We start from the raw sequence: 72,089 nt of genomic DNA on the forward strand, positions 1-72,089 counted from the left end.
TGCCTTGGCCAAATTTAGAGAGTATCTTGTGGGCAGAAAATTTTGTATTAAAATTGATCATAATAGTTTGAAGCACTTTTTGGGTCAGCGGGACCTGAATGATCGTCAGCAGAAGTGGGTGAGTAACTTACAGGCATATGATTTTGATATCACATATGTTAAGGGGACACAGAATATTGTTGCAAATGTTTTATCCCGTAGGCCACACCTCACTTCTATGATTCAGATATCAGAGGATTGGCGACACTTGATTGTAGCAGAATATGCCAAAAACACGTAGGCCTCTACTATAATGGAGGGGACAACAATCGACACCAAATACACTCTCACAGATGATTTGATCATTTACAAGAATAGGATTTACTTAGTCCTAGGATCGAAAGTGAAGCAATTGATTTTGAGAGCATTCCATAATTCACCTACAGCAGGCCATCCTGGGTATTTCAAGACTTACAGGTTAGTACAGGAACGGTTCACTTGGAAGGGACTTAAGGCTGATGTTTTGTAGTATGTGCATGAGTGTCATGTTTGCCAACAGAACAAACAAGAGCACACTTATCTAGCAGGGCTCCTATAGCCACTTCCTATTTCTGACAAGAAGTGGGAGTGCATCTCTATGGATTTTATTACGGACTTGCCCAAGGCCCAGGGGCGCGATTGTATCTATGTGGTGGTGGATAGGCTGACAAAATATGCTCACTTCTTCCCTATCGCTACTACATACTTAGCAACTCAAGTGGCAGAGGTCTTCTTCAAGGAGATTTTTAGATTACATGGTTTGCCTCGGAGCATTGTGAGTGACAGGGACAACCGCTTCATGAGTCACTTTTGGCAGGAGATATTTCGGTTGTGTGGCACTAAGCTTACACCTAGTACAGTTATCACCCATAGACTGATGGTCAAACAAAGACTGTAAACAAATGGGTGGAAAGGTATTTGAGGAATTATGTGGCAGATCAACAACGAACTTGGGTCAAATGGATATATCTTTGTGAGTATTGTTACAATACTACATATCATATGACTATACAAATGACACCCTTCATGGCACTTTATGGTTATGAGGCACCTTGTTTCTTAGATTTGTTGTTGGGAGACAGTCGAGTACCCCGTGCAGGTGAACTATTACAGGAAAGTAAGGATATAATTGCTACTCTCAGAGACAACATTGCTAGAGCTCAGAACCAACAACAATAGTATGCAAACAAGAAGAGGATTGAGCATAGTTTTGAGTAAATGATATGGTTTACCTCATGTTGCAGCCATATAAGCAGTCCACTCTAAAGAAGAGTGGTGCAAAAAAACTCAAGCCATACTATTATGAACCATTCAAGATCATCAAACGAATTGGTGAGGTGGCTTATGAGTTAGAGCTTCCCACAGATAGTAGAGTGCACAATGTGTTTCATGTATCACGCCTCAAAAAGACGTTGGGTCAGAATGTGATGCCTTCTATAGTATTACCTCCCTTGGATGATGAGGGGAAATTGATCTTAGTGCCAAAATCCATTCTGGATAGTAGAGAGAAGCAACTTCGCAAGAGAGTAATCATAGAGTATCTAGTTAAGTGGAAAGATTTACCTATTGAATATTCTACTTGGGAGGGAGAAGTGATTTTCAGCATCCAGCATTAAGATTGCTTGAGGCCAAGCAATTTTAGGAGGGGCAGACCTGTAATATCCCTTTTTTTTAAAGGAGTTAATTATAAAGTTATCAATTAAAAAATATATATATTACAAGGTAACTTTATAAATTAAATTAAAAAAATCTTCTAAAGATTGCTAGAAGAAGCGAAGAAAAATTAAAGAGGAGGCCGACCTATCAAAGAAAAAAGAATAAATAGACATTGAGAGCTCATTGCCTATCATCAAGGTTTATTATTGAATTTTTGCTGATGTGCATTGTGGAGCCTAAAGTTTCTGCAAGTAGTCACAATTGGCCATTGAGAACAAAAACTCTCAATTGGTACGCAATTTTGAGAGTGAAAGATCACCTGAATTATTGCAACTGTGGAAAGAATATTTCAGTCCTTTCACTTGTGCTTAATTGTTGGTTTGGAGTTTCCAGTGGAGTTGCACTTTCACCATATCATCTTCAACATTCAATCTCCACCATTTGATCAATCCAGGTTCTTCATTTCAATCTGCAGTTGCAACAAGTTCTCAATTGTATACAGCCAGTTAGGGTTTCTCTATAATGAGCTATGTCATAATATTTTGGTGCTAAAATTTGCCATATCATTTGTAAAAACATTTGATTTTCATTGAATGAATACATTGGCACTATTATTTCTTTTATTTCAGCAATATATTTTAGCAGTGTATTAAATTTAGGGTTTTGTTTAGTGGCCTATAGATACGGGTCATTACAAGTACACTTTCATTCCACATAGTACATTTGATGACATCAATGTGCATGGAACAAGCACAATATCACAGCCATAGATTGCAGACTCAGGTAGGAGCGTACTCAGCAAGTCCAAAATTTTCAACTCGGCAACAACTCGGAAAAAACTCGCCAAAACTTTAACATCTCTTAAAAAAACATATTTGTTTTGTAAAATTCAATTACAAAATGTATTTGAGTGAAAATTGACATCTTGAAAAAGAAAACGTGTAGTTTTATAGCAAAAACAGTATGTGAAAAACACATTTTAACCAGAATTTTACCTGCATAAACATTTTTACCCATGGTTTTTTGTGTCTGTAAAATCGCAAGAGTTAAAATTCTGAGTACTCCCCAGCGAAAAAATAGAGAGTACTCGGCAACTTGGGGAGAACTCTTAGTTTGCAACAGGCAAAAACATAGAAAGGACCTAAAATATGAGCAATCTCACAGTGAAACCAGAATCCAACTACCATATCTTGCCTGGCTTTCGGAGCAGCCCAGCAACATATAAAAATAGATAACACAAAATAAGGTCTTGCAACAGGATTACAAAGTTACTTCCAACTTCATACAAATTCCCTTGAGGCAGTCCAGGACTTCTACATCCAGTTTAAATATTACAATTAAGTCCACAAACTTAAAACATGTGGAAGTCTATAATTTACAATAAATTAACCAAAAGCTATCATGTAAAAATCCATTCACACCTTTGAGGGTGCGCCTTGGTCTACTTGATGATTGCAGAAGACCTCTCTAGGGCTACCATAAACCAAAACTATATGGTATCCAAGCCTATCCAGCACTATTCCAAGGCATGCTGAAAAGAATATTGTTATCCCCGTGTCAAACTATAAGATACAAAGGTCAAACTAAAAACTGTTTTTTTGTTGTTAAGTGTAGTTAACAAAGAATTGAAATCACAACCGCTAGTGAAAGAATGAAGTCAGTAAAATTGCATTGTGCATTGCATGCAGTATATACTTATCCAATTTCATAATTAGGCATAAGAACTCAGGACTCCTAAATGCAGCAGCTGCCACATTCCTTTACTACACAATCAAAGGGTGCACATAAGAGTCAGCTGTGAAATGCAACTCAACTTGCAGCCGGCGATGCAACATGGTCTTCTCCAACAAGCCCTTTTTAATATCTATCTGTAATTCCTTCAAAGGTATAGCAGCCAAAAATCCTTTGATAAACTCTTTGCAACATTCCTTTCCTCTACAAATAGGCCGCTTTCCATTATCTCCATTCCCCTGAATCTCCAATGGTGTTGTTTCTTTCACTTGAGACTCTGCATGGTCCTGCTCCAGATCACTGGCTCTCTCTGATGTCAGATATTTCATGCTGTCCAATGTGACAGGCATTGAATTTGTGTTCTTGTCATCTTTCACTTTCTGTTCACTAGGTGGCAACTGGTACATTTCTGTGTCATCATCAAATTTCAATATATATGCCTGACTACATCCCTCAAACAATCTTTCTCCAAGAGTATCAATTATATAATATGCTTCTTTTGCCACCTTGAGGACAAAAAAGTGATCATTCCAACTAACAATGTAAATCTGTGGTTCACTATCCTTGATACTGCCAGTTGTTATTTCTTCCCAGATATTGTCAAATGACATTGCTCCCTGGAGAAATTCACATGAATCTCCCAAGCCTTCAGGCTGAAAGAAACCAATGAATGACTTTTGAGGAATGACATATAAAGACCGTATCTTTGCCTGTAATATTGTATCCAAATCAAAATGCCCATCAGGAAACCCCTCTCTATGGGCTTCAACTTCACATAGCTTTCTCCACTCTAGAGATCCCTCTTGGATCAATGTATCAAATTGTGACTTTATTGGCATGCAGGTTGGATTTTTTTGTAACCAATCCGCAATAACAACTACCAAAGCAGTACATGCACTTTCGCCTGCAGCACGTTCACTCCGTTGGTCAATTGAAGCAAAAAACACCTCAGTAGATAGACTCATTTCCCCATCTCTGCTATGCAATTCTTTTTGTTCCCAGCTGCCAATCGTAAAATTATCAGCTCCAAAGTCTGAACAGTCAGTTTTGTATGATGCTACTCCAGTAAAATCTTTATCATGCTGCATTAGACAAATAAATATTGATCTCAAAACATCATGGATTGAGATTTCCAAAAAGTTCCATGAGATGAGGAATAGAGAATACATTTTGTAGTAAATTGTGCAATATGCCAAACTAAAATAAGGATGCTTCCAGCCATATTTTTACACAATCCAATCTTAGCTTTTATAGAACAATGCATTTGATTAAACACTATCCCTTTTTAGGCTTTTCACATTTTATAATTATTTTGAATGATGCAAACTGCCATAATCAGGAGAAGCAAGAAAACATACCATCACAGTCATTGATAGTACAGGAAAGCCTGACTGTCGACGATCAAAATCAATATCATCTCCACCTTCTTCTCCATATGCCTTGTTCAATAAAGGCTCTCCCTTATCTTTCAGTGTTTTGAAACTAACCTTCCTCTTTTTCCATGTTAGTAGGCTCAGCATGGATGTTTGAGGAACAGCGTGATCAGAATCTGAAAAAGATAGTTCCTCAACCAGCTTAGTATTGGGCTCCGTACTTGGTAAACTATTCATCATCCAATTATCTCCACCTTCATCTTCTCTTGAATCCATATAGAGAACACCTTCAACTACGAGATTGGCTGTAGCCAGAGTTCCATAACTGAAGGACTTCCTAAATCCAGACCCATCTGTACTTTCAGCTTCATCCTTCCCACAGTCATCAATAGAATCTGAATCGAGCATGTCGGTAGACTCATGTTCTTCACTTCTTGGAGACAATTTCTCATCACTTCCTTCCTCCTCTTCAGAAGCTTTCTTTGATCTCCCCACTACAACATATTCTCTCAAAATCTTCACCTTCCTTAGACCTGCTTTAAAAGCAGAGAAATCTTCTTTATCTGATAGCAAACTTACCCCAATGAAAGGCAGAGATGGAACTAAAAGCCTGGGAACAGGGTCCAATGCTTCTTGAGATGTTTGAAGCTCCATAAACTCAATGGTAATCTGTACAAATTAAAATAATATTTCCATGGCTTACTAAGAATGCTACGGAGGACAAAAAAATATTCTTCAAAATTGCAACAGAAGGGGAAGCGTACAGAGAGAGTGGGGAGCCCAAGGCAAAATCATTCATAGGCACAGGCACAAGGGGATAAAATTCAGACATGGTAAGACATTGTGAAGCTACTTTTCACAATCTCAAAACTGTAATATTAAAATTCAATTACCACTTTAGGGCCTATGGCACATAACCAGCTATTTTAAATACGAACATATCAAATGATACCCTTACCAAATAAAGTTGAAAGTGATTAAAATGAGAGATGGATTATTATCTTACAGAAAACAAAGCTTCAGATGTCACTCCTCCAATGCAATAAGAAACAGCTATTTTGGTGCTTTGTTTTGCATCTTCTGCAGACGAGGCAAACTCTCCAAGGTTCAGTAATGATGTGCCTATGGTAAAAGGCTTTATCTTTGGTTCTTGAATTGAATTCTGCAGTTCCAGGTAATTACATCATAAGGGTGCATCTTTTGAACAAGATGTTAGCAATTGTCAGTATCTTATCCAAATCTCTCTAGCTGGTCATCACTCCATTTACAAAATGCCAAAATCTACCAGTTATATCTCATGCCTTTAAAACTAAAGAACTTGAGACACTGTAACAGATCCTAGTACCATTCCTCCACACATAAAATATAGTTATCAGAAACCATGTCCAGTGAGGATCTACAATTGACCAAAGTAATTTGTCATACCAAAAACTCAAAACCCTTATATAAAACTCAACTGCCAAGTAGGTAGCAACAGCCAGACGAATAATTATTTAGCATTGGCTTACTGTTACAAGAATCAACCAAGTTACAACACCTACTCTTTCAGCTATACTTCACAATTATATACAATAAAATTTAAACTCATTGGTACCATAGACTGTTACCTGTATGTGAAGCAGTTAACTATTTAGATATATCATTCAACGACTAGAGGACACATTATAGGCTACAACTTGCATTTTAAGTCCTAACAAATCATTATTAGGGGCTTTTCCCTGTCGTCTTTCAAGCCTGAAAATTCAGTCCTAGAAGTGTTATCCCAAACCATAAAGGTAAAAATAGAGAAAATATTATATTGCATCTCCATTCGTATGATGTCTTTGTCACTCATACAGCCATTTTCCTATTGGCACAAACTGTAGTTCGCAGACTCACCGAATTTTTGCTTTAGCAAGTAATGAAGGCAGAAAACTCATCAATTGGTGGAAACTCGCCAGAAATTCAACAAGTCCAACAGAAAAACTCAAAATATGCAGGAAAAGCCCTTACGCTTCTTTACACAGCACTCTTTCATCCATTTGAACTGATTGCAAAGAGTTTTAGCCTGTAGGCAAACTTCGGGGCAAGTTTGAAAATTTTCAACGGCAGGTTAGCAATTTTTCTTTTTGCAATCACTTCAATTCGTTTTAGCTGCTAAAATCTAGCATCTAAGTTACAAACAATTCATAATTTTCTAGAACCTGGTAAAATTTGGAATTTTACTTCCAAAAAACAACATTTATTCTGACTATTTTAATGATTTCACTATTTTTTGTACACATTATTTTTGGATTTTTAACCTTTTTGGGAACAAAATGATTAGGTTATATTGAATTTATGCTGAATTAAACTAATCTCTGTTGATTAATAGTAATTTAAGGCTAAATTTATACTAGTTTATAATAATGTATGTTAAGTTTAGGCTAATATTTTGTATTTAAAAACTAAAATGCTGTACTTTGTACTCATAGGTTAGATAGAATAGTATATAAAGAAACCTTGGCCTCAGTATCAGACTCCCACTCAACATCAACCTCAAGCCCAGCCCAACCAATGCCCATTACATGAGTTCATCCTCCTAGAACTAGAGGTCCTACATGGAAATATATCATATAGGAACTGATACTTGGGGCAACTGTTTGCATGGGATTTTACAACTATGGCATGGAAACATCAATCACCTCAAATATCATCTTATAGGCATTACTCATCATGATGCCAAATCGTACCAACACTAGAAAAGAGATAAAACAAGAGATGAATGATGCCAAATTGTACCAACACTAGAAAAGAGATAAAACAAGAGATGAATCCAGTCCTTGCATTGACAAAAAAGAAAAATTACAATGGGCGAAGACAAGGGTAGCCATAGCAACATCCATAGCTAGTGCTCATGGTTCTCAATTGCAAACAAAACATATGAAAATATAGCATTGTCAGCTCCATCATGGTCCACGCATATGAAGCACATCAACATCCACTTCATCTACTTCAAGTAGACTGCCTACACACACACCACCTAGTTTTTGTACCCAAAAACATACTTGAAGCACGAGTTTTTGTACCCAAAAACATACTTGAAGCACATCTGTCATTGAAGGCAAAGGGTGGCGCAGGGAAGTGCATAAAGTAGATAGGACATGCCAATTTTGGTACTTCTAATAGAATATTTTTAGTATCCTAGGTTCTTGCTATAATTAGTTCGGTATTCTAGAACTTCAGTTAATGGTCTTTTAGGCTTCATTTTTAGTTTTCCTTAGTTTAGTCTAGTTATAGACTACATTATTATGTGTTTGTAAACTTTATTTAAGAGTATTGTTAATATAATTATAAGTCCATTTATTAAAGTTTCATGGTATCAGAGCAAATTGTTTGGGAGAGAATTTTTTCTATCATTCGTGTTTGGAAAACACGTGGGGAAGAATAAATTAGAAGCTTCATGGTATCAGACCAGGATCCGATTTGAGTACGACTCCCTTATGGGAGGGTTTTAATATTTTTTCTTCTCAAAATTTATCTGTTTCATATTCTACGATCCTTGTCTTGGATTCTATGGTTGGTTATGATCAATTTTTCACTTCAAAAAATTGTGTTTGGTTTCAACACCTACAATTTACAAATAAATAAATAATATCCAAGAAAGTTTTTGCTCTGATACCATGAAATTATTAAAAACAAAAATTCTGAATGATTACATTAAACTGAGGAGATGAAATCTCTATAAATACAAAATTATAAGGCAGACGTCACTAAAATTTTTAAATTGGTGGACTTGAACACTAAAAATATCTGAATCTAAATATAGAACCACCTACGATGACCATTTTAATAAATACAATATTATAACTTCAACCTTACCTTCAATGCGGACGCAGCTCTTATTGGCAGAATTTAGTAACTGCATTGACAATATAGGAAAATACTACAAGGCACTTTATTGGAAAGACTCAAGTGGGAAGTTGCTCAAGAATCAACTAAGCAGGCAAAGTTAGTCGTGCAAGAACAAAATAAGCAATGGCAAAATATGGTTGCACGATTATTTCAGATGGATGGGTAGGCAAAAAATCAAACCTTTATCAACTTCTTAGTAAATCTAAATAGTGAAATAAAGGCATTGACCTTCGTCTAGAGGACATAGGAAAACTTAATTGGTTTAGACCACTTGTAGAAGATGCAAAAAGAAAAAGAAAAATTATTTACGATTTCCTTTGGGCATTAGCTTGATGAAGGATCACACCGAAGGGGAAAATTTGGTATGATTGGGTGTCACAACGTTTGCAAAGATTTTCCTAATATTGCAAAGCATTATTGGTTTACTGACTTCCTTGAAACAAATGTTTGTGAGTCGAGCATGGCTAGACTCGTCATACTCAAAGAAGCCTAAAGAAGAGATGGTAGCAAGGATAGCCTATGACAAAAAAAAAATTTGTACAAATAGCTGCAAAGATCATCAAGGTAACCTTAAAAAATCCATTTAAGATTCAAATTGAGTATTTTCTTTCTAATACTAATCTTTCTTTTATTATAAATGTGCAATTTTACTTTCAATTTTTTTGAATTTGTAAATTGTAGGTGTCAAAACCCTCGGTGATCAACAAGATATGTTTATGAGGCCATGGATAGGGCCAAAGGGTCCATTTCTAACTATTAGAAGAACAACCATAAATTTGATCTTAAGCTCTTTTCTTTGGGTCTAGTTGTCTGAAAAAATAACGAATCAGTCAACAGGTAACATAAATTGGAGTCTTTACATCACTTGCATCTTACAATTTAAAAAATTTACAACTATTAGTAATATGATAAAATGTGGTTTGTTTACTCACTCTTAAATATTTTATTTTTCCAATTATTAGTTAATAGATTTATGGTGCAAATACCTCAAATCTAGATTAGCCCACTATATTTTGTGCCAACCTTGTGCATCAGATTGTGAGTGTAGTTGGAGTTTTTGAGGCCACCCACAAGAAGCAGAGAAACAAATTACTCAAACTAGCCTTGTCTTTGTGCAATACATCCTTTAAATTCACACAAGGGTAGAAGACAAAATAAAGGTCCTTCAAATTCACACAAGGGTAGAAGACAAAATAAAGGTCATAGATTTCAATGGTAATGATCCTTATGGCAATTGGATAGGGTGAGATGAGAAGCCCTCATTATTTCTAAAACTGAGATTTTTTGTGATGTCCCCAATGGGTTTTAATAGGAATTAAAGATTAATTATCAATATTAGATTACTAAAATAATATAATTATTATTATTATCTATTTTAAAATATATGTGATATATATATATATATATATAACAATATATCATTATTTAATGTGATGTCCCCAATGGGTTTTAATAGGAATTAAAGATTAATTATCAATATTAGATTACTAAAATAATATAATTATTATTATTATCTATTTTAAAATATATATATATATATATATATAACAATATATCATTATTTAATATAATGATCTTAGGGTATGTTTAATAAGGATATAGTTATAATTCATCATAATAAATAAGATTACATAATATTATAATAGCCTTTACATAATTTATATAATTTATATAGTTAATATAATAATATAATATACAATCATTAAAAATAATATATAATTAATAAAATAATAAAATATCTTATTAATATAATTAGTCTTAATATAATTAATATTAATATGAAAGGACACGACTATGAATATACTCATACATATATATATATCAATGCATTGGAAAAGATATGAAGGAAAAAATATGGCAAAAAGATATATGAATAAAAAAAATTGGAGAAAATAAGGGAATGACTAGAAGGGGTTATTACAAATGATATCAGAGCAATAATCCTGCCATCCTATAAATAAGTGATTGGAATCTTTGGAAAGAAGGTTATCAGATTGTTTTGTTTGTGGTTACGCTACCCTGGAAAGAAGGTTATGCTACCTTGCAATCCAGATATATCTCTTCCTCCGCTGATATCAGTGTTCTCAACTGGCTGTAAATCAGCAACCCAAATACACCCAGCAGACACATGTTGATCAAGCGCATGAATGTACCCACTTTACTGAATGCCATTCCGCTTGATTTCGAGAACAAAAGATCAAACAGAAACTTCAACTGCACGCACTCTGTATTCTATTGTTAAGTGTCAAAATGGCCCAAGAAAGGATTGGCATGAATTGACAGCATTCCGTAAAAGTTAAGAAACGGAGAAGCATTTCGTGATTACTTGTAATCAACCATGAGATTTTCCAAGAGTAGTGCCAGTGGGAACTGCACAATAAAATTAGAGTTTGATGACTTGTATCAGAAGTGGATGCAATCTTCAAATGACAACCTAAATACAGAGAAATCATAGTTCATTCACACATGGAGAACAATGTGGCCAATCAGGACTGCAACTAGAATAAAATAAGCTTTAACACTTCATACAAGGCTAGTCTTTGTAAATATTTGTGGTAGCTAGTTTTCGCATGGGTACAATAAATATTGCTTCAGGTAGTCTAGGAAAGGGATTGAAGATATTGGGAAAATGAAGTGGTTTGAATTCTGGAAGTTACTGGAAAGGGTTGCGTATGGTGGTGCTGAAATCGTTTTTAGAAAAGGATATATCAGTAGAACTTCACCTATATCAATCAACTATATGATCCTCTAAAAAAAATAACTATCTACAGAGATAACCACCATCCAAGCTACTACAATTAAGTATGATCAAAATTACAATTACAAAATATCCAGGTCGAGAGAGTTCTCGAATAGAGATCTGATATAGTATGGTCAGTAGATGTCTTAGACAGAACTCGTTGTCTTGCGTGGAATGTGCATTGATTGAATCAGGTCCACCCAAATGAGAAAGCAATATCGGAGCCCATATCCCAAACATTGCACAGCTCTCCGAGTGCGCTATCCAACCAAGGGCATAGATGGCCACAGCGTCTGTAGACATATAATCCAACAATCTTTTGAAAAGTTAAAAAGAAGGAGAATGGAATTAAACAGCAAACAGGTTTAAGAGATAAGGAAATAACGTTGCATGACACGGCAAAGTACCATCCTTGAAAGGAGCTTCAGCCACAATAACAAGAACGTTAAGCCCGTGAGCCCGAGTCCACGTATATCAGACATACGGTGTGTTTTGGATTAAGGCTAAGAAACAATAAACATATAGTGTGACCCAGGAAGGGTGAATTAGAAGATACAGTCGACAATGCATTGACGAGCATTCTTGAAGATTTTTAATACTGTGAGACAGGATGAAACAACGCATTCAAATTGTGCCTTGCCTTAGTTCGGAGAAGTTACTTTTATTACAATTTCGGTGGAAGGTTGAAATCATTAAGGATTAGCCATTGCAAGTCAATGGCTATCGGTTCGGTTATAAAAGGGAATTCTTGCCACCTAATTGTTAAACAAATTAGATCACTAATAAGGAAGAAATAGAAATATCGGCAGCAAATTAACTAATCTTACATCAAATCCAAGTGGAAGATATTCAACGAATAGGGATTATTACCAAAAAAAAAAATAAAGAAAATCATGGAATTAATATGAGACCTCTATTTCTTTTCTTTCAAAAATATAAATCGAGTGGAAATGTTCATATGCTGCCAATGTAGTAACACCATATGAATAATAAATATATTTTGTGATTAATGACATCGCTGAAGTTTAGAAAGGTATGTCAAAGAACATCGTATAAGATATGTCTCATCATCATTTTTATTTCATTTATATATAGCAATAGGTATTATGAATTTATAATAGGTGTAATGCTAATTTTAAACAGTAGATATATATTCTAAAGAAAGGGTTATTACATGAATGAAACTATATTCATGGAGACCAATGTGGTCATTCAAGAGTGAAACATAATCTTTTGACATCTCTATATAGGATTTTAATCCTTTCCACCATGTAATAATAAATATAAATAAAATGTACAATTATAAATTTAAGATCATAGAACTCTTGTATTAGTCATAGGATGAATAGGGAGTGTGCACAGGGGGAGGAGTAAATTAGTCATGTTGGGGCAAAATGAATCCCAATATGAACTGAGGTTTGAGGGAGCCCCAAGCTGAGCGAGTGTGCACAGAGGGAGGAGTAAATTGGTCGCGTTGGGGCAAAATGAATCCCAATATGTACTAAGGTCTGAGGGAGCCCCAAGCTGAGCGTGTCTAAACTCACAACCGCAGTAAATCTACCATCCACTATGAAATAATACACCCTATTATAGTACTAGCTATAGAAAATATGCATCTTCAATCTAACTTTTTATTTCAAGATAGGGAAAAGGAGCATGACATTCACGATCAAAATGGTAAAACATTTCCTTACCCTTTCCTTATTTCAATTTTTAAGCTAGATTCTAACATGTATACTATGTGTCTACATCATGTTTTCATGCATCAGTGTGTTTGCCTTGTGTCTTTTTTGTGTCTTCCTGCATCCATGTGTTTATGCCATGTCTGCATCACGTCTTCATGCATTACTGTGTCGACTTTCTGTCTTCAATCATATGTTCTTGTACATGCTATTGTTTAATAACATGTCTACTTTGCAAGTGCCTAACACATGCAGGAAAGAGAATGAATCCAGATTATGAATTAATGAGGATCAAATCAATTGCTTGAGGACAAGCAAATTTGAGAGGGGAGGATTGTGATGTCCCCAATAGGTTTTAATAGGAATTATGGATTAATTACAAATATTAAATTACTAAAATAATAATATTATTATTATTATTATCTATTTTAAAATACAAATATCATTTATAATAAATTAGATAAATAATATTAAATATACGTGATATATATATAGGATATATCTAAATATGTATAATAATATATCATTATTTAATATAATGATCTTAGGGTATGTTTAATAATGATATAGTTGTAATTCATCATAAAATTTAAGATTACATAATATTATAATAGCCTTTACATAATTTATATAATTTATATAGTTAATATAATAATATAATATACTCATATATATATATATATATATATGACGCAACTCTATGAATATACTCATATATATTTATCAATGCATTGGAAAAGATATGAAGGAAAAAATATGGCAAAAAGATATACGAATAAAAAAAATGGGGAAAATAAGGGAATGGCCAGAAGGGGTTATTACATTTTTTATTTTGAGAGGTAGGCAATAGAGGATGTGACTACAACGAGAGGAGATATAGAATTGGACAGTATAGATATATAGGAGCTACTGTCAACTACTGGCAAGACGGATGTCGAGTTGAAGCAACAAACAGTCTTCTACGATGAGCAAAGAGCCATAACAGACCGCAAAGAATAGAACATCAACCTCTCCTAAGTTTTTCACTAAATTAGGGAAGAGGAAGGGCAAAATGTTGCTTTATGCAAAGTATGAATTATGATAATGATTTTCAAAGCCAATGATTATAAATTCATAATAATTGTCAAATATCTATCACGTCAAGATTCCAAATCATGATGCAATTTTGTACTCAATTTGATTTCAAATTAATCAAATTTAATAGAAGACATTTCTGTGATCATTTATGGACTCGTGCCATATCTTTTAACTTTTATCATTGAATTTCACAAAACAAAATGTGTTTCTAGGAGAACTCGAGCAATTTTATTAAGTTGTTGAGTTTTTTCCTAAGTTTTTGTGAGTCATAAATTTTGGGTCTCCCAAGTTTTTTTGACTCAGAGTCTACCACCTATGACAGAAACATACTAACCATGCAGGTGTTTACAAAAATAACAACTGACCATTGAGCACATTTTGCAACCTTAAAAATGAATTCATTATCCTTATAACTAAATTGATCCTATTAGTGTGTTGTGACAAGGTTCTATAACAAGCCATGGCAACAGTGGAATTGAGCATCATTTTATTCTTCCAAACAACAATACTTGAATTAGACTGATGCCAATTGAATGGACAGAAGAGACTAGTTTGGCCAAACAAATGCCTACTCCAAATCATGAACATAATTAGGTAACCACTACCGGCTTAGACCACTGGACCAAATCCATTACCTGTGTTAGGTGAATTCCCACTAGCGGGCAGACTTCACACCTTCATAGCAGGGATTTGACGATAGGCATCAACGTCAATTACTCTCAGAGCAATAACATGTGGCCACATGGTTGATTGATAATTACAAATATTTTTGCCAGTACCAAACAACGCCCACATTGAAATCTCATGCAAAACTGAATATGGCAACAGACACATATTTTGGCAGTCATATTTATTGGCCATTAGCATAAAAAGGCATCACAGTATTGATCTGCACAAGATAGGCGAATTAGGCCATGAAGCATAAAATGTCTCCCTGGGTGATCAACTTGGAACCTGGAGGAATTCCCAGGAACTTGCAGCGAGCCTAACATCTTTGTGATGTTTTTTAAAACTTTTTTTTTTTATTGGGGAAGGCAAAAATGGGAGCCCTAGCACTGTTTCTCTGTGGCTAAAGTAGGTAGAGTAATATATCCTGGGAACTATACATTCAACTTAAGGCAAAAGGAGAGTTCAACAAAGAGAAATTGCAGAGCATTGGGCACTAGAGGAGGTGAGAAGGATGCCAGCGTAGAGACAGATATTTACACCCCACGGACATTGAAGAGGACAATGAGCAGGAGTTCTCTGCTAATGTCAGGAAGCCTGCAATTTAAAAATACGTTGACATTTTTTTAAAGTCAGGTGACCAAATACCCAATATAAAATAGTAAATACATACAAAAGTTCAAACAACCATGAAAAATACGAAATTCTGTTTACTTATGAAAACTTTACATTTTCTATTAAGTTGTGAAAACCTTTACTATACTTGCAAAACATCAGTAAGGTATTTAAGAGAGGAATTTGTGTTTAAACAACCTAATCTTAACCTAGTTAACCTTTGTATTGTTCACGCTTGATATTAACATCTCCGATGTATAAGTACGGTAATTAAATAGACAACTTTTGAGAATGTAATTTGTCAACCTAATATATTTGATAATTAATTTAGCTATAATTTTTAGTAAATATATATGTAACTTAGATACTTTATAATATTGTATATATATAAACAAATTCAAAATGAACATAACGGAACCCCAAAAAAAATTTGACTGAGCCCCCAACCCATAAGCAGGATTGATTCATTGACCACACGTTACAGCTTCATTATCATTTATCACTGCCAATTGTTACAAGTCATATCACGAATTTTGTCCTACAAGAAGAAACAGATCCAGGTCACCTGATTCTAAGAGAAACTGGCACATTTTTCAGAAACCAATGCTTTCTCAGACAATCTGAAGGTTTGCTGCTCTACTGAACAAATTGGCAGGAAGTAACCCAGATTCAGCCCAAACCCAATTTTAGTATTCCAATCAAACCCAATCCTAGCTTAACTTTATTGCATATTACAACACAAAATTTTAAGAGGAGATCCTCAAAAGAAACTGGCCCAGTTTTGGATACACCATACTTTCACTGATGATTTGATAATTTGCAGCACTGAATAGCAATTCTGAATAGGATATACCCAAAAAAAATACAAAAAAGTTGACATTACTTTTCTGATGCTCCTACTAACAAATTAGATCTAGATCATCTAAGAGGCTTTTATTTTGGCATTTGTCTTATGTAATGCTAGTGCCGCTGCATGAGTTGTATTATATACTTGAAATGTATGATTCATGAACATATGAACCACAAGGAAATATGTCTTTTTGTACTTTTATGTAATTATTTGTGGTATATTATATTACTTGCCATGTAGTTAACAAACCTGCTAATTATTGAGGAGAAGGCCACCCTTCCCCAATACTTGTTAAATATTCATCATAATGCACTGTTTTCTCTTCAGGTAAGAAGACAAACAACTTCTCCCGTTGCAATTATATATTTGTTTTGCACTATAACATTTCTCTTCAGCTGATGAGACATCCTGACCCAGTTCATCAAACTGTCATTGAATCTTTACATTCAGTAAAAGCCAACTCGTCCACCACATTACCAAAGCCAAATAATCATGGACAACACTCACAGCACAATCATCTTACACAACTAGAGCAGGACATAATAGTCACATGATATGATAATGTTGTGAATGCATATAATTTATGAATTTTATTCAGCAGATGCTTTTTTATTTTGAAGTTTGTATTAGAATGCTAAGAAAAATGTGTACATTGTTTAAATATTTTTTCTTCTATCTAGTTTCTAACTTTCTAAACATTCCAAACTTTTTTTAGAATCCTGGACCTAGAGCACTTATGACACACATGTAAGTATAAAGTTGTGTATAAATATAATATATGATTTTTCTTGGTCAGATGGTTTCTATTTTGAAAATCGGTACTATTATATAATATATCATATTACCAAGAAAATAAAGACGTTTCCAACTTTGTAACTTGGTATTATTATATGAAATATCATATTACTAAGAATGATGTGTTATTTGTTTTGTTTGTTTTTATTTTACACAATCTCTGAACATTTAAAACCTTTCTAAGAATCCTAAACCTGCACCTAGAACTCTTCAAACCTACTGAGCATTTCACAATTTGTAATATTGGGGCACTCGAGTGATCTCGAGTTGGTGAAGCTCTCCTTCCACACTTTGATCTATAAATCAATATCCTCCCCTTCCTTCAAGGGGTTGTATCCCCCTGCCTTCTGAAGCCAGTTGAGCCTCCAGGAAGGCCCTGTTTCAAGGGCACTGGTACGCCTTGACATAATTACCATTGGCCCTCCCCCCAAAAGAGCATTGTTGATCTTGTCAACACAAATAAAAAATGAGCCATCTTCTCTAAAGATTCAAGATAACATTGGCCATATTCAATGCCACAATTCTTGCACTGAATTAAGTAACGATAGAACAGAGATATTTGCATTTTGGATCGTTTAAAATTATAAACTCTTATACTTACAAGTTACAATAAATCCTAAAGATAATATAAGTGAGACTTTAAAATATGGATATTATATTGGCATATAAAAGATCCCAGAAATTCATGTTTTCGATCATAACGACGTCTAAATGCTTATATGGTTTTTTTTTATGTTTCTTTTTTGAACAGGCAAGAATCCATATTTATTCCCTCAAAACATAGACCAGCCTAGCTCATTCCTATCAGGATAACAGTGCCCACACTCAGTATCACAGAGTACGCAAAGGTCTTACCAAAAACAGAAAACGGAAACCATGATACTGATCAGCATACTTTTAAGTTCAAGTAACACAATAAAAAACAAAGCATAAGTTATGAATACAGGATGTCGTTCAAAAATTGTTCAAATGATAACAAAGCACATATATTCCACAAAAAGGGTTTTTATATTAAAAACAGATGGGCCATAACAGGTCGCTGTAGCTCAAATTGAACCAGATTAATACTATCACAATAACAATGCCCATATTCATTAACATAGATGTTACATTGACGTTATGTTAAAAATATATCGTGGGTATTGTATATTATACTGTATTCTATAAGCTTAAGAGGTAACAATCTTCGGATGTCTGCACGCGAAATGGCAAACAGAAATTTATGTTTGCAAATGTCGACAGAGCGCATAACTTCCACATTAACACAACACCGAACACCACAAAAAGCCCTCTGAGCACGAATTGCCTAGCCTAACTCCTAATAAAATAACAATACCCATATTCACTAGCACAGACCTTGCATTGCTCCATACAACAATAGAGAATGGGTACATCACACTTATAACAACTAATATCAAACGGCGAAGAAACAACAAACGCCAATGGAATTAGACAATAGATAATGTACTCAATAGTTACAAAGCGAGTAATGCAATTGCGAAGTATGGGTATTGCATTTGTGGTCATCTGAAAGTACAGCTCCCATAATAATGTTGCATCGAAAGCGAAAAGAAACTGAAAATGGATTAGCGTATTTAAGATCATACGGCAATCTAAGCTAACGTAAAGACAAACCCCAGTGATTTTCTTCACAACTGGGTACTTGTTTCCCAACAGAAAATGTCCATATCTGGTTCATAAAATTGAAATTCATCTTACAGAAAGATCTAAAACGACAGACAGAGAAACTGAAAAAGAAAAAGGACACCACAATAAAAATAAAAAACTGTGCTTACATGAACAATCTCAAGGAAAACTTCCCAAGGCTGAAACCCAGCGCCCTCTTCCTTCCCCATAGTAAGAACACACACATTCTCAAACTCCTCGTTCCACTGCACAACCCCATCACTCCCAAGACACTGCAAGCCACTAAAATTCCTCTTGATTTTCCTCCTAAAACGAGATCCTAGCTTATTGCCTTTAGTCCCCTTCCACTTCACATTCACCCCAAGTTTTGAGGAGTCAGAGTCGCCCTCGATCACAAGTCCCTCTAAACAATGTAGCACCAATTTCACCTTAAACTTTTTAGAGCACATAGGCGGCCAGGGGCGCCACTTTATCATCCTCACTACCATTTTAGGTCTGCAATTAGTCTGACCTACCCAAACAGGACTAGAACAAATTTTCTAAAATCACTAAAACCCGCACAGTTTCTTCAATTCTCCACCAAATCCTCAGCTTCCAGGCTCAATGGATTCGGCACAACTTCAACTATCCTTCAGCAAGACACCCACTTGAGAAATCTCCTCAAAAATCACACGATCCGCGAAGAATCATACAAGTGATCTTTCGTTATCCAGAACTCTATTCTCCACAGTGTTTTGCGCTTCTTTTCCCCCAATGTTCCTACATTCACCCATAGTTTGGACCATATTAAATGCATCGATTTATTGTTTTCCGAGGTTATGAGTAGCTAATGTTTAGCTGTAATAAAACCTTGTTGGCACTCTGTCAGGATTTTGAATAAATTGACGGCTTCTTTGTTCGTTTTGTCCGTTGGAATTGACGAGCATAGAGTGAGTCGGGAAACGACAGTCTTGGCGTATTTTCCAAGCGTATTTGTGAATATTTGACGGCAATGTTAAGATTGTTGACGCTAAACGACAAGGCCGGACTCGAAAGTCCAATCATATTCTGGTTAGTTTGGCGGTCGAAATCGAGGGATTTTCTTTCCAAGCATTATGTTGAAGTCCTATGTGCTTTTTGCCCCTGGTTTATTATTATTAAAACTTGTCATGACAGAGACCTTGTTTCCATTTTTTAAAATCCATGAGCTGTTCAAACTTTCCCTGGTCGTCGATACGTGGTTTCCATGAATTGAAGGGCAGAAAATGTAGAGACAAATGTCCCTTCATTAAATAGTTTCAAATTCACTGAGGAGATGAAGAGAGGGTCTAAATATGGTTATTATTATTATTAGTTCCTGCCATTGGCAAGGATACTAATGCATCGGTCACATGCAAATAAATGCTAACTATCTTTTCCATCCTACCAATGGCAGATAAATATTTTTTTGTCTATACAGAAATTTGTAATGTCGACCTATTTTCTATGATTTTAACATATGAAAAAAAACCTAATTATCTTTATTGGGATTGGTGGGGAGTAAAAATAGTAAGGGAAAAAAAAAAAATTTCATTACATATTAATATAGAATTTTCAACACTTTGCAAATACATTGGTTTATAAGAATTTTATGAATGCATTAATTACAATCTTATCTTTTCCACATTTGTGACAAGTGGATTAACTTTTTAAAAAATAATTATTTTTATCCTCCACCTCACAAATGAATGTCTAATCAATAATAATTATTACTATTTTTATTTTTTTTAATCAAATATGTCTAATCAATAACAATTATTACTATTTATTTTTATTACCAAGTTTTTTAATCAAATATAGAGTTTAGTATTTCAATTTGTAATTTTTTAAAAACTTTGATTTTTTAATAAAAGTACTTGAATTATTGCTATCATTTTACTTTTATAAATTTAAAAAAATTAAACAGCATTCTTTTTTAATTATATTTTATAATAGTGTTTGTAATATGTATAATTGATAAGTGTTACAATTTAAAAATTATATCATTTGTTATTATTATTTTTTATTTTAACAATTTATCATTTAGTTTAAATATATTTAAAGCTTAAATATATATTTTAATATTAAATTAATACTTATATTTTACATCAAAAAACATAGTGAAGGAAATAACCACAAAAAAAAAAGATACTTCAATTCTAAAAGATGTATAAATTATTATTAAGTATTCCTAAACTATGTGCTAAAATTAAATAGTTATATGTTATTTCTTATTTATTATATTATATTTATTCATTAACATTAATTTATATGTATTACATCTATATATTATTTACAAATGTACATATTAAATTATATAGATATTATTTCATAATTAAAAATTACTTTATTCTATGAAAACATATGAGCCATCTATCAATGACAAGTGCAATTCTAGGCAAAAATCAATGCATTCACAATCCTAATTTACAACTATTTAACCTTATTCTCACTCACCTACACCTCTACAACAGCAGGAACTACGACGCATTGCGTCTCTTGTTTGAGAATGAGTCATTGATAGTTGAGAATGAGTCATTGATGGTTGTTGATTGGTTTATTTGTGTAAAAAGTATTTTTTTTGGATTAGTGGCTATTGAGAGTCTTAGTGGTGGGTTTCGGGTGAACGTTTTAAAATGGAACTTTTACACAACCTCGCACTCTATGGGTTCTACAAAGAGAGATTTCCACAATCCATGATATTATATTCATGCTTCTGGATAAGATTGTGTGTGAGTTTATCAGCATCAACGTTTCGGATCATACTCAATGATCCAGCATTAGGATAAGAGAGCTAAGAATACAAAGAAATAAATGTAGAAAAGCCAAAAGGTTAGCTTTAAGCTCTTCACTCATCTATAGAGGTTCATCGAAAAAATTGGTAAATTTTGACATATGGATTACGAAATGTAGGTGAGATCGTTTCTCCAAATGTCTCACTTATTTTTCATATGAAAAATAAAATATTTAGGTTAGAAGATTTGTAAGATTTTTTATTTTATTTTTTTGAATAAAGTAAGAACTTTACAAAGAATATGCTATCAAGAAGTAGTAGAATAGAATTATATTTCATTACACAATCAAGTTGTAAAGTCAAGGACTCTATATATAGTCCAAACCATCAAGAGGTACATATAATGTATACCAAAACTTACATCAAACTATCAAATGACAAGTTAAAGATCAATTCTTACTAGAACACAATACAAATTAAGTGACAAAAACACTACATAATTGGATTGTGGAAATCTCATAGCTTTAATTTATTAGATTAATTATTTGAAACTATATTTAGAAAATGGTAGCTTTGTTTTTTGTTTGGACAGGGTCAACTTTTATGTAAGAAGAATACAAAAGCTACCAATTGGCTTCAACAAATTAAAGAGCAGATGTTACATAATGAACGTTTCTTTCATCCATCGAGTGGTTGCTTTATCCTCGTGGTCAAACAATGGTTTATTTCCTCCAACTATCTATTGCAACTTTCATTCTTTGTAATATGCATTGATTCAATATTTTAAAAGAATCATTTATAGCATGGAATCATAGAAGTGATTATTTTTCATATAATATGTATTTGTTGTTTATTAGACATTTTTGTTAAATATGGATGACTCATTGAATGTTTCTTTTTTCTTCTTTTTTTAACTTAATGATATAATATATTTCATGTTCTTATATGTTAGAAGTAAAGATTCTATTGTAGACTCTTCAAAAGAAAAATGAAGAGGACAAATCAAAAATTCAAAATGAAAATACAATTAAAATAAGAATACCAATTAAAGAAATCAAACGAGAAAACATATAGAGACAATTAATTGCAAAACAATAAAAACTAAACTAAAAGAAAGGTCAAAAAGAAAATCTAGGGCCAAGAAAAATATAAACCTAAAAATAATTGAAAGACAAAGGAGAAGAACAAGAAACAAATAATTTAAAGATTAAAAACTAAAACAAGAAAGTACAAAGCTAAATAAGTATACAACTATAATAGCTCAAGAGTCAAAAAAAAAATAATGAGGAAAAAGGAGAAGAGAAAGCATACAAATGAAAAAGTCCCTAACTAAAAATTAAATAAAAATTACAAATATACATTGCTAATGCACTACAAAGGTAATGTATAACTAGCATACCTAAAATTTTAATTAATTTTTTTTGTAAATTAATCTAAGAGATATCCAATTTGAAGATATCTAAAATTTATAGATCTAAACAATTCATCAAATTATGTATAAAGAAAGTAAGAAGGTTGTAAATAAGCAAAAAATAATATTACTAAGAAATTTATATCTACAATATATATCAATGTATAAGATCCGAAAAGTTGTTATTATAGTTCATTTGCTCAAAATTTGGATGTGCTAACTTGCACATATCTAAGTATTTTATTTGAAATATTTGAAAATATTTATAGTTAGAAGCAAATAAATAAAAGTAAATAAATATAGTAGAACCTAGAACTCATCAATTGAATCTAATAATACTTTGCTTTCAACTACATAGTCAAACTTTTCTACTTTTATGACATTACACTTAACCCTATGTTCATCATTCTAAGTCTTTTCTTTCATGTGAACTTTAAATATGAATTTATTGAAAATGACATTTCGTATAATTTGTGCAAGTTTGAGGCTCCCTTTTGAGATTGTAAGTATTTTACCAATCTCTATGCAATCATAAAATATTTCTACAATAGCATTGAAACATGTCACTCTAATATCTCCACCATCAAAATCAACCAAATCGAAACTAAAAACTTTTTCATCTCCTCTTGCATTGTTGAAGTAACGATGAGTCTTTGAAGTAACTCTAGCCTTGATTGTCCATACAGTCCTAATTACAATAAGATTTATTAAAAAAATATGTTCTTTTCAGTAATAGAAAATTATCTATAGAAAATAAGTAAATAGATAACAAAAAATAATTACTTTATATTAAAACACATGCATATTATTAACAAATAGTTTTAAGAAAAAAAATGTCAACTACATAATCATTATTTTACTAAAAGTAACTATATAAGTAAAAAGTGCAAAAAAAAGCAGGAAACAAGAGAACGCGTAGGGTGGTGAGGGTTTGATTTCCAGTAAACATGGAAGATTAATTTGCAAAGGGGATGTCTTGAAGTTTTTTGCTTTTTTCTTTTTCACTATAAACCCAGAGTAAGGTTTTGAAATTTCGAATTTGTAGAATGATTTTAAGGATAAACCTTGAAAGGAATGGTGATGGGGCCAATTTTGTGAAGAAGACCGGCTAATGGTAGATTTAGGGTAAATTTTGACGAGTTGGGATGTGATGGCATTTACAAAAGGCAAAGCTTTGCAGGAAAATCAAGAAATCAACCATAGCTAAAGTAATTAACAAGCGGAGTTGAAAAGCAATGCAGTTGTCGAACAGAAGCAAAGGAAGGATAGCGGGCAAAATTATTATAAGGTCTTTTGTGTAATATGGCATGGGATAAATTTGTATTGTAAATGATGTATAGCCCATGAAAAGGGGCAATAGTTTGAATAAGGTAAAAAGATTAATGGAAGGGGTTGATTACTAAAGTTGCATTAGGAAAGGAAAGACTAATTAAGAAAGCCTATATATGTACTTATGTAAAATCTTTTCTATAAATAAAAATTTATTACTAACCAAAAAAAAAAAAGTGCAAAAAAAAATTATGTTAGATTATATAATATAAAATAATAAATATTTATATAAAAAAATAATTTTTAGATTTTTTGTGCTAAATAAGATTTTACAAGATTAAAGATTTAAAAGAAAAATCAATATTGAAAATGTCACTATATATGTTTTTCACTTTATTTTAATAAAAATATTAAATCGAGGAAAAAAAAAAGTTGAAAGACTTAATTTTTTAATAGATGAATATTAATTTAATTTTTTTAAAATCTAAATCTAAATGTTAAAATATTAATACGTTTTTAAATTGAGTGTGATTTAGTATCATAAAATCAATCTCTAATATAATTGTTGCATAAAGATGTCACCATAGAAGAAATACAAACTAAGATATATTTTTATCAAAAATATGCAATAATTTTGCAAACAACTTTTTATCCAGTTGAGTAAATTTATAACTCATGAGTACCATGATTTCGTGAGAATATTATTTTCATAACTCACGAGTAGATTCAATAAGAATATTATTTAATTACCAGGTCAATTTAGTATTTAGATATTTAGTTTAGCTAATATAAATATTTCATATATACTACCAAAAACATTAAAATTTATATGAAAAGCATTCATCAAAAAGCGGGGATCATATCATTTTTATGAGGCATCTTATAAAGTCAGCACTTTAATGAAGGAGTAATCTCTTTAATTAACTCCAAAGTATTCTATAAAATATAGTATGCTATAACTACATATTTGTGGATGGGGTTATCCTCCCTACAAAACTTACAGTTGACCAATTTTCAAAAAATCGAAAACATCATGAATTTTTCTAAAAATTTCAGCATTTGATCTTCATGGTCTGCATAGTTTGTAGTTGAAAATAATAAAAAAATTGGTAAAAAAAATCACTATGTTTTCGTGAATGTGGAAAAAAAAATTGACTTTGTTTTGTCTTTAGTGTATTTTGTCTGGAGATTAGCTTGTCCCTTCTCGATATTTATATGTAGCCTGCACAAACTCTTCTTAAAAAAATTGAGCATTTGTGCATATTCATATTTAGGAAGTCTATCATTATTTTAGAAATGCTTTGATAAAACCTGAACTAACACACAGATAGACAGTTTGTTGTTCAAAGACAAAGAAAAATTATACAGATAAGTGAAGAAGAATAAGACTGGAAAAGACATAGAAAACATATTTTTAGTTTTAGCCAAGAAACCATTAGGAAAGTTCTGATTGACATAGCTTTAACAACTTGTCTGATTAATTCCACCTTGTTGTTCATAGAACATGAAACAGAGACAATCTTGTGAGTAGGTTTATATACAGGAGCAAGAAATGAAATAAAATTGTGTACATCATTCCATTAAAATATTTTATACATTGTTTCAATCAAACATACCAAATTTATAAACTGAAAATTTGTTGATCTCAGATTGGTTTTGACAATTGAGTGTCAACACACTTAAGATATTTATTAAGTTCATGCGGAGATAGTAACATATGCTAAGTATAATATGTATAGATGTCAAGTTGCAATGAGTGTTGAGTCACTCATGTGCCAAGTGAACAGTTGATTATGAGCAAGTTCAAGTGCCGAGCAAGACAAAATTATAGTAAGTGTCAAGCATCAGTATTATCAAGTGCCAAGTAATACAGAATGGACCTAGTTTTTTGTGATGGCACAAACAACCATGTAAACCATTTTGATGTTGACTTTTGGATAGATCTTGAAGCTTTAAAAGATAATATCAAATCTATTTAGTTTTCCTATGCAATCAACATGCAACCAATCAAAAAATTGGAAAGGCTAAATGACAAAATGGATGAATCTCAATCCTAGATTCATACCTAACCCTAAGCCACCAAAGTCTTTATAAGGAAGATGAAACCCCATAATTCAGTATGAATAAGGAAGTGATGCAAGCAAAGAATTGAACAAAGGAAGGGGGTGAATTGATCAAAAAGCATTCAAAGTGACTTAGGAGAGTGAAAGAATTGTAGAATCAGTTTACAGAACAAACGATTGAAGACTCAGCATTGGAAAATTAGATCAGAAAGGATTGAGATGAATAGAATTGAGATCTGAAATCAGCAAGAAAAAGTTGTAAGTTATTAGATCAAATATTCTACTTTTACTTTCTAACAATTGTATCAGCTGGGTGAAATCCTTTGGACTAAGGTTGACTTAACAGTCATTGTGAAATCCTTTAACAAGTTGACATTCCAAGTGAATGTTCTGAAAGTCCTTTAACCAAGCACACTTCTAATAGGGTGTTCAAAATCCTTTAATAGGGTAGGATCTAACAATCCTTTGTAAGCCTTTAACAAGCCAGGCCTTTCACAGGGCAAATCATGAAAATGGTCAAACTATGTAACCTTAACAGGTGACACTTTATTGTTGCAGTAGTGAAGAATAGTGGGTGTCATCCCCACCCTAGTTTTACCTTCTCATTAGAGGGTTTTTGGGTAATCATATCAGGTGTCAAGTGTGTGTATGATTATATGTTTGATGCATTTGCTTTACATTTCATTTCAATTTTTGCATGCATCTAATGAATGGCAAAAGTTGGTTTAAGTATTAAAGTTTGAACTTCTGATTCATCCCCCCTCCCCTCAAAAGTATATGTTTCCCATTTGTATTTCCAACAAAATTCATAGTGAATACAAGATTACTAGCTTCTCAACAAAATTTGGATGTGATCACCTAAACCTACAACTAAAAAACAATTAGTAAAAAAAATTTAGTATAAAAAATTCAATTGAAAAAAGAAATATTAGAACCAAACTTATTGTATCTGATTTTGATCTCAATCATAAATCACTCACAAAATAGAATGAGGATGCACAAATGTATTATATAATAAGCTGGCAAAGCTGAAACAACTGATTGCAAAGAAACCATTGACATCTTCTAGAATCTTTGATAACCAATGAGCAAGTCGTTTGAAAGAAAACATGGCATGGCATTCCAACATAATTCATGTTTTTTTTCCTTTTTTTAGAAGAAAGATAACATTGATGGAAACATACGAATTGGATTAGGCAAAAAGATAAATTTCCCCTGGAAAAGCCATTTATAAGGGTTTTCTGTGCTGAATGGATTACCTTAACTTATAATAAATAAAGAAAAACACAGTAAATATGGAAATGTAAGAAAAAAACTCTACTGTGACCAGTCAATACGATGTGGCGCAATCAAAATTAGACAAAATGGTATTCTTAAATTAAGTGAAAATACCACAAGTTACCATGATTCATGTTTTAAATGTTGAATTATGAATTACAATGCATAACATGCTCAACCATCTATGTTTTGGAGGATGTAACACCTGAATGGACATGGGGGCATTCACTGGATAATCGTATCAGAAACATAATTCTTTCCAAGTTCAACCTATTTTGGCCAGTTTCATCTGTGCTTTAAAATTTCTCTCTAATGCTAGCTCATCCACCTTTGCACAATGTACGTCCCTTGTTCATTCGTCCACCTTCTCACCTTCTGTGACTAGTCATATATGAGAAAGTTCATAGAAGGGTATAAAATTATATTTAATAATATTAAATAAATAATTGTAACTAAATATATTATTGCTAGTTTTATAATAAAAATGTTACAATCGAATGAGATTTTTTTTTATAATTTTGATTCAACGTGGCAAGAAGCTACAATAGGTTAATAACTTTGAATTGACCATCAAGTTTTATAAAAAGTGACAAAATTTTACATTGAAGATTGATGTCACTGAAGAAAGCCTCTCGACTTAATGATAGGGAATACTAAATTCAAAAGAAAAAAATTTAATAAGCAAAGATAAAACTATTCAAGTTGGAGCTCAAAGTTCTAAATTAGTGACTTATATCCACTAAAATGAGAAGGAAGCATAAATTAAGAACAACAAAGCCATAAGGAGAATGAAAGGAAATATGGACTAAACATGAATAAGATATATAAAATAAAATAAACAAGAATAAGCATATATTTTTTAGTGTGGGATATTATTTTCCTTATGTTTGTAGGCAATATTTATTCTCCTATAAATGTATTTAGTTTGCTTAGGTTGTATTAGGATGGTTAGGAGGATGATACATGGCAAAATTTTATACCTATAAATGTCAATTGCACCTACCTTTGGGAGTAGATGCAAGCTCACCTTCTTTTGTGTTAGCTCCAACTAATAATGTTGAAGTTGATGAAAGATCAACTCCACAACTCCCAAGAATCACCTGCATGCAAACACCTATTACAGAAGAGAGAAGCAAAAAGCTATGAAGGCTGGAATTTCCAGATCCATAGATGAGACATTCTTGATGAGCAAAAATAGAGATTGCTATTATCAAAAGTGAATAATCTCAGTTCTTAGTGAATGTTTACAATGAGAGATCATCCTTGTAAAGTAGATCAAAACCCTAAAAAGGTCTAACCTAGGTTGCATCAAAATAATTAATAAAAGAATTAATTATTAAATGCCTAAAGTTTAGCTTAAGCAACTAGAGTTAATTAGAAAATGTCTAATTACTCTAACACCCCCCCTTAAGATAAATTTAGGGAGTAGCTAAAAACCTAGAAACTACTACTAAAAGTAGATTTAGGTCCTGAAAAACAAGGCCTAATGAGGTACCCAAGCATAGCTAAATCTTTGAAAAGAGGAGAAATAGAGAAAACCAAATGGGAAAAACCCTACTCCAAAAAGAGATGAAAAAATGTTGCAAGAAACTAGTGAAGGACTAAAGAAACCTCCAAAGTAAGTAATGTCCCAAAAGATAGGAACAAGAGATGATCATGAAGAACACCATTTAAGCATGTAGAAGTTGCAAAGCTCTGTCAAAAGTAATTGTTGATTTGGAGAACCTCCACTGAAATAGAACCTGACCAGGTAGAGAAGACTATAATCTGCATCAAATCAGGAGGCACACAAAGGCAAACAACTGAGCTCAAAAATATAAATGGCATGAAACACCAAAGCCTGAAGAGTTGATCAATCGAGCCAAGGAAGCATGAGAAGCAACAGAAGAACCCCCCCTAATGCATACAAGGGTGAGGTGACAGGAAACTGGAAAAGTGAGCTAAAAGAGTTGTATGTCAAGGAACCATGATTAAGATGCACAAAAGAGTACATATGTGTGTACTAAGGTGATCAATCTCAGACACATCATGAGGCTAATGTCATGGAAGGGACACTCACTGGAAAAATGAAAATGGCAAACAAAGGCAAAACATCAACCCCCCATGGCACTTTATCAGAGTAGTGCATGTACAATAAGGCACAAGATATAATAAATCCTAAGAATACAATAATCTACATGAGTGTCCTTAGATGACACTACTCGAATCAGAAGACAAAAGAAGGCAAACAACTAAAACAAAAATACAGATGCAGTATGGCACTTTATCTCAATGCATTTGCAAGAATGCATACAAATGATGTCTAAGTATACCAGAAGAGACATAAGACTAATACATTAGATATTAAAAGTCATGACAAATCATCTGAAGCAACAAAATCGATCCTCGAACCTGAAACAACCAAGATATCCACTAGAATGCAAAAATACAAAAGACTGAATAGAATGTGCCTATAGCAAAATCTAGAAAAACAACCAGATCACTAGAAAAAGCTTTCCAATGATATAAATAATTTCCAAATCAAAAATTGGATGCTCAAGATATGTCTCCCGAAGTGCAAAAATGTACCTCTAACTTTGATAGCTAAAAAAGCCATCAAGAAAGCATCAAAACTAAAAATAACATATACCATTGTGTTGGCTCGAAATCAACTTTTCAACAATACCTCGTATGCAAAAAATAGAGTCTGTATGCCTAAGATATGACCAAATATGTGAAGGTGGGTCCAAACAGAGGTTGAGGAGGTGACAGGAAGTGGTGATGCACTGCTAACATGGCGCCGATGTTAGCAAGTGACGAGCCCAAATTTGATGGTTAAATGGTCGTCAAGGCAAAAAAAGCCAATAAATGACCCCTATCGAAAAAAAATCCAACCATCGAAAGCAAACTAGTATGTCATAAAATGTCATTGTTACTAGATCTAAGGGCCAGTGCCAAATTAAAAACTAGTGGCCAAAAGAACTCCATGTGGTGAGAAAAAAGATAAAATAAAATAGCATTTTATATTTCATAAACTACCAAGTAAGTACACTTGTTCATAAAAGTCAAAAGCTTTCAAAATCGCAGGCCATGTGCTCTCCAAAAGTTAGTCAAAACAAAAAATTCATTGATGTGGACCTAAGAAAGTACCAAAAAAGAGGCCTAATTTTTTCTTTAAAACTACGCCTTCCCCAAACAATTCGCTTCACATGGAAAATAAAGAGCAGATTACGTGAATAGATGGGGTCTCCAAAGCCAAGAAGCCGCTAAAACATATGTCTAAAAATGCCAGAAGATGTTGTGGAAAACCATCAGTCAAACACCAACCAAAATACTACCGCCAAAAATGGAGAACACCAGTGCAATCAAGTGTCAAAATATCACTGTTAATTGTGCCATGAGACTCCAAATTGTATGTCAAATCCCTAAATATATTTATTGAGCTGGCATCACAATGTAGGAACTGCCAATCATGCATGCATAGGGATCACGGGTTGGAATAACGTGGACCCCAACTCATAAACCATTTTCAAACATAACTAGTGTTGACATTGATGATTGAGCACTTGTAGTACCGAAGGCATGGCTAGTGAATGAGCTAACATGATGCATTGGGCAGAGGACATAGCATGAGCATAGTGCTTGGCTTGGGAAACCACCGCCAATGCATGCAAAATACATGGACACCCTTCCTGCCTGTAATAGAAGCAACAACAAATCCATAATAGCCTCCATCACTAACCCGATGCAAGCCTGGTGGGAGTCGAGGTCAACTTCCAATGATGGGGGTCTAAAAAACAAAGTTCGTGCATTAAAGGGGAGTGGGGCCCAAAAATAAGGCTAGCTAGAGGTGGCATTCAACACATAAAACTACAGTCCCCAATGCAAGGAGAATACTCCCAAGTCCCAATCCACAAACCCACCATAAGTCAGATGGATCAAGAAATTTCAACTGTGGCATGGAAAATGAATGCGTGAGGGTGACTGTACTTCCCAAAGTCATAATAGGGCCCAAATTTTCCAGTGTGGACTAGGTGCAAATCACACCAATATAATCTTTACCCAGCAATTTTTTTGGAATACAGGCTTGTACCACCAAACAAGCACAAAACTAGACACCAAAATCACACCATTCATGTCACACAATTCTCAAAAAGGACTGCACCCGCCTTCAATTACAAAATTTGCCATCAACCTCCAAATCATAATATGCCTATGGAATCCACCAAGGAAGTGATAAAAAACCACCAGCACAGAGACAAGAAAAAAGACATCAACACTGAAACAGGTGATTGTGAAGTGTGTTTTCAAGGCCTAAAAATAAGTGCTTCACCCAAAATTGTTGGGTGTGAGCTTGAGCTACGTGATTTGGAGTTCAAGGTAGTAGAAAGAGGAATGATCGAGAGGATCCACAAAGAGTTATGCATAGATATCTCAAAAAACTACTGACGCAAAACTCGTAGTGAGGCAGAGAATGACCCAAGGAAACTACAGGATGGCCTATGTCCCCGAGTGATTAGAGGTCCAACATGATCTATTCGAACCACCAATCAGAACATGTTCTCCTCAAACTTGTGTGACCCAGGTGAAGTCTTACACAGAGATCAGGCATGAAGTGAGGTAAAGTAGGTGTCCATGTAGAGTGTGTGGGTGCCAATAAAAAAGGTGGTACACATGAAGAGGGGGTCGACACCATGGCTTTTTACTCCAAAAAACTTGGCAAAAGTCATGCTTAAGAATGATGAGTATATCCCGCTAAAAATCAAAAGCTCCCAAAAAAATGGCATTGATGAGGCTGCTCCAAATTAAATCGACTCCCATGATGTGTGCAAGAGTTGGACCTCCATGCCAAACCGTCGAATGCCTCTGCTTGAGCCGAGTCCACTTGATGCACAATCCAAATCTGTTGGTCTAAATTAGCTCCCAAATTGCTAAGAAGATGTGAAGAGAGAGCCAAATGCATTGGTCCAAGGGCATGATAGTTATCAATGCAAAGCCCAACGTGCAATCCAATGCACTCAAAACTAGTCACTTTTACATAATGGGTGCGATGATAGAAAGGGGTTGATCCCAAGATGGAATGCTTGCAATACAATCTTTGATGAAAATTTTAAAAAATCATTGCCACAATTTGCATGCCCAAGTCAAAACGTCCTAGGTGCAAAACAAAATTGCCTCAAATTTCAAGAGTCCAAATTGGACATATTTTATACGGAAATGGGGGTTTTCAAGTGCTCTAAGCTCAATGGTGATGTTTTTTTTTTGCTCAAAGTGCCTCAAAAAATCAATGATCCCCTAGTTCCAATAAAATAACTCTGAAAGCCATAGATCCGAAAACCAATGCCAAATCTCTCAAGAACATAACAGGGGCATGAAGATTTGGAGCTCTGATACCATGTTGAAGTTGATGAATGATCAACCCCATAGCTCCCAAGAATCACCTGCATGCAAACACCTATTACAAAATAGAGAAGCAAAAAGCTATAGAGGCTAGAATTGCCAAATCCATAGATGAGACATTCTTGATAAGAAAAAAGAGAGATTGTTATTATCAAAAGTGAATAATCTCAGTTCTTAGTGAATGTTTAAAATGAGAGATCATCCTTATAAAGGAGATTGAAACCCTAAAAAGATCTAACCTAGGTTGCATCAAAATAATTAATATAATAATTAATTAATAGATGCCTAAAGTTTAGCTTAAGAAACTAGAGTTAATTAGGAAATGTCTAATTACTCTAATAGAGAATGCTATGAATGTATGTAAAAGAGTCATATCAATTGTTATATTGTCATTAATGTCAAGTCGTACTTGATTAGACATTATCTTGATCTAGTTGAGTGCCATATCATTTGATTGATGAAGAGGATTTGAAGAAAGTATGCTGATGACAGAGTTGATAAGTATGGTATTCAATGGGTGCTTGAATGAGTTGGACAATGATAATGTAATGTTGGTTTGATTATTTTACAATCATGTAATATTATAATGTAATGAGCTATACAAGCTATACCAAGTGACAAGGTTAAAGAAGGAAGACAATGTTCACAAAGTGACTACAATGTTCACCGAGCATTTGACAAATAAGTGAAAGTTCGGTATTAATCAAGTAAGTTTAGTATTGACCAAGTGATATTTTGCCCAAGTGAAATGTTGTGTTTGTTAAGTAACAACTAGAAGAATAAGATTGTAAAGATGGAATCTAAGGTTAACTTTTGGTGAAAGTAAAGAATGATCGAGAAGTTCAAAGGTGCAAGTCAAAGTTTGTTACAAGATCTACGACCAAAAAATTATAATGAAGATCTGATGATGGAGATTGAAGGAAAATAAGGATGAGCACAAAGTTCTATTTTCTAAGCGACTAAATGTAATGAATTTGAGATCGATGATTGTAATTAAGCGGCAATAATTGGAAGAATATGGAAGCACAAAGACAACTATATAAGGAGTAGTTGGGAAAGTTTTTGGTTGCTAATTTTGTTGATTGAATGCTAAGGAAGGAGATCAAAGTGAAAAGTTGTTGAAACTAAAAGAAGTAAAGTTGAACCAAGAAGAGCAAAGAGAAGATCAAGTAGAGTTACGTGAAAGAGTGAAGGTGTGAATTAGCCTATAAGAGATCAGAAGACGAAGATCAAACATAGACTAAGCATAAAGGAGATCTGAATAAGCAAGGTAGTGTTAAACTTAAGAGATCAATTTATATTGTTACTTTCTGATTATTATAGTAGAAAAATCTTGTTAACTGAGTGGACCTAACAAGTCTGTGTGATCCTGTATGGTAACATCGATTAGTGGTTTTTATAAGTCCTTTAGAGAAGGTCACTATTTAGACAAGATCAAGGAGTGATAAGGTCTAGATGATCTTTTGGTGTAAATCCTCTACTAAGGTCACATTAACAATGTGTATGTAAACCTTTAACAAGGTTGGCTCCTAGCAAAGCTCACTTGAGAAGAGTGAAAAATTTGGGTTGTTTGTCCTAGGTGATTTTTCCCTTTACAAGGTTTCCACGTTAAAAATAGTAATGTCAATTCTGTGATTATTGTTATATTGCAAGTTATTTCTTATGTTATTTACTTTTTACTACAACTCGGTAACAATTAGGTAACATAATAGTTATATTCAGAATATCAACAATAACAAAAATAATGAATGAATAGTTTAGAGTAAAATCATTATAAGTGCTGATTGTGAAGTTGAATGAGACCACTGAGTAATTCCTTATGATGTTTATGTTAGAGTGGGGTTGTCATGCACCAAAATACTAATTTTTCAATGCTCAATACAACCACTCAACTTATAGTACACATGAGGCAATTAAGCCCTTGTCATGAATCCCAAGGGGAGGGTTGAACAAATTTCTAACAATCTGCCCCTCAGCATTACCTGAGAGTCTAAGGATTCAAACCTATGACCAAGCTCTGATACCACTTGTTAGAGTGGAGTTTTCATTGCACCAAAAGACCGATTTGTTAATGCCCAATACAACCACTCAACTTATAGCACACAAAAGGTGGCTAAGCCCTTGTCATGAATCTCGAGGGGAGCATTGAACAAATTTCTAACATTTTATGAAGTTTTATTTGGTATTGAAGTGTTTGAACAGACTTTAGGATAATCGAACATAACTGATTCACACCCCTCCCCCTCTTAATTATCTAACAATTGGTATCAAAACACAATGCTTGGAGAAATAAGTTTATAAGAGAAAGGTACCGAAGATGAACAAGGAAATTTTATCATCATGACAAGACATAATGCTGTTACATCTATCTTGAATTGGAGATAATATTACTCACTAGTTGGACAATGAATACACTACACCTCCTACTCCCATGATAGTGGATCAAATGGTTAAAAAAAGGAATCACAATAGCTTAATGATTGAGATTGCATCTTCACTTAATGATTTTGAGTTTGATGATATCAAGAACTAAATAGATGTTAAACAAATGTGGAACAAATTGGCAATTGTACACGGTGGAGATCCAAATGTGCTAAGAGCTAAAGCTAAAAGTCTTAGAGGCAAGTATGAAGACATGAGAATGAAGGAAGGTGACGATGTTGCACATTATGTGAACCAAATCAAATAAGTTGTAAGTGCAATTAGAGTTGTTGGAGGAATTATCAGTAACAATGAAATTGAAAATAAATTTCTTAGAACTCTTCTACATGTTTATGCTATCAAAGTCTCTACAATTCAAGAAGTAAGAGCAATGCCTGGTAATGTTTTGACACTTGATAGTTTAGTTGGTCAGTTGATTGCATTTGAATTGAGCAATTGTGATAATAGTATGGTTACACTTGGAAATGCCTTTAATTCTTCACTAACCATTGGAAGTTCAAAGAAAGAGAATAAATTTACAAAAGAAAGTGAGTCTAAATCTAAAGATGATCTGGATGAACTTGAAGCATTGCTTGCTAGAAGGTTATCAAGAGGTAATGGTAAATTCAATGGTAAACTACCCTTGATTTGTTTCAAGTGTAATGAAGTTGGTCAATTTTCTACTAAATGCCCTAATAGAAGTAAAAGTGACATAAATGAGAAGACAGATTACAAGTATAGGAAGAATAAGGACTACAAAGACAAATGAAATAAATCATGGTACATTGCTAAAGAAGAGCACACCGAGTCCAATACTGATGAAGAGAAGGAAGTAATTGAGATGGTATATATTGTTATCAAGGAAGATCCTAATGGAGAAAGGTATGAGAATGAAACTTCCCTTATCCCACATGTTAGCAAGAATGATTCATGGATTATAGATAGTGGATGCTCACATCACATGACTGGCAACTTAAGTAAGTTTGATAAACTTGAGGAAATTGATGATGGTGAAATAGTTAAGTTAGATAATGATGTACCATTTCCAATGAAAGGAAAAGGATCTGGTATGAGGACTAAAGTATAGTCTTTTGAGTGCTACTTAGTTGAATAATTCAGGTCACAAGTTGGAATTTCAGAATAGAAAAGTCGAGATCTACGATGATGAAGGAAATTTGATTGGAACTAGGGTGCAAGAAAAAGGTAACTTATTTTATTTTGATCCTACTATTTATACAAGTTTATTTGCTAAACTTGAGGATGTATGGTTGTAGCATAAAAGGTTATGTAAACTTTGAGAACATGGTGAAGGTTAGTAGAAAGAAAAGAGTTAGAGGCTTACCAAATCTGCAAAAACCTGAGAATGTCATGTGTAAAGAGTGTCAGCTTGGTAGGATGAAAAAGTCAAGTTTTTCAAGCAAGGCACACACTTCAAATGATGTTTTGGAACTTGTGCATATTGACTTGTGTGGACCTCTTGGTACAGAAAGTTGCTATGGTGATTGTTAGTGAACATTTTTTCCCTTTTTAAGTATTAATAGATTCTTGACTCTATTCCCAAATTTAGGAAAAAAACAAACGCTAACAAATGAGTTCCTTTTATAGCAAACTATCTATATTTACAAGTACAACTTCCTAACTTAAAAGATATTACAATTTAAACCTTATTATGAAAGAATGACTTCTACAATTACTTTTGACCAAAAAGTAATAAGGAAAAACACTCAGTTTATAACGATGAAAAGAATGTGTAGATTGAAAAACAATTCAAATTTCACAATAATGATTAGCCATGTGACTGATTATCACTGTGAAATAATCTTAAACATAAAATATAAAATGAAGGCTACTATGTTATTCCATATTTAAGATTAACATATAATGCAAAGAAAGAACTGGATTCACATACATTTACTCCCACGCAATAATGAAAAGTATCTTTCAATAAGCCATACAATTTAACAACCAAAATTCATATATAAAACCACATGATTCCATATATTATTGCATTAAATGTACTAATATCAAAGATCTAAAATTAGATAACTTAAAATGAAAGTTTCAATCTCCAAAGAGTTGACCCTCTCAAAATCATAAGAACATGCTTATATAGCCATGTAGGGCTCTAAGATTCAATTTTAAAAACTAACTTTATCGGAAGTTATATACCAACATACTTAATTAAAGTCTTTTAAAATAACTAACTAAAAGAAAGCATGCTAAGGCATGAAGCCCATAAGTTTTATCTAATTAGTTTCTAGCTGCATTTGCAAGATTGATCTATTATTCCATATTTTTAGGGATTTAATCGCCTTCTTCTTTCCACTTCTTGTATGCAACAGAAAATTCAATCAACTCCTTCTATAGGGGAACTCCAATCTACTCAAGTCTTAGTTTCCACATGTGCTTGATTCTATCAAACATGGTCCATTTCCTCTTCATGAGCCTCTAGGTGGTCTTAGCATTTAATCATCATGGAGTCTACACAGGTGATGGCAGTGAAGTCTTTGACCATCATTTCTCAAATCTCCTTGATTATTTTCATTTTGTCTTGAAACAACACCAAAACCTCTTGGATTGCCTTGTTAGGCTTATCCTTATTTTCCATGATTCTAACATCAATGCACTTGATGCCATTGTCTAGAATCATCTTGAGACATTCCATTTCTTTCAGCAACTCTGATATCATGTTGTGTTCAATGGTTATGTTTCTCCATTCCATGTTGGCCCTTGCTACATGAACATGAAATCAACATCCACAGTTGAAATAAGCATGTCTGTTACAAATTTATTGATACCATAGGTCTGAACCTATGTCATTTGGATGATGTATTCATCCTAGTTCATTTTTAACTTCCCATGCATTTAGTTCAAACTCTAGTTCATCCATCATATTTTTTTCTCATATTCTAGTTTCAGTGAATTCAAAGATGTAACTTATCCCACTAGTCATTAAAGTGTCCACTCAATCATTAAAGACTCTGGCTATAGACCTATCCCTTTTAACTTGATAAATAAGTTTTTGATTGGTAAGGGAAGAAATATCTATCATAGAAGTAATACCTAGGATGACCAATGCATTAGGATTCTGGAGGGCATAAATGTACTCCATCATCAACTGTATAGTTTGCTTCATCTCCTTCTCATCTTTCCAGTCCTTCCATATCCTATGTTCAATTTTCTTATTGATGGTGTTGAATATTTTAATTTCAACCACTCTAGTGGCCATTCCAAGTACATTTTTTTTAGCTAAGAAGTCTTGTGGTAGAAATTCATCTTGGTCTTTGTCACTAATTGGTTTATAGATGTTTGCTTCACAATACCCCATTTTAACATCCACATCAAGCATAGCTTCCACCTTTGGCTTGTTGTTCTTGGAAGTTCTACCAAGATACTTCCTTATCATGTCCTATACAAGGTGATTCACTGGTACTATGATCCTTTTCTTGCTTACTAAAAGATTAAACTAGTTTGGAATGGAAGAATTACCCTGAGTTTGGGGAGCTTTAGACTCCGCTAGATTTCCAACAACCAATGCATCTATCCTTATAGCACTAGTCCCATTAATTACTTATTTTCTTTGATCCATTTGATTTTTCACCTCCATAGGATTCTCTGTAGTAGATTCTGCTAGTGGTTCTTCTCCACTAGTTTCGTTATATGGGATCAAAACAATTTCTTTTTGCTTCTTTCCTTTCTAACTCTGGGAGCGGGTGATCTATATGGATGATTGAGCTTGAACTTGAACTAATTATTTTGTAAGTGGTTTAACTTCTTATTATGGAACCTATTAACCTACAAGGGAACAAGGTTCAACCTTATTAGTATCAAGGGATGGTAACACTGAACTAGAACTAGTTGAAGCCATTTGCGTAGAATGCTCTATTCTTTTTAGCTTCAATTGTCTTTTCCTCTTGAGTTAGGATTTTTTTATATCAATAATAGGGACAATCATTGTATGTAGGTCATCCTCTTCTAGCTGTTTCAAGTCCCAACTAGATATGGGAAGGGCTTTGACTTGTTCTATGTACACAAGGTCCAAGACCTCTTTGTCTTTTGCTTCTCCAATTGTAGATATTTTCATGGGAAGTCTAAATTCCACAATTTTCTTATGGTAAACCAAAACCATAATCTCTTCCTTACCTTGAGGTCACCCTCATAGTTTGCCCAATAGTCTCTTCCACATGGGGTCATGAGCAAATGAGGAACCGAATTCAAACTAGGACCTAGCAAAATTCTTACCATCAAATTTAGGCCTAGTAAAATGAGACTGTAGATTCATGTTTTTCAATCATTCCTTTAGGTTGAGAGCATCCTAGATATTTTACAGCTTTAGTGACCTAGCTCAATAGGGAAAATATACCTAGATCCTTTTCTAGCTCTTATATTCTTATCAACCTTAATAATTTAGTACTAGCACACCTCAATCAGGCATATATGTCAAGGAAATACTTTGGTAGCTTTAAGGGTTGTCACTGAAATCCTCTAACCCTTAAGTAAGTGAACTTATGAAATTGCATAAAACAACTACCATATATTGTAATCAATTGTATGACCTCTTCTAATAGCCTTTTATTTTCTTTAACTTGTAATTTAAACACCAATATGACCAGAAAAGTATCTTGAACCCTATGGAAATCGTCAAATTTTTTTAATTATTTTTGTGTAGTAATGGGTAATAATCATATATGGCCATATTATCTACCCATATATCATGGTGTAAACCAACAAGCCAAAACATAGAACATATATGGACATATAAAACCCTAAAGTCTTAGAGACCTGGAAAAGTTCTTCATGCAACTTGTTTGCGATGATTTTGGCCCAATCAATGTATTTACTTTCATCAAGCACATTCTAGATGAAGACGTACATCCATTTTTCCACAAGAAAGTGTGTTGATTCCCCTTCACCCTATTTAGAAAAATAATTACATTTCTAACTTCTGGTATCATATTCTCTCTAATTATAGGTCTTGGTAGGAGAGAACCACTTTTCTGAGGTTTCAACAAGCAATTCTTAGTGATTGTGTTATTATAGTCCTTGGAATTGATTGTAAACTAGTAATATGAAAAACTAATAGTCCAATCTTGGTACACTTCCTTGGGTGGAATTCGAAGGGATCCCATGCCAGTGACATGGTTCACATTATAATCACCCAAATGGTCATCTAGACCATTAGCCCCCTTCTCAACCTTTTTGCTAAATTATAAAAATATTTATCTAGATCAAATCTTTAAAAATCAATTTATTTTGATTTTATCTTATAGTTTGACTACTATATCCTAAATTTCGTATTTAATCAAAAGGAACATGTCCCCCCTTTAATTAAATAAAGGGCCCCTTTCACCTGTTATCCTAAGTTGCAAACATGGAGCATTTCCCCCAATTTAGAAATAAAAGATTTTTTTTGGTCTCGCATGGAGATGAAAAAGTCAACTCTTTCTTATTGGTGGATATGATCTTACAAATGGATCATGCAAAAATCAACTCCCCACCCTTGATTAGATCTTCTTGTCTCATGATGTCTACCACTCGTACTTCTTTAAAATGGAGAGATGTCTCCTCATCTAGAATCAATCATCTTTGCATTAGTGTTATGCTGCAAGTTTTTCTATAGGTATCCTTGGAGCTTGTGGAAGATTTGTGGCTTGGCATCTATTCTTGCATAACATTCTAGCTTAGTTTCATATAGTATTAGCATAGTTTTCTTTATGCATCAGTATAACTCACTTAGTCTACTTAGAGGAATTGTAACACTTGCATATTGTTAGTACTATCTTGCATTCTCTTTTCATTTCTATAGTTTAGTGTCATTTACATTGTATTCTATGGTAGTTCTTGGCACTAGCATCCTTGCTTTTGTCTTTTAATCCCCCTTCTCATGGTGTACTTGCAATGGGTTGCATCTCTTAGGCTCGACTGAGTTGCATACTTATTTGTATTCCTTTGCACTTCATGACTAGGGAGTTCTAGGTCGCCATTTGGGACTCTCAATCTATGAGATCTCTCAAATAGAAGGACCTGGATAAGTGCACATTCTAGTGTGTACAAACATACACTAGAACTTCATTGTTATAATTCTAGATACACCTTTCAACAACATCATATTTGTCTCTACATTCCAGTACTAGCTCAGGACAGGGAATGGCTTTAGGAAAACCAACGTCTTGGATAAGACCACTTTTAGACACATGTTTGGCCATGGAACTAGGGTAGACATTTTTTAACCTAGCCACAAGTTTTTCAATTTCTTCATCTACAAGGGTTGTGTCTCCTAACTCTGGTAAAAAGCTCATTAATGGTCTAGGCTTCTTTTCTTTGGGAAATTAAGGACAAGGGGTGGCCATGAGAATAAGTTGGTCTCAAATTGTAGAGCTAAACATGGTATAAAAGGAAACTTGATAAATATCCTTAAAACTTTACTAAAAGAAACAAAAGCAAGGGTTTAAAGAAGGGAATGCAACTCACTATGCTTGCATTTCATAAAATCTCTTGATGTAGATATGACTCGCTATTCACTTTCATGCTTAGGCAGACACGTCAACTTTCTTCTTTTAGAAAGTCATAGCATTAACTAGAAAATTGGGTTTTATGGCAACACATACCTAAAGGACGAATTCACTTAATGATCAGGAAAAGTACCAATATGTCAGTACTCATTGTGCATTAATGAGTGCTTTTACTTCTATGTGTATGAGTTTCATCGTGCCACAACCTTCACCAATTATTATTAATTACACCTCTTTTCATCTTTCTTAGCAAGATTTAGTATTTTTGTACAACCATGTATTTATGATAAGTCAACTTTTGAAGCTTGTGAACTTGAACTCCTTAACCATGAAATGATCACTTCAAGGTTCAAGTTCAGTCTACTAAATTATATAGGGATGAGGTGCTCATTTTAAAGAATGTATTTGTCTGACTTGAAAGGTGTTGATTCCATGGAACTATGAAATTGAATCAACTTAAAAGGGTTCAAGGTTCAACTTCAACAACAGAATTGGCATCCATTACATGACACAATAGTCCATGACTAAACAATACTTATAAAATTGAACTCTCAAATGTTGAACCTTGAACTACTTGGTGCATAAGTTTAAGTTTAAGATTCAAGTTTGGTAAAGAAAAGTGACTAGAGAAAACTTCCCAACATGAGAAAGGGGGGACTCTGAACCTCTAAACTTTTGAACTTTTAATTTTTAAACTAGTAGGTTCAAGTTCAAGTTTCAAAATCATTCTCCAAACAAACTTTTCAAAGACCAAAAAATGAAGGGGATACCAAGTTTAAAACATGGGTAACAATTGGTTTTGATTAGGGATTGGCACTTGCAAGGGACTAAAGAGGGACCCAAAGTCTCTAGTTTTGCAACAACTAGACTAAACTAGTAAAAGCATGAAAGACAACATAAGAAGCAGATAAGACTAAGACTCAAAAAAATATTATATACATTATGTATAGGGACAAAGAAGATTCTCACAGCTGATATAACTTGAGGTCCTATCCATTATAAGACAAAGGCATCTATGTTCCATCCTGGTAACTTAGTTTGAAAGAATTGGGCCTAAGAAATTAAGTGATCTCAAAAGGTCTTTTCCAAAGTGATTCAAAATTTCCATGGACTCTTTAGGGTTCTCTTTGCTTGTCCCAAAGTAGTATTTTGTCATTCTCCATGAAATTCCTTGGTCTAGCTCTATGATCAAAGGTTTTCTTGATTCACACATAATGGCTTGCAATGTGATCTACTATGATTTCTCTTTCTTCTTCAATTTTTGTAAGATAGCAGATCCTCTTTTCTAGGACCACTTGAAAGATCTCATTTTCTATCACCTTCTAGAGTTTAGTTGTAATGAGTTTAAGAGGTAAGGATAATTGAGCTTCTACTCCATGCACTAGCTCAAAGAAAGTCATTCATATAGACCTTTTAGGAGATGTTATGTCACCCCATAATGTTTCAAATAACTTTTCATTCTAGTCCCTAGCATTATCACTTGCCAACTTCTTCATGATAATAATAAGATTTTTATTCTACACTCTGCTTGACCATTCCCTTGTAGAAAGTAGTCAGAAGAGTGTGAAATTCAAATACCATTATCATAATAGAAGAGCTAAAATTTCCTTGAGGAAATTTGTTTAGTATCATCAATTACCACTTTTTTTAGTACTTTGAACCTAAACAAAATGTTTTCTTTTAGAAATTTGCACACTACTTTAGAAGTAATGTTTTTCACCAGGACAACTTTGACCCATTTGGTAAACTAGCTTATTTCTTTCAGAATATGAGTGTGCCCAACACTCAAAGGAGGATTTAAAGGTCCTATAAAATCCATACACCATTTTTTGAATGGTTCCTCAATGACTATTAACCTTAAAGAAAATTGTTTCTAATAGAGGCTTGCCTATAAACATTTTGCACTTGTCACACTGGCCTACTCATTTGTAGGCATCCCTGAATATTTGGGCTAGTAATAACTATTATGAGGATTTTGAACATTGTGACTGTGGATTAATAATACCCTTTGCATGCTTCATTGTGAAAAGATTATAGTAGCTTATTGTGTTGCTCTTCATCCATGCACCTTAAGAACATATCATCTAAACCTTTCTCATATAGAACATCATCAATAATTATATATTTAATGGAATTCAATATCAGAGTTCTTTTTGCCTTACTAGAAAGGTGATCAGGACACTCACCATAAGCGAGACAGTATGCGATATCTGAAAACCAAGTATTCCTTAAACTAACAAGCAATGCCAAGGGTTCCCTTCCTTTAGAGTCTTCTTGTTTCCTTGCCATTAACTTGCACAAACCCTAACCTCTTACCAATTTGGTCAGTTTGATCTCTAGATCAAACTCTTTCACTTTTGATGCCCAAGTTGCCCTATTATTTACTGCTAGCTTGTGTTGAGTAAGGATGCTTTTAACTGTAGCATTAGGAATTAATACTGTGGAATGGTAGTGCAAAATATAATAAGGAAATGTTTGACTGCATTCACTACTGAGAAATCTTGCTTCTCCATGAGGGAATATCTTAACTCATTTTTCTTTAGTAGTATACTCACAAAAGAGATATGGACTTCCTTGGCTTCATCATTCTTCTATAATAAAACTGTTGACATAATGTGCTCACTAGTGTAGCAGTAAATTATCAAATATTTCTTATAATTTGGGTGAGCTAGAATGGAGGCATAGGAAATGAAAATCTTCACATCCTTGAAAGATTTCATGGCTTCATCACTTCACTTGAAAGTGAGCTTCTCATTAAGCAGGTTAGCAATAGGCCAAGTAGTTTCAACAAAATTGGGAAAAAACCTCCTTAGAAAGTTGATTTGACCAAAGAAAGAGCATACTATATTATGGTTCAAGGGTAAGCATAGTTGTTGGATCACTCATACACATTCAAGATCAATCTTAATGTCATTCTTTGACACTAAGTGTCCTAGCAACTTTCCTTTGGTGACACAAAACATAGACTTCTTTGGATTCAAAGATATTCTATGTTATCTCCATCTCTAAAGGACCACTCTTAAATTATGAAGGTGTTTCTTTCTCCTTCTAGAGAATATAGTCATATCATCCAAGTAAATAACAATCACCTTAACTAAGAGAAGAGAAAAATCTAAGTTTATCACCCTTTGAAAGGTAGTGCCTGCATTAATAAGCCCAAATGGCATCCGAGTGTAGGCAAAGGTGCCCCATGGATTAGTAAGACAGTCTTATAATGGTCTTCAAGGAGCTACATTGATCTAGTTGTACCCCCAAAATCCATCAAGCATGGACATCATCTCTAAGCCTATGATATTTTGCAAGATATGATCCATATTCGATAACACAAAGTTATCTTTTAGACTTGCTTGATTCAATTTCTTGAAATCTATAGGGATTCTAATTTCATCACTCTTTTAATGAACTAGTGCTATGTTGGCTACCCAAATAGAGTGGTGTATGGGATATATAATGTGTTCTTTCAACATCTTGTCAACTTCTTTGAAGATCATATCCACCACCTTGGGACACAAACCTCCTTAGAAAGTTGATTTGACCAAAGAAAGAGCATACTACATTCTGGTTCAAGGGTAAGCATAGCTACTAAATTGCTTGGACACATTCAAGATTAATTTTAATGTCATCCTCTAACACTAAGTGTCCTATCAGCTTTCCTTTGGTGACACAAAACATAGACTTCTTTGAATCCAAAGATATTTTGTGTTCTCTACATCTTTGAAGGACCATTCTTAAATCATGAAGGTGTTTATTACTCCTAGAGAAGATAGTCATATCATCCAAGTAAATAAAAATCAACTTGTCTAAGAGATGAGAAAAGATGAGTTCATCACCCTTTGAAAGGTAGTGCCTGCATTAATAAGCCCAAATGACATCCACTTGTAGGTGAAGGTGCCCCATGAAGTAGTGAAGATAGTCTTATGGTGGTCTTCAGGAGTTACATTGATATGATTGTACCCTAAAAATCCATCAAGCATGGACATAATCTCTAAGCCTACAACAACCTACAAGATATGATCCATATTCGATAATGCAAAGTAATTTTTCAGACTTGCTTGATTCAAGTTCCTAAAATCTACACAGATTCTGATTTCACCACTCTTTTTATGAACTAGTGCTATGTTGGCTATAGAGTGGCATATGAGATATATGATGTGTTCTTTCAATATCTTGTCAAATTCTTTGAAGATTACATCCACCACCTTGGGATTATAATTCCTCAGTTTCTACTTGAAGACATTTGCTCCAAATTTTTGTGGGATATAAAACATGAACTTCCATGCCTAAAGTCTTCTAGATCTTCATATGACTAGGTGAATGCATCACCAAACTCTTTCAATAGCTTAGTAAACCTAATCTTTTCCATCTTACTACAACATGTGCCTAAGATCACAAATTTGGGCTTATCCTCAGTGCCTACATTTACCTTCTCATATTCACCTGAGTGACTCTCATATTTATTTTTTATAGTTTTCCCTATGTAATGATCTCTCCTATTAAAGGGTGTTTCTAACGCCACCAACCCATTTTGGGATCCTGTAACCTCTTAACTAGATGACTTTGTTATCAGATTTACTCATAGATTTGGAGCATCAATCCTAACATTATAAGCTTGAGACTTCATAGAAAAGGTCTCCTAGTTGTTTGATTCCTTGTAGTTACTTGCAAATATAACCAATATCAAAAAATAATAATTTTTACAAAAGAGAACACACGACACAAGGATTTAACGTGGTTCACCCAATCCCTTGGCTACATCCACCAATGACAAGTCCAATATTATTATTATCTAGTGATTATAATTTGCAATCCCTTACAACTCAATACCACTGCAAGAAGTTACAAATTAAGAGACACTTATCTACATCAAGGACACCACAATGAAATGGTATTGTTGAGAGAAGAAATAGATCAATTGTGGATTGTGCAAGGACATTGATGATTGAGAAAGATATTGCATAGATGTTTTGAATATAATCTGTTAGTATTTTATTTTATTTTCTCAACCGAGCTTAGTTAAAGAGAGGAACAAATAAGACACCCAATGAACTTTGGTATGGTCATACTCCTAATGTAAGTTATTTCAAAATATTTGGAAGTAGGTGTTAAATTCACAAGGATGCAAGGAAGAGTAAATTTGATTCAAAAGGTGATGAAGGTATGTTCCTTGGCTATTCATCTAAGAACAAGGATTATAAATGTTTGAAAAATGCTACTAACAAAATGATTAAAAGTGCAAATGTGAGAATTGATGAGTTTGCATACAAGAACAACATTGAAAGCAAGAGAGAACCTGAATTTTACAACAAGTTTTTGTATGTATATGAAGAGGCACTAAACACACTACCAAAGTTACAACCAAGAGCTATCAAGCATCAGACAATATTACTTGAGTTACAAATTGCCTTACTCGAGCACCAGAGAGCACAAACTAAGCAAGAAGCTAAACCCCTATCAAGTTGAGAAATTTTGAAAATTAGAGAATTTAAATTGTATTGGAAAAATATGTGATAAATAATCATTCCCCTAAACAAATTATTTGCTACAGAAGTGCTAGAGTATAGACAAGGAGTAAGTTAAGAGACAATGCCTTTTTGATAATTGATTTTGAACCAAGAAAAATTAAGGTTGCATTGGAGAATGAGAATTGGATAAATGTTATGAATGAAGTGATTGAAATGAATTGAGAAGAAAAACATGTGGATATTAGTACCGAGACTTGCAAACAAGAATTGTGATAGGAACAAAATAAATTTCAGAAATAAGATAAATGGAAATGGAAATAGAGAAGTAGTCATAAACAAGGCAATAATAGTTTGCAAAGGTTATGCCCAAGAAGGAGGAATAGATTATGGTGAGACTTTTGCACCTATGATAATATTGGAAGGATTAAGAACGTTATTGGCCTATGCAACTATAGACACCTTAAAATTGTTAGGACTTCAACAACATGATTTTAATCAAATCAGTAAAGATTATAGACAATATTAGAGAAAATGAAGAAATAAACAAACATTTGGATTAATCACAACATAAAATGATTTACGTAATTAATTTAATCAACTAATTTCCTAAGTTCTTGATCACGTAAAAATCCAAATTCTAAAATCAATTCAAAAGGAAAAACAATTCAAATGAAAAAGAAAAAGTCAAAAATTGAAAAGAAATGCAAATTTAAATAAATCAAATAAAGTCATTATCCTCTCAAAAGTGAAAATCCATCCTTTTGGATTTAAAAAGAAATGAAAAAGCCTATTTATGCTCACAATTCAAGTCTATTGGACTTTTCCTCTTGGGGTTTTCTGAGATATTTTCAATTTCATCATTACCCTTTGTAAAAAAGTAATTCCAAAATTTTTATCCCAACCCCTTCTAAAATTCTATAAATAGGAGGCAAAATTGAGAGAAAAAGGACCCAAGTTTTATTCATCATCACTATAGGCATACTAGAGCTAAGAGATATTAAGTCATTTAGCATCATAATTATAGGAAATTCTAGAGTTTTTAGCATCATATCTAGAGTATTTTCATGTGTTTATCTTGTTAGATCACTCATCCATATAGATCTCATATAGCACTTTCAAATATTCAAAGTATCATCATAGATTTGTATAATAGCTTAATCTCATTCTAGGGCTGTCACTAAGAAGCTGATATGAGAGCAATTTTAGTAGTTGTAGTTAGGGAGATGTGGGATGTTCTTGAATTGTTGATTTGGTAGTTGTTCCTTGGGTCTACTATAGATTTAATAATCATTCTCTAGTACTTCATATTAAAGTCTCATGAATATGCATTTCCTCATGTACACAATGACACCCATCATGGGGCCAATTTAAATGCCTCATTTTCACATGATTTTTCACTTTAATCTTTAACTCATGTTAATCTTAACTTTTCTTGTAGATCTATGTTTTGCTCTCTTTTCTTGTATAGATCTAACTTGTTGTAGGCTTAGCAGTGCTTTAGGAAGACATTTTGATGAGCCTAGTTTATGGTTATTTACTATATGGTTTTTTGGTTTAAGACTTGGTATTTCATGAGTTTCTCATAAAAAATATTCAAACTCTCTATGCTTTTATGTTATTCTTATGTGTGTATTTGATACTTTTAAGACTAGAGGAATATGTTGCGCACGCGCGCACACACACACACACACACACACACATATATAATGTGATCATGTATGATGAAATATGGCATTCTTTCCATTCTCCATTAATGGGGTAGCATTCTTGTAGCCATGTGATGAGGATACTACTAAAGTAGGAAAAATTATTATGAATCTTTATCTTTGGTATGTGTTGCATTTTTTGTGTGTGCACTAATCTCATGCAAAAAAGGATAAGTTAGTGGGAAAAGAAGACTCAGCATTAAATTGGCAACATCAAGACAATGAACTGCTTTCAAGATTCATAATGGCTCCATCATTTCTAGTTAGTTGTGGTTGTTGTTGTAGACCGAGTCAATTCATTTAGTAGTTGTTTTGGAGGAAATCTAGTGGCCATGCATTCCTATATTTCTATGTATTTGGATGCGGTTTACTCTTGTATTTAATGTTGTTGTTCCTCCTATAACTGAAAGTTGTTGTATTCCTAAATGGGAGGATCTTAGTTCTTGGTAGTTTGGTTTTCTAGTTGTATATAAATAAGCTAGAGCTTGTGATTTCTGGGAGGAGATGTTCAGGAAATCCATTTTGTAATCCAGCAAGTAGTAAATACAACTTTGCTATCTTCATCTTGTACTTATGTTTTCATGAATGAAATGAATGATATTTTTAGATATTAGTCTTTGAGTTTTCAATTCAGTCACTCTTCCATGGGGGCCCACATGGAAGGTGAACTTAGCTCATGATTAAGTAGAAAGCCCAATTTATGGTTATTTATTTTATGGTTTTTGGTTTAAGACTTGGTATTTCATGAGTTTCTCATAAACAATATTCAGATTCTCTATGTTTTTATGCTACGCTTATGTGTTGATACTTTTAAGACTAAAGTTATATATATATATATATATATATATATATATATATATATATATATATATATATTATATATATATATATATAATGTTAGGATAAACCACAGACATAAATAAAAAACTACATGCAAATATAACCAATAACAAAAATAATAGAACACACAGAAATGAACACAAGGCACCAAGATTTAACGTGGTTCACCCAATCCCTGGGCTACGTCCACCAAACAGCAAGTCCGATCTTATTACAATCCAGTGATTACAACCTGATTACAATCTGTAATCCCTTACAGCTCAATACCGCCGCAAGAACCAATTTCGTATTACCACACATAAAAAATACCCAACCCTAAGCCCTTTTTATACAAGTATTAAACCGCTTTAGGGTTATAACATGTCGGCCATATGTCGGCCATAATATGTCGGCTACCATGTCGGCTACCATGTCGGCTACTTCCAAATTTTTTTTTTTATGAAGTATGTACAGTACTTTCCTGATCAGTCACCACAATCTAACAATCTCCCACTTGGGGACTGATCAGGCTCCACACTAAACAACAATCTCCCACTTGGAGACTGATCCTGTAGCAATACAACTACCGCATGGGGCTCCCACTGGATAAAACCACCCTGGACTCTGTTGTTCTTTTATTCACATTTAGTCTAAAAGACCAACTGAAGCTGAAGAGGAGTTCAACTTCTCCCTTGTGACAACCTTTGTCAACATATCTGCTGGATTTTCATTGGTATGTATCTTCTCCAGCTTTAACTGTCCATCCTCCAAAATTGACCGAATGAAATGGTACCGCAACTGTATGTGTTTGGTCTTAGAATGCAGAGCTGAATTCTTAGCAAGCTGAATGGCACTCTGACTATCTGTGAACAAATAATTATCCTTCTAAGGATGTCCCAATTCTTCCAAGAAGAACTGAAGCCAGATCATCTCTTTGGCTACCTCTGTAGCAGCAACATACTCTGCCTCTGTAGTGGAGAGAGCATTAATCTTTTGTAGCCTAGAAACCCAGCTCACGGCTGCCCCACCAACAGTAAAGACATAACCTGTAGTACTCCGCCTGGTATCAATATCCCCAGCCAAATTTGAGTCAACATAGCCCTGTAAATCAGTAGTAGAGCCCCCAAAGTGTAAACACTTATTGGATGTTCCTCTCAAATATCTGAGAATCCACTTGACAGCATTCCAATGCTCAAAACCTGGATGACTCATATACCTGCTAACGACTCCCACTGCATGTGCAATATCTGGCCTAGTGCATACCATAACATACATCAAACTTCCTACAGCTGAAGCATAGGGTACCTTGGACATCTTATCCTCCTCTTCCTGTGTCTTGGGACACATCTCCTTAGTCAATTTCAAATGACCAGGTAAAGGTGTGCTGACAGCTTTAGCATTCTCCATAGAGAAATGTTGCAACACCTTCTCAACATAATCAGCTTGAGATAGCGTCAATGTTCTGTTCTTCCTATCTCTGCAAATCTTCATACCAAGGATTTGTTTTACTGCCCCCAAATCCTTCATAGCAAATGCATGTGCTAACTAGCATTTTAGCCCCTTAATATGATGCATGTTAGACCCAGCTATAAGCATATCATCAACATATAGACATAAAATAATGTAGCTATCATCATCCAACCTCTTAAAATAAACACAGTAATCTGAATGACACCTGTTATATCCATGCTCATGCATAAAACTGTCAAATTTCAGATACCATTGCCGAGGTGCTTGCTTCAGGCCATATAAACTTTTCTTCAATTTGCACACTAAGTTCTCCTTACCTTTGACCTCAAAACCCTGTGGCTGAGCCATATATATTTCTTCATCCAAATCACCATGAAGAAAGGCTGTTTTAACATCCATCTGCTCTAAATGCAAATCTTCAGTAGCCACAAGACTTAAAACAGTATGAATAGAAGTCATTTTAACAACAGGAGAAAATATCTCATCAAAATCAATTCCCTTTTTCTGTGCAAATCCTTTTACAACTAACCTGGCCTTAAATCTTTTCTTACCTCCTTCCTCTTCTTTCAACCTGTAAACCCATTTATTCTGTAAAGCCTTTTTACCTGCAGGCAACTTGCACAAATCCCATGTCTTATTTTTCAGCAAAGAGTCCATTTCATCTTTCATTGCAGACTCCCACTGAATCTTAGTATCCACCTGCACAGCTTCATCATAACTTTCAGGTTCACCAGCATCTGTAAGTAAAATAGAATACAAAGAGGGAGAAAACCTTTGTGGAGGTCTAATTGGCCTTGTTGACCATCTAACATTCACTGGTGTGTGTGGTATTTGTTGTTGCAGTTGTTGCACATCATGAGGAATGGCTGGAACATCAGCTTTTGGAGTATCATCCAGCACTACATAATCATCTTCTTTCTTCTCATGTTGCTGCAACAGATCTTTGTACAACACTTTTTCATTGAATATGACATCCCGGCTTCTTATAATTTTATGATTTTCAAAATCCCAAAGCCTATAGCCAAATTCATTAATGCCATATCCAACAAAGACACATTTCTTTGATTTCGCTTCTAGCTTGGTTCTATTTTCAGAGTCTATATGAGCAAAAGCTTCACAACCGAAGGTCTTGATAAAAGAATAACTCACCTTCTTACCAGTCCATGCTTCGTCTGGAATACCACAGCCCAAAGGAGTAGAGGGACCTCTATTAATCAAATATACTGCAGTATTGACAGCCTCCGCCCACATGTGTAAGGGCAACATAGCATGCAACCTCATGCTCCTTGCGCGCTCCATTATAGTCCTGTTCATGCGTTCAGCCACTCCATTTTCCTGTGGAGTTCTTGGAACAGTTTTTTGTCTACGAATACCATTAGTGGAGCAATAATCTTCAAATTCATGACTGCAATACTCACCACCATTATCAGATCTGAGACATTTTAATTTCTTACCAGTCTCATTTTCAACCAAGCATTTCCATTTCTTAAAAGTTTGAAATACATCAGATTTCTGTCAAAGGAAATAAACCCATACTTTTCTAGTTGCGTCATCAATAAATGTAACATAATAATGAGAGCCACCAAGGGAAGATACCTGAGCCGGTCCCCATACATCTGTATGCACAAGCTCTAATTTCTCCTTTTTGTTTTCCTTCCCTGTCTTTACAAAACTCACTCTCTTTTGTTTTCCATACACACAACTTTCACAGAAATCCATATTCACACATTTTAGACCTGGTAAAACTTTTCTTGAATGAAGTACTTTCATACCTTTCTCACTCATATGCCCAAGTCTATTGTGCCACAGCGCTGTATCAGAATCTACAGCACCTATTTGTTCTCCCTGCTCAACTGCAGTAATTGTTCCTGAATATTCATTTTTCTCTGAAACAATCAAAGTAGAAGGAACAATATGACCTGTACAAAGATATAAGGTGCCTACTTTCACACCTTTTGCTACTACAAGGGAACCTTTTGAAACCTTTCAATTTTTATCATTAAAAGTAATTACACAACCCTCATCACCGAGTTTCCCTGCTGAAATTAAATTCCTACTCAGCTTTGGAACATGTCTTACCTCATGTAGTAGCCAATGATTCCCATTTTGCAACTTGATCTTAATTTTCCCCTTTCCAACAATCTGACAGGGTTCATTATCCCCCAAATAAACAAGCCCAAAATCCCCTTGGACATAATCAATGAGATAACCTCTATGAGGTGTAGCATGAAAAGAAGCACCAGAATCTAAAACCCATGAATCATCAACACTCTCTAAAGACAGAAGCAAAGCATCCTCTTCGGATTTATTACTTACCACATTTGCCTCTTTATCGCCATCTGATTTATCTCCTTCATTTTTCTTTCGAGTCCAGCAATCTTTCTTTTTGTGCCCTGGTTTCCCACAGTACCAGCAATCATTTGGTCCTCTCGATTGAGACCTCCTCCCCTTTGACTTTCCTCTTGATTTCCCACGATTTCCAGAGTTACTTCCTCTTTCAGTCATTCTGCCCCTGCTTTGTGCATTTAAAGCACTTCTTGATGTAGATCCACCTGAGGATTTTCTACGAGTTTCCTCACTTAAAATAACACTGATCACATCATCATATTTTAGGGTACTTGATCCAGGAATAGAATTAGTCACCGCCAGTACCAAGCCATTCCAGCTTTCAGGCAAAGAACACAAAATCAAGAGAGCCCTAATTTCTTCATCAAAATTGATACCCACAGAAGATAATTGACTAGTAATAGTATTAAACTCATTTAAATGATCTGCAACAGATCCACCTTTTGCCATTTTCATATTAAATAAACGCTTCATGAGAAATACCTTATTTGAAGCGGAGGGTTTTTCATACAGTGTCGCTAGGGTTTTCATCAAATCTTCTATTGTCTTTGCTTTTGTAATATTAAATGCCACCGATGGTGCCAAGCATAACCAAATGCTTCCGAGTGCCTTTCTGTCCAAAAGATCCCATTCAGCCTCTGACATAGTTCCCTGATTCTTGGCTTTTCCTTCCAACGGCTTCCATAAGTCCTTCTGATATAAATAGTCTTCCATTTGCATCTTCCATAACTGGAAGTTCTGCCCATTAAACCTATCAACCCTCAGCTTACCATCATCTGCCATTGCTCCCACTCAACCGTGAGACTCCCACTTAACCGTGAGACTTTCCTGCAGAGGATAACTGAGAAACAACTAGGCTCTGATACCACTTGTTAGGATAAACCACGGACAGAAATAAAAAACTACATGCAAATATAACCAATAACAAAAATAATAGAACACACAGAAATGAACACAAGGCACCAAGATTTAACGTGGTTCACCCAATCCCTGGGCTACGTCCACCAAACAGCAAGTACGATCTTATTACAATCCAGTGATTACAACCTGATTACAATCTGTAATCCCTTACAGCTCAATACTGCCGCAAGAACCAATTTCATATTACCACACATAAAAAATACCCAACCCTAAGCCCTTTTTATACAAGTATTAAACCGCTTTAGGGTTATAACATGTCGGCCATATGTCGGCCATAATATGTCGGCTACCATGTCGGCTACTTCCAAAAAAAAAATTTTTCGGGGCGATGCCCCGAACCCCACTATTTATGAAGTATGTACAGTACTTTCCTGATTAGTCACCACAATCTAACAGATTATGTGATTATGTATGATGAAATATGGCATTCTTTTCATTCTGCATTAATGGGGTAATGTTCCTATATCCATGTGATGAGGATACTGCTAAAGTAGGAAAACTTATTATGAATCTTTATCTTCGGTATGTGTTGTGGTTTTTTGTGTGTGCTAATCTCTTTCAGAAAAGGATAAATCAGTGGGAAAATAAGACTCATCATTGAAGTGGCAACATCAAGACAATGAACTACTTTCAAGATTCATAATGGCTCCACCATTTCTAGTCAGTTGTGGTCACTATTGCGAATTGAGTCAATTCATTTAGTGACTATTTTAGAGGAAATCTAGTGGTCATGCGTTCCTATATTTCTGTGTATTTGAATGTGGCTTACTCCTACATTTAATGTTGTTGTTCCTCCTATAACTGAAAGTTGTTGTATTCCTGAATGGGAGGATCTTAGTTCTTGGTAGTTTGGTTTTCTAGTTGTATATAAATAAGCCAAAGTTCGTGATTTCTCAGAGGAGATGTTCAGGAAATCCATTTTGTAATCCAACAAGTAGTAAATACAACTTTGTTATCTTCATTTTGTACTTATGTTTTCATGAATGAATGAATGATATTTTCGGATCTTAGTCTTTGATTTTTCAATTCAGTCACTCTTCTGTCGCAGACCACATAGAAGGTGAACTTAGCTCATGATTAAGTAGAATTTAGACTTAAGCTTTCTTGAAGTAGTTATACATTATTGCTCCTGCAGTCACTTGGTAACAAAACCATTGGTTGTTTCCTGCAGCATAGGTGCATAGCTAGATTTATTGTTTGCAATATTACCTTAAGTTCTAAGTTAAGTTGTTATTTCCATTCCTAGTATAGATTTCCCTCAACAATCATCTTTTTTTTTAGATGTAATGACTTTAAAGGTAATGTAGAGCATATACTTTGTAGTCACCATGTCAAGGTTACCCTCCTAAATTAATTAATCAAATGAGTTCAGTATGCTATTTAAAGTAAGACATCTGATGATGTTTAACCATAGAATCATTGTAAAAGGATGTCCAATCCTTCATAACTAAGATATTATACTGACTAGTCATTTTAGGTGCAATTTCTTGGGATGGTGTCAATCTAGTTCAACCCAGAAGTCATTATGTTAGTTTAAACTCTACATTATTTTGCATGCATAGAAGAAGAGACCATCTTGGGAGATTCCTTCCTCACATTATTTAGGACAAACCATTTAAGGTTTTTAACCCAGAGCCTAAGGAACCCTAAGTTGAGAACATACAGAAGAAGAACCATTTGAGAACGTATTTGCTGATGCATATGAACAATTGCCTTCACCTCCATCGTCTGAAGAATCATTCCATCTGAATGACCTTTTTGCTAACCTAGAGTATCAAGACAACCTGCTTTCCCTTGTTATCTATCAACCACCACCGCCAAGTCTTTCTCCAAGAATGGCTCAACCTCAACCTCAACCTACATTTCCTTTTCCTATTCCCACTTAGAAAGGTAACCAAAATTTGAAGAACATCTTTGTCACCACATTACCTAAATTCTATGGCCTCATCACAGAAGATCCTAATACATTCCTCTTTGAGTTTTACATCCTTTGTAGAAGCTATGATTATATAATTGATGCCCACATGATGAATTTGTTTTCATATGCTCTAAAGGAAGCTGCTTTGATATGGTTCATGGGGTTGGGTGCCAATGTTGTACAAGATTGGCCCGCAATGAGCAATTTGTTTATTTCAAAGTACAAAGAATATTGTAGGGGTCAAGATTTGAAAGGGGATGGCATTTTTAAAATGTCCCAAAAGGAAGATAAAACCATGGAGGATTATGTCTCAAGGTTCATGTTCAACCTATAGCGTAATACAGAACACCAATTGAACGAGGAATCACAAAAGCATTTTTTTTGAAGGGTGTGACCAATGGAAGTATTGAGGCCTTAGACCTTATGGCGAGAGGAGACGTTACTCAAAAAAACTAGGCTGATATAAAGAACATATGCCTAAACTATTCAAGGGCTACTATGAAGAAAGGTAGGGGACTTAGAGACTTACCACATAAGTCTAATGGTGGTTCAGGAGTATCTAAGATGGAGCTATCCAATCTTCTGTCTGATTTCAAACAAGACATCATTAATGATATAGCTACACAGCTGGACACAATGCAAGCGAGAAGGGAGAAGGAAAAAGTTGATGCCATGTTAGCAGAATACTATCTACATTGTAGAGAGAAGAAAATGAAATTTAGATGCAAGTCTATTGCAAGTCTAGAGTCACATCCAATGCCTATTGGGTTTACAATCATTGATGAAAATGGAGAGGTGCTCTATGTTTCTAATGAAGGCCATGGGCTCAAAGACCAAGTATGCCACAAGATCCTCTCCAAAATTATAATAGTAACAGTCAATGACAAAATTATTAGAATACTAGTTTTAGTGGGTATACTAATTGATAACAACCTCATCAAGGTTGGAAACAACCCTAGCAAGGTTGGCAACAACCTCAACAAGGGTGGCAACAACCTCATAATTGGAATAACCAACCTAGTCAACAAGCCTTAATGCCACTATCTTAGTAGTAGGCTCTAATGCCTCCTCTTACAACCACTAATACTCCCCCTAAGTAGACTCAGCATCCAGTTCAGCCTAATCCTAATCCCAACAATACCAAACAACCAACACAATAACAAAGCTATGTTATTTTCTTGAATGATATACACTTAAGGTCAGCTACTACTCTTCCTTCACCACAAAACCCTATAATAACTAAAGTTGAAGATTCCTTGGCTGAACAAGTGGATGTGTCAGTCCAGTAGAACTCCATGATCAACCTATGGAAAACCAAGCAGTAACTAATTTGTTTAATTAGCTTAAGCAAATGACAGTAAAAATACCATTACTGGATGGTATCAAGGAAGTTCCTATTAATACCAAAGTCATCAAGGAAGCATGTATCAAACAACTAGGAAGAAAGAAGAAGGATCCAAAAACTATTCATGTCTTAGGACAATTGTCTGATTTGATGTTGGAAAAATTGACTGTACCCAAATATTTTAACCCTAGGAGTCCTGTGGTTACTGTCACCATTGATAGAATGCAAGTCCAAAATACTTTAGTTGACCTAGGAGCATCCATAAATGTCATGAAAAAAGAGGCATTGTCTCAACTACATATCATTGGTCTCTAGGAAACACCAACCATACTTCAACTTGCTGATAGTTCCACTATCAAGCCAAATGGGATGATAGAAGATGTCATAGGTGCATTAAATTCTTTGGAGTATCTAGTAGAATTTGTTGTCCTCTCCCTAAAGGTTAACATGGGTTGGTATCCTTTAATTCTAGGGTGACCATGGTTAGCTACTATAGATGCCTATATAGCTTGTTTATTTGGGAAGATGACAATGTCTAATAACATCCATACTAAGAACTTGACTCTATACTCCCCTACTCAGCCCTTGTTGCAAGATGATCAACTAGTCTAGCCAAATTTGGGTGATGATGATCCAAAGGTCAATTCCATCCATTAGCTAATGATGATAGGTAAATAGTTATTTGTAGCTTCTTGGGAAGAAGATGAGCTAATTTCTTCCATCCTCATGCATGAGTATGGAGTGGAGTCCCAATTGTGTTCCCAAGCTGACTGTATTCTAGAAGCCATATTACCATCTTTGAATACACCTCAGCATTCATAAGCCTCCCAATTCCTTTGCACACTATTACCTCATGAGGTGAACTCTTCTCTAGTTGCTTAGCTATTCATGGCAGATAACGTCATTAAGATGGAAGTTAGTCTAGGGAGAAAGTTGAATGCTAGCAATGCTTTATCATCTCCCCATCAGAAAATTGTATTATAGTTACTGTAGGAGAATCATCAAGCATTTTTTTGGGACTACGACATGGACATGAAAGGATTGAATCCTAAGCACCGCACTCATAAAATCTACATCAGTCCTGAACTCAAACTTGTTCATCAGCATCAAAGGAGACTCAACCCCATCTTGAGGGATATAGTTAAGAATGAGCTCTAGAAATTGTTAAATGTTGGTTTTATCTATCCCATCTCCAATAGCTAATGGGTCTCACCCCTAGTTATAGTACCAAATAAGGGAGGAAAATGGAGAGTTTGTGTGGATTACAAGGAGCTCAATTCAACCACTAAAAAATACCACTTTCTATTACCATTTATAGATCAAGTTCTTGACAACCTAGCTGCCAAGAAATATTTTTCTTTCTTGGATGGTTTTAGTGTTTATAATTAGATACAAATAGCTCCTGAGGATGAAGACAAAATAACCTTCACATGTCCATGGGGAATGTTTTACTACTTAGTCCTACCTTTTGGCTTGTGCAATACTCCAACCACTTTCCAATGAGATGTCATAAGTATCTTTTCTAATATATATGTTGATTGTATGGAGATTTACATGGATGATTTTACTATTTATGGGATTACTTTTGATGAAGCAAAATCAAACCTAGAAAATATACTCAAGAGATGCCAAGACTATAACATTTCCCTAAACAATGAAAAATGTTTCATGATGATGGAAGACAGAGTTGTACTTAGTCATTTCATTTCATCACAACACATCCAAGTAGATCCAGCAAAGATTAAGGTAATCAGTACCTTTCCCATGTTGGAGAAGCATAAGGATGTGTAAAGTTTCCTTGGACATGTTAGGTATTACAAAAGATTCATAAAGAATTTTAGTAAACTTGCAACACCTCTTTATAACTTGTTAAAAAAGGATTCTGAATTTGCCTGGGACTCAAAGTGTACTATATCTTTCTTGTAGCTTAAAGAAGTTCTCACCACAACACCAGTTTTAAGAGGGCCCAATTGGGGAATGCCTTTTCATATTCATACAGATGCCTCAAATTATACTATAGGTGTCATGTTAGGTCAAAATATATATTTAGTTGAGCATGCTATTTATTTCATCAGTAAAAACCTACAAGGTGTAGAGTTCAACTACACAATCACTGAAAAGGAGTTGCTTGCAATTATCTATGCACTGAAAGGAGTTGCTTGCAATTATCTATGCACAAAATAAATTTAGGCACTATATTACTGGATATGAAATATTTGTTCATATTGACCACTCTACTATTAAGTACCTAATGAATAAGCCTGCAATATTAGGAAGATTGGCTTGTTGGTTGCTGCTTATGCAGGGATTTGATATCACAATAGTAGATAAGCCTGACAAGGCCAATGTAGTAGTTGATTTTCTCTCTCAGTTGCATGTCCTTGATGATCCTACAACCATTGATGATAGTTTTGCAGACGAAAATCTCTTTCTATTATCAGTATAAAATCCATGGTATGTAGATATTGCTAATTACTTAACCACAAGAAAGATGCCAGTTCACTTCTTTGCTAAAGAAATGAAGTTATTAGCTGAAAAGAGCTTTAACTATTCTTGGATTTTAGGATTTATGTTTTATATTGGTCTTGATCAAGTAATGCATCAGTGTATAAGGGAAGATGAAACATATGATATCTTAAGGGCATGCCATGATGAGCCCTATGGAGGTCATTTTGTAGGTAAACTATCAACCTTTAAAATATTGACTATCGGGTACTATTGGCCAAGCTTACACAATGATGCAACTCGATACACCAAGAAATGCGATAAATGCCAACACATGGGGTGACCCACTAAATCTGATGAGATGCCCTTGCAACTTTAGATAGTTGTTGCACCCTTTGATAAATGTGGGATTGAATTTATCAGTCCTATTGTACCTTCTTCACTAGGAAAATCTTGTATTCTAGTTTGCACTAATTATGCCACAAAGTGGGCAGAGGCAAAACCTATGAAGCATCCAAGGGATACAAATGTTTCCAAATTATTATATGAATTTATTTTTACAAGATTTGGGGTTCCTAGGGAGTTGACATTTGATTAAGAAGCTCAATTTACCTCTAATCTAATAGCTGCTTTAATGGAGGAATATACCATTCAGCATGGTAAATCATCACCCTACCACCCATAAGCTAATGGCTAGGTTGAGGTTACTAATAGAGAGATGGAATCCATTCTCACTAAAACAATAGAACTCCATACAAAAGATTGGGCTATACATCTTCCTGAAGCTCTCTTGGCTTATAGAACCACTTGGAAATCTACAATGGGCTTCACTCTTTTTGAGCTAGTCTATGGTAGGTCAGTTGTAATGCCTATGGAGTTTAAGCATAAGACATTAAGAATTACTCTAGATCTTGGTATGAATCTTACTTTTTCCCAACATGAGCGAATTCTAAGTTTAAATGGTCTTGATGAATGGCGCAAGTCTACATTGAATAATATAGAACTCATCTAGTACCAAAGGAAGTAGTCACATGATAAGTTTATCAAGGATAAAATGTTTATTGTTGGAGATTGGGCACTTCTTTATGATTCTAGGGATCAACACAATCCAGGGAAGTTTCAAACTCATTAGTTATGACCATATGAAATCATTGTTGTGTTTCTAAATGGAGCACTTCAGTTATCTATTGTTGATCTTGTTTGATTCAATTACTAGTCAATGGTCAAAGGTTGAAATTGTACCACAAACCACAGAGTAAAGTAGACTTCCTACAGTAGTTCTCTTATACCATCGAGCATATCTCTCCTGTAACCTCTAGAAATGAGCCTTCTGCTCATTTAAGTTCTTCTTTTTAAAATGTTCTTGTCACCCTATAATAAATGCTTTCTTTATGAAAGTAATTTCTTCGCAATAAAATACTCCTCATCATTTCTTATCTTTTCACCCATCCACTTCATCATTCTCCACCCATGGATGACGATAACAACTATCTTCAGTAAATTTTCAAGTTTGTACACTACCCAAGGTATTTATTCCTTAATTTATTTCCACACTTTTAGCTATGCCTCGTCACATGTGCAATCGAGGGACCAATTGCCAAATTAAGTTGGGAGGAAGATATGTTATTTTTTTTTGTCTTATGTATTCATATAAATTATTATATTTTATTCCTATATTCTTTTCAAATCTTACTTTTTCTTTTGGACACTTCTTGTCATCCTTTGCTTTGAGTGATGTGACAGTCTTTAAAGAACCATGATTTTATTTTGCACATATCATGTAGAGATGGCTAGTACAAAGTTTGTGTTTATGTAATTATTATGAGCAGTTAATGTGCGATCTATTCTTGATTTTCACTCATGTTTATTTAAGAGCTTGTCTTCAAAATACTAGAACCTTCTACATTTCAAAAATTTTCCTGTTGCTTGCTATTTCAAAAACTCTTTGTCCAAGCCTTGTTATAGTGTGTCTAAATTTCCTATAGCATTGTTTTGGGGTAATTTGACAACTTGAAGATGTGAGGTGACCTTATCCAGTATGAACTCACAATGCATAATGCATTTTTAAATGATCAAGCTTGTATGTGATAATTTCAAGAAAAAGGGTGGCTTGATTACATTAGGAGGCTCACCAGTTGGGACAATGAGGTTGCATTGCAATTTTTGAGCACATTAAAGGAAGGAGTGACAACAGTCAAGGGATTAAAGGTACCATTTCACAAGCATTGGTGGCTAGGGTTATGGGTTTACTATAGGAAGGGGAAGAGTTTTTAGAAGACTTTGATCTAGTAACATCTAGGGCACAATTTACCCTGCACTTAGGCCCAGCTTTGGATATTAACAAGAAGAAAGGTATGCATAGAATGTCTTTGCTAGGCCCATTTAACTAGTGTAGTCCATATTGTCAAATATTTCACTTGTGAAGGATGACATATATATTTTCATTCCATTCATTTCAAGCTTTTAAGCTATTTATGAAATGATAATCAATCCATAAATGTTTCCAGCTTTATGTTCAACATTTTGAAGAAGAGGGTTGCTCTAGTACAAGAAGGTAAACTCAACTCTGTTTCACATCATTGTTTAATTAAGCTAATTGTTGAAAAGGCTTTGAGATAATAGTTGGAAAAATCATATGACGATTTTCTATCACAAGGGTTTATAGAACAAATCATAGAGCCTATAGGGCAACGAGTTAGGCAGAGAATTCAAACAGAAAAAGTGGTTAACAAAATTATTGTAGAACTTGAACTAGGGTTTTCCTCTAAGAAAAATTCTAGGGTTACGATTCCTAAAGGTTCCCCTCATCTCTCTACTTCTAGGTCAGCCTAGAGTAAGGAAGAGGGAAATACCTCTGCAAAAAAGTCTACTTTTGTGTCAAAAAGGGGTTTCTCCAAGAAGCATAGATAAACAAATAAAAACTACCCCTAGTCCTTGTCAGCAGACAAAGGAACAATCTCTTGTAGCTACAAACACTTCTAGGAAATGGAAAGTTCCAGTGAAAAAGGAAGAAGCTCCATTGAAAAGAAGTAATAGGAGGAAGCAAATTGTGATTGTGGACATATCACTAGAAGGGTTAACTGCTAAACTTGAAATCATTAAGGAAAAGGAAGAACCTAGGAATGTTCAATAAGAATCATTTGAAGAATCTCTTGAGATAGAAAAAGAATAGGTTCATGTGAAAAAAATGACTGAAGAATTTATAATAATTGGTGATAATGCTAGCCCTAAAGAGAAAGCTTTTGGATGCCAAAGAAGAGGTTCATCCTCTAAGGGCCTCAGACAACTAATAATTGCAATGACTCAGAAAATGATGAGATGCCTAAGGGATGCTTTACAATGGAAGAAGATGAACCAGAACTATCTCCTATAGCAGTAAGGAATAATTTGTTTGAAGAAAACCCCAATGTTAACTTGGATTTCGTTAACCAAGTAGTAGAAAGGATTTTGAGTGAAGGGTTGGATGCATTAGCCTCTGTTATGTAATGATGCAACAATACTGAGAGATCCATGGTGTTATGGATGGATCCCATGAAAGGGATAAGTTCCAAAAATGGTAAGTCCCTTGTTCTTAATTTAGCAGAAAAAACTTGTATTAGTTCTATGTCAGATAAGTCTGGTACTGTGTCTTTGTTATCTATTATTTTTCAGCTATCCAATCAATTAGTTTCAGAAAGAGAACAATGGAAACAAAAAAAGAAAGAATTGAATAGGGTTATAGATGAGCATTATCAAGAAGCCCTTGAATAGGATGAAAGAGAAGAACAACTGCATGTGAAACTTAACAAAGTAGCATCCCTTATTCCTAAGTTAATGAGCTGTAGGTCCCTATCTCTTGTATATTCCCTATTCCTTAAGGAACAATTGTTGAATTACCAGATGACTTGCAGCATGGAGGATAGATCTCCACCATTGAAAGAACCTCTTCAATTCACCCAAGTTTTTCATAATTCTCCTATATATTTTCCATTAAAAATTTGACGTGTGAACTCTTTCTCCATAATTTAGCAGTTTCGAATGATAGAGTTTGGAATCCTTTATTGACCATTAGGAATATCCAATTGAGAGCTCTTATATATTGGATTCAAAATGAAATTAGTTGAGAATCCCAAGCCAAGATATATAGGGAATTGGAAGATGAAATTCCCCTCTATCTAAGACCAAAAGTTAAGGATGCTAAAACTTGTTATTTCAATTGGTTAAGAGTTGCACCTTTAGACTCAGGCAAAAAGCATATTCTACTACTTCAGAATGCACATTTGATGAGTATGAAAAGTTAGCCAATGTTGAGTTTCTTGAAGCCATGAACTCCATCCATTGGAGTTGGCTTAGTTTAATCAAGGACCTAAGAGATAAGGAGCCACATTCTCCTCTTAATTTTAACATGGAAAATTGGTGTGCACCATGGTATATCTTCTTGGGATGAGTAAGACAGAATTTTTGGATTCCACTTATATTTCAATCGCCTTTGTTTATGTCTCCTCTGTTAGCAAATTTAGAGAACTTAGAAAATTATGATATGGAGGGGGAAGTGAATAGGTAGGAATGGTATAGGCAAACCAAAGGATTTTACTAGAGTTTCACCAAGAGAGGTGCTAGACGAAAATCAGCTTCTGACTATAGTATGATAGCTAGAATCAAGAACTCTATGTTTGTTGTGGGACTAGTAAAAGGTCAAGCTAGGGGCAATGATGAGCCCAGTTTATGGTTATTTAGTTTATGATTTTCTAGTTTTAAGATTTGGTATTTCATGAGTTTCTCATAAACAATATTCAGACTCTCTATGTTTTTATGCTATGCTTATGTGTGTATTTGATACTTTAAAGAAATATTCTAAATATATATATATATATAGATAGATAGATAGATAGAGAGAGAGAGAGAGAGAGAGAGAGAGAGAGAGAGAGAGAGAGAGAGAGAGAGAGAGAGAGAGAGAGAGAGAGAGAGAGAGAGAGAGAGAGAGAGAGAGAGAGATTATGTGATTATGTATGATGAAATATGGTATTCTTTCCATTCTACATTAATGGGGTAGTGTTCTTGTAGTCATGTGATGCAGATAATGCTAAAATAGGAAAAAATATTATGAATCTTTATCTTTGGTATGTGTTGCAGATTTTTGTGTGCACTAATCTCTTGTAGAAAAGGATAAGTTAATTGGCAAAGAAAACTCAGCATTGAAGTGGCAACATCAAGATAATGAACTACTTTTAAGATTCAATGAACATCTTCAATCGTGCTTCTTAAAATGTTAAACATAAAAGTATACTTACATCCTTTCAACCCCCAATACTATAGAGCTTGATTTGATCACCAATATTTTCTTAACATTTGGTCTTATTAGAGTGACTTGCGATCTAGCCTAATATTTCATTTTTGTTTGGTCTACAAATTATTTTCATCTTGTAACATGTACAAATATTAAAAGGGCTACATTCCCCTCTCATGCCACCAAGACAAACTAGTATCGATGTATGTAAAAAAGAACCAAAAAAGATTACCACTTGTTTAACTGCAAGGATAGAAAAACAAACTATAGAAGATGAATCTACACAATCATCAAATACGATTGATGGTACAAGTATAATTGATTGTTAATTAGCCACTATTGATAAAGAATCACCTCAATTTGAACTTTCAATATCAAAAATGTCTGATCAATTCCCACCAGGGAGCGATGATCACCATAATGCAAAGTACCATCAAGAAATCCTAGAGAAAGAGAAGACAAAATTTTTCATCAATAGTCTTTCTAAACCCATGAACTATTGGGTACAACTTCAATTCCCTAAAGATTTCAAAACCATGTTGGAGAATGGAAAAAAAGTAGAGGAGACCTTGATTAATAATGAAGGTCTTCAAATATCAAAGGATGGAAAGTGTTTCTCTTGTAACTTTTCATATCCAAATGACTAGATGCCAATCATTTGAATGATAAATAGAAAACTTGGTGGCGAAATAATAATAAGAACATGGTGAATGATGGGGTTGTAGAGGAAAATAATATTAAACCACAACCTTACCACTTTCCAAATCAACCATCTTCCAACATCAATAACACTAGTACATCTACCAGCTAAGGTGAGCATCAACAAGAAAACCCTCATCCTTTCTATAGATGAAATGATACTCCTCCATCCATGTCAAATACTCCAAATCAATAGGTCTCATAAATTCAAGCCCCTCCACCAAAGGGATACAAGTCTACCAACTTGCCAAAAGTATATACTCCTATAGGTGAAACCTATGAAAGGGCCTTACAAACACTATTGGTTGATGAGTTTATTATACTACCAGAAGCTAGACCATATGAGTCACAAGTCAAACTATCATGGTGGAACAAAAATATCTTTTGTGTATACCATTGAAATTGAGGACACCTCCCTAATAATTGCTTAGCTCTAAAAGAGGTTATACAAAAATTGATTGATGATGAAATCATCGAGGTCAACAATCTCTGTACCAACGAAGACCATACACATTTAAAACTCAATCATGAGAAGGGAGAATATTCAAAAACCAGTCAAAATAAAACTACAAATGAAGAGGTTAACTATACCCATTATTATGACAACACAATTAATATATTATCAGGATTTGATGACACGATTAATGCTATAGTTGTAAAGGATAAACATAAGAAACAACCTTTGAATGTTATTACTTTGGGTCAAGCCTATAAAGTGGTATATTCAGGGGCAACCACCAACCCAGATTAATCCACCAAAAGCTCCAATACCTCCAAATATAATCTGGTTAATCAACTGTTCAAAACTCCTGCACATATCTCGATCTTTGAGTTGTTATAGATCTCACAAGAACATAAAGAAATCTTGACTAAAGCCTTAGTGCCAAACAATTTGAATGTAAGTAGATTCTAGAATATGGTGAGAAATCTGTTTGCACCTTATTGTGTATCTTTCTTTGTACAAGATGACATGTCTTTTGCACATCCCCAAAATTTTCCCCTACATAGAAGTATTTGTGCAGAGAAGCAAGGTGAAGAGAGCATTGATTGATGATGGTGTCGGTTTGAATATTTGTATTCTAAATTTGGTGAGAGCACTAGGTTATGTAGAAGACACCATAGATCCCAACAAGAAGATCACAGTCAAAGCTTATGATGATGAGGAAAGATCCTCTAAGGAGATGGCCACCTTGTTAATAAGGGTTGGCCCAATAATCAAGGAAACTATCTGCCAAGTTCTTGACCTCAAGTTAGCCTATAATATCTTGTTAGGAAGGTCATGGATACATGACATGCAAGTTGTTCCATCTACCTATCATCAATGTTTAAGGTTTCCTTATATGGGTCAAGAAATAACCATACCCGGGGACCAGAACTAGACACAATATTGTAACTCCCTTGTTCATCATGATAGGGAGGGAATTTCCATCAATACAACTGACAACAAGAAATCTACACTACCAAAAATTCTAGGCTCAAAGGATCAAAGAAAAAACCATTCTTCCATAAAAACTAAGGGAAAAGAGAAAGTGGTTTGTTCTAGTTCTATAGATCCCTGATCTCTCCCCTAAATAGGACCACAAACAAAAACATTATGAGAAGATGGATTATTTGATGAAAGACTATGATAGAAAATGAAAGATCCAACACAAAGGGGTAGGAGAATACTCCATTTCTTTATTAGACCTACCCATATCTCCCAATTCACACAAAAAATCATCTTCCACCATACCCCCTCGACCCTGTAATGAATATGTCATCAGAGGTAACAATTCATCGCCAAACATAAGGGAAGATGAAAGTAAGAGAGTCTAGAATGTTATGACTTAATGAAAAAGATGGGTTATTTTGGGGAAGGTCCTCTAGGAAAAGGCAAAGGCATAGTCGAATTGCTAGAAGCAAATTTTTGGTCAAACAAGAACATGAAGGCTTACTAGTCTACTCCACGCCACAACCTCTTGATAAAAAAATATTAAACATAGGGGTCCCTTCTCCTCTACTTAGATTTGGATCCCTACAGATAAAAACAATTTAGATTACTATGCACCAAGTTTAGATTGTATAAATCTATCCTTCTCCAATGTTCTTCTTGCATAAGAGACTCTCTTAGCCACAAATAATAATGAGGATGATGATGACTCTACCAAGTGGGAATATGACTCCTTATTTGATGAATATACCCATGACCAAAGAATGTGATGTAATTCACATTTCTTCTCGAAAGACTATATGAGAAAAGAGTATCCCTTCAATTTAGACTCAAATTCAACCCTAGAAATTGATTTGCATCAGGAGAGTTCAGAGGCAAGATTGAGATAGATAAGTGATCCCACACAAATAGTCCAAACATGTGACACATAGACACTCAGTGGCCATTGGATCTTATATCATCCAAAGGTAGAGAATCTGATAATGGGTTCAACTTTCAAACTCTTTTTCCAAACTTCTTTTGAGAAGAAGTTGAGGGAAAAAATAGTGAGCAACATAACGACCCTAGTTCGCTAGATCATTTAGAAGAAGTCCAAATCATTGACTAATTTGATATAATGTATGAGCCATCAAATTAGGTTGTCTTTGAATCCAGACAAACCATATTAATATCTTGAGTCGTTATACTTAACCTATCCTAAACTTGTCAAATGGAAAACAACCAAACCTCATAATATGCTTACTTTTGACTATGATAGAGATATTTCCATTTAACTCAATGTTGTTTAACCATCACTAAAACCAAAATCAAGTAGAAAATCAATGGACGAGCTGAGTATCAAATATTTTAGCCATAAAAAGAACAATAATTTTTTTCAAAGATCTAGTAATCCAAACCACATTGTGGCATGCCTAGATGCAAAATTACAAGAAACCAAAAATGGCATATCTAATGGTGAAAACCCAATTGTGGAATCTAATTATGAGATAGTTGATACCTTGACCAAATATTCAGAAGAAAGATCACCCATATTGATTGAGCCCACAGAAAAGGTAAACATTGGGACGAAGGTAGACCCTAATATTATTCATCTAGCTAAATCACTCACACCAAAATAAAGAGGAGAGTTCATTCACTTCTTCATGGAAAAGAAAAGAAATTTTGCATGGTCATATGTAGATATGCCAGGAATAAATTCTAATTTTATTCTCCATCATCTTAACATAACACTTGGGGCCAAACTAGTGAAGCAACATCTTAGAAAAATGCATCCACATATATGTTGGAAATATAAGAGGAGTAACTGAGAGGGGAGGGGTGAATCAATTACTACTAAAATAAATCACAGATCCCTTAGATGTCAGTACAAGATAAAGTCTAAAAACTCAATACTACTGATGCTCAGTAAATTTGTGATTACCCTTACTTTAGTTTAGTTGCAAACATATAAAAGAAAATAGCATGAACACATTTGATGCCAAGATTTAACATGGAAACCCAATTTGAGAAAAATCACCAATTGTAACTAGTTACTATTTTCACTCTTCTGAAGTGAGCCCTGTTAGGAGCCAACCATGTTAAAGGTTACAAAACACACTATTAGGTGTGACCTTGTTAAAGGATTTAATTACCCTATTAGGAGTGGCCTTGTTAGAGGTCTTAAGATAATTCAATAGAACTGCCACCTTGTTAGAAGATTTACAAATAGCTGTTAAGCCAACTCTGTTAAGAGATTTAGATCACTGCTACAATGGTTAGAGAGTAACAATGAGATGACCTTATTTGAATACAATTGATTTTCTAATTACAGATCTTTGTTTTGGCTTGTACTTGATCCTTCTTGATCGAATATAGCTTTTTTGCTCCACAAGGATATATTGCTTGTACTTCAAATTTGCTTCCTTTCTTCATCATTAAATCTTCAATACATTCATCACATCTTCTCACTCTCACTTTCACACACTTCTTGCATCCAAAGCTTGACATTATATCTTTCATATTGTCAAATTGGCTCATATGCAATTTAGAATAACTAATATTCATCATCACAGTCAGCTAGAACCAATAGATAAATCAATTAAGCTTAATATGCCAAAATAAAAAAATCCTTTGTTAGCCGACCCAGCTCGGTAGACACTAACTCAGAAATAATTTCCTGTATTAAACAAAAAAAGCTCAGTTAACACTACAAACTTGCAAAGATCCTTTGGCAACTGAGTGAGCTCGATTAACACTAGTTCCATCCAATTTTTCTTCATTAACCGAGTGAGCTTGGTTAACACTCATCTTCTATAAAATTTCCTATGACACCCAAGTGAACTCGGTAGACATTGCCTTCTAAACTAGGCAACCACAGGAACACTCAGTAGACACAAAAAACTGTCTTCACTGCTTGAGTGAGCTCGACATATACTGACTGATAATGATATGAAATTTGTGTAACATCAAAGACAATACACAATTGATCAATTGTATCCAACAATATAACACTGGTAGTAAAATCATATTTAGAGAAACTTCTCTAGACCAACTTCATAAGACATTTGGCATAGACTTTGTGGATATCAAATATTGTACCAATTTCAAAGAAAGATGGTAGCATAAGGATTTTCATTGATTTCTACGATGTCAATAAGGCATGTCCCAAAGATGATTTTCCATTCCTAAGCATTGATTTTATCATTGATCCAACAACAATACATTCCATGTTCTCTCTCATGGATGGATTCTTTGGTTATAATCAAACACATATATCACTAGAAGAACAAGAGAAAATAGCCTTCATTTGTGCATGGGGAACATTCTATTGGAATGTTATGCCCTTTGGTCTTTAGAATATAGGCAACTCATATCAAAGAGCTATGACCACCATATTTCATGACATGGTGCATACATTTATGAAGGATTACATAGATGATATTCTGGCAAAATCCCATACCTGCCAAGACCATCTTCTAATTCTAGAAAAAATATTTACTCATTTGGAAGATTTTAAAGTTAGGTTAAATCCTAAAAAGTACCTTTGGGGTGCAATCTGAGAAACTTTTGGGCTATATTGTCTCCACCAAAGGAATAGAAGTAGACCCAAAGAAGGTTCATGCTATTTTAGACATGAAGCCACCTAAACATTTGAGCCAAATATGATCTCTCAAAGGAAGACTCTAGTTAGTGAGGAGTTTTATCTCTTAGTTGGTTGAGAAATGTGATCCTTTTACTCCTCTCCTCCATAAAGATGTAGTGTTCAAATAGGACAACCAATGTTAGTTAACTTTTAATCTGCTCAAAGAATAATTAATCAATCCACCAATTTTAATGCCTCCTATTCAACATAAGTCATTATTACTAAATATATCAATCACTGATAGGTCATTGGGGGCACTTTTGGCACAAGAAAATAACCAAGGAAAGGAGAAGGGAATTCTCTATATTAGTAAAACCTTGGTAAACTATGAGCTTAGTTATACCTTCATTCAAAAGCATGTTTATTAGTATTTTTTTACTTCCCAAAAACTATGTAATTATCTATTGATGCATAAAGTGAAGCTCATAACCATGATAGACCCTTTAAAGTACCTTCTTAGAAAAATAACATTGATTGGAAAGCTAGCCAAATGGATGATGATTTTGAGCAAGTTTGACATTGAATATGTTGACCAAAAGGCTATCAAAGGACAAGCCATAATAGATAAGTTAGCGGGCTCACCTTCAAAATATCTGAATCCTATTGTAGCATATTTTTCAGATGCCCATATTCTCCACACAAAACCAATCACATGGAAGCTCTATTTTGATGGTTCTTACACTCACCATGGATCAGGTGCAAGAATTTTATTCATCATGTTTCAAGGTATCACCATACCTCATCTATGAAATCTATATTTCTACGACACTCATCCATGCTCTAAGCTCTGACAACTCAAATGATATAGGTGGTTGCTGAACTACAAGCTATTGAACTGGAGGCTTCTATACCTG

The 72,089-nt window shown here is 34.3% G+C and overlaps 1 protein-coding gene across 2 annotated transcripts; it reads right to left on the bottom strand.

Annotated features, from left to right (window-relative positions):
• Positions 1–2,934: 2,934 nt before the first annotated feature.
• LOC149533307 (uncharacterized) lies at positions 2,935–19,668 on the bottom strand. 2 transcript variants are annotated; one of them, XM_089803673.1, is made up of 4 exons: positions 18,873–19,668; positions 5,785–5,940; positions 4,764–5,447; positions 2,935–4,487 (listed from the first exon to the last, which is right to left on the bottom strand). In XM_089803673.1, exons 1-4 carry the CDS (start codon positions 19,209–19,211, stop codon positions 3,438–3,440), a joined length of 2,229 nt encoding a protein of 742 aa, XP_089659799.1. In that variant the 5' UTR covers positions 19,212–19,668; the 3' UTR covers positions 2,935–3,437. The 2 variants fall into 2 exon arrangements, with proteins under 2 accessions (XP_089659799.1, XP_089659800.1); XM_089803674.1 differs by lacking the exon at positions 5,785–5,940 and having other exon boundaries at positions 18,873–19,484.
• Positions 19,669–72,089: the final 52,421 nt, after the last annotated feature.

This window comes from Cupressus sempervirens, chromosome 10 (assembly GCF_028749045.1).
Source record: "Cupressus sempervirens isolate cs-2001-9-10 chromosome 10, ASM2874904v1, whole genome shotgun sequence".
In the NCBI taxonomy this organism is placed as follows: domain Eukaryota; kingdom Viridiplantae; phylum Streptophyta; class Pinopsida; order Cupressales; family Cupressaceae; genus Cupressus; species Cupressus sempervirens.

Coding starts and splice junctions, on each gene's coding strand:
- LOC149533307 (XM_089803673.1), bottom strand. CDS start 19,211: ATGGTAGTGAGGATGATAAAGTGGCGCCCCTGGCCGCCTATGTGCTCT. Junction 5,941..18,872: donor TTTTCCTTGAGATTGTTCAT/GTAAGCACAGTT, acceptor CTGGAACTGCAG/AATTCAATTCAAGAACCAAA. Junction 5,448..5,784: donor CATCTGAAGCTTTGTTTTCT/GTAAGATAATAA, acceptor TAATTTGTACAG/ATTACCATTGAGTTTATGGA.